At 35.0% G+C, this 72,089-nt stretch overlaps 1 protein-coding gene across 1 annotated transcript; it reads right to left on the reverse strand.

The window, feature by feature from the left end:
- Positions 1–23,920: 23,920 nt before the first annotated feature.
- Positions 23,921–33,338, reverse strand: LOC131876019 (pathogenesis-related protein PR-1-like). Its single transcript, XM_059220775.1, has 2 exons — positions 32,827–33,338; positions 23,921–24,221 (listed from the first exon to the last, which is right to left on the reverse strand). The coding sequence occupies exons 1-2, from the start codon at positions 33,336–33,338 to the stop codon at positions 23,921–23,923; spliced, it is 813 nt and encodes a 270-aa protein (XP_059076758.1).
- Between the last annotated feature and the right edge of the window lie 38,751 nt (positions 33,339–72,089).

The raw sequence follows: 72,089 nt of genomic DNA on the forward strand, positions 1-72,089 counted from the left end.
ATATTTTTTCTTATGTAAAATTATCTCTTATATCTATAGAAAAATATTCTCTATTGGATGTTTCTTCAATTGGGAAATGCTGATATTTTATCTCATTCGTCAGTTCTAGATCTCCATATACTTGGATTTATTTTATGCATCATAAATATGAAGTGATTAAATTTGAAGGAATTTAAAGTTTTGGTTGAAACACAAATAAGAGACCTAAAATAAAAGTAGTGATATCAAGTAATGGAGGAGAGTATTTGTCTAAAGAAATCAAATTATTTTGTAATGATGCAAGAATTATAGAACAAAAATAATGCTCTATAATCCTTCAAAAAATGGACTTTCAAAAAGAGTAAATTTATCACTTATAGAAAGAGTAATGACAATAGTAAGTGAAGATAAATTTGATAAATGTCTTTGAGGTAAAATTTGTAAGCATTACTTGTTAATTAATATATCTCCTAAAAATCTTGATGTAATTTTATTTGAAGTGTTGATATATACAAAACCTTTTCTCATTTTTAATGCTCTTTGGTTGTGAGGATTATGTTCATTTGTGCAAATAGAAGTGGATTAAATTGAACCCTAGATCTTATAACTATGTTTTCCTTGGTTATGGTGAGAAATCAAAAGGTTATAAACATTTGAATTTAACAACCAAAAATATTGTATAATCTAGAGATGCAATTCAACGAAAGGAAGAAAATGATAAGAAAAACTATGTATTTTAAAATTAACTAGGAAATAGACCATCAAAAGGCCATGGAGGTGGACTAATAAAAGTGATGTGGGTGAAAGTTTATGTGGGAGTTATCAATAGAATTACCTAGAAGAAGAAGGTTATTAAGAGTAAGAATCTAAATACACTACTCCTATAAGATCCAAAAGACAACATAATACACTTGAGAGGTATATTAAACTTGAACTACATTGTATTTATGATTTATTGAGTATTGATGGTAAACCAAGTTCTTATAGAAATGCTACTAAATCTAATGGAAATAATAGTTTTAACAAATTCATGGTGGGATGAAATATTTGCTTGAAACTCATGTTATATATTATATTTTGTTGGCTTGCTCAAATGTAGAAAGAACACTACATGAAAATGGATCTTAAATAAAAATTTATGATGATGGTGTTGTTACAAGTGCGGTTGTCCTTGCACCAAAATATCGACCTGCTAATGCCCGATACAACCACTAGACTTATTAAATCCATAGGAGGTGGTTAGGCCATGTCACAAACTTGATTGTTGGACTGTAAAAAACAAGGAGACCAAGGGCGCACAACTTGAAACAATCCTCCTAACACAAGTGAGGGGTTTGAAGCTGTAACCAAGCTCCGATACCACTTGTTACAAGTGTGATTGTCATTGCACCAAAATCTCGACTTGTTAATGCTTGATACAACCACCAGACCTATAGAATCCATAGGAGGTGGTTAAGCCATGTCACCAACCTAAGTGCTATGCTACATAGCACAAGGAGACCAAGGGAACACACCTTACAACAAATGCAAGAAAAAGGCACAAAATAATTTTTCAAGGCAAATATTACTCCTAGAAAGAGGGAGTTCAATTCAATGAGATATCCCCACTAGTTGGCTATTTAATAAAATGAATTTTAACTCTTTTCCTTTTACATGGTGATCTTGAAGTATTTATATAGATGCAATGGTTGAAATACATAAGGTAATAGAAAATAAAATTTAGCTTATAAGTTAAAGAATCCTATTTATGATTTCAAATAGTCTCTAATAATTTGTTCGAAATGGTTTTTTTATTTATTAAGGTAACCAGGAAAAGGGCCCTTACCCAATTACAGAGAGAAGGAGGAAGAAATCAATCCAAATAAAGAAGAACAACTTCTAGACATGGGTTTTCAAATGACCCCAACCCTTCAAGGGTTTTCAAAAGGACCCAAAACTTTCAAATCTAAAAACAAACTTTCTAAAAAGACAAAGAAAGGATGGAAACCAAACCACCCTACATCTAAACCTCAATGAACCAGGTACAACAAGGGGAGGATTTTCCCAAGGTTCCCCTAACCTTCATTATGAGATTTGGATTGGCATTGGGAACCAACCAGCAACTCAAACATATTTGAAAGGTTTTGTTGATATTTCACAACATCTAGTTTTCTTAGAAGCAAGGAATATTATTATATATATATTGAATGCATTAATGATTAAATGTTAATCATTTTATTGAATGAATTTTTTGAGATAAGGTAGGTTTTTTAAGTGACCCAGCTTTTGGAACATAATAATGAGGTTACTATAGAGGTACAAAAGAATAGAGTAGAACAATGGAGGATCAATACAACAATACAACCAAATTTCAAGATAATAATGCTACATAAAGACAAAAAAATAGCACACAGATGATAAAATTAATTAAAATTTTATTAGGGGCACAACTTTACCCTTATAGGAACTATCTAAGAGGGAGATATCAACAAAGAATAACCTTTTTTGTGTTTCAAACTACTATCAATAAATTTATATCATCACGAGAATAAAACTTGGGATTAGAGGAGGAGATATCATTAGAAATAAAATATACTCAATCCTAACAATAATCGGGGCTAGCAAGAGAGGCCTATCATAGAAAAGAATGATAATATGGAACAACTAAAGGAGGAGATTAAGTTTTAGGGACAACAATAGGAAGATAAGATTTATCCAAGCCACAAGGCACCAAGAAGGCCAAAGAGGACATGGCATCAATGGCATCTAGACTAATTAAAATAGTAGGTGAAGGAGGCTCCAAATAAATCAAATCACTTGAATTAGAAAATTTTCTATGTTTTTAATTAAGGGTAAATAGGTTTTGAGGGGACCTGAAACCCCACAGGTTTTGAAGCAACCTGAAACCCTCATATTTTACCAAGATCTAGAACCCATAGTAGAATGCTGCTAGAAGAAAAAAGCATCAGCATACCCACAACCATACCATAAACTGGACATAAATTCATCCCTAACACATAAACAAGGGTTTTACAAGGCTCCCTTAACCTATAGATATTTCCATGGGTGTATCTAGGCACCCATCACCTTCAACAACACTAAATTACAATAGATCAACATATTCTCACAATCTGGACAAATGGGGTTTTGAAGGGCTCCCCTAACCTTCATCATGAGTTTTAAATTGGCTCTCAAAACCAACAAACAAGGGTTTACCCAGGCTCCTATTACCTATAACAAAGTATCTAGCTTGCCAATAGCACAACTAACCCTTAACCAAAAACCACAACTGGCTAGACTGGGCCCTTTAAAATTGTGAGCATCTAGCTTGCTTGTGGGAAGAACAAGACTCCCACAACCAACACACACAAAAAAGAGAAAAAAATTGAAAGCACAACCAACAAACAATCAACCTGTGGGTTTTACCAGGCTCCCACAACCTGAAAATGAAAAACCAACCAACTGATTCCAAATAGAACCAGGAGGGATTTGAAAGGGTCCCTCAACCCACCAAAAAAATTGGGTAGTAGAGGCACAGAGGACCTATACCTTTCCATGAAGAAACACATGACAGGAATAAAAGGCAACATCATCCAACAACACAAGCAATAGCATCATCCAAGAGGCATCCTCACACCATCTCCCCACCTCAATAGGAAATAGGTGAACCTTGATAGGACAAGAGAGAAGGCGGAACATCAACCCTAAGACCCCTCTAGAAGCACACTAAAACCCAACCGCTCCCAACCATTGAATCTCCACCTCAATAGGAGAAAGGGCCATCATAGATAAGAAAGGTGGAGAACAAACCAGAAGCCCAAACATTTCAATCATAGTCCAAAACAAAAAAAGTCCCTCCACCTCAATAGGAGGATAACCAAGATTAGAAAACAAGGCAAAGACATGATATTTCCAAAAAGAAAACCATAGCTTGACCAGATCTAGCCCCAAGGGTACAAGGAATCCCAAAGAAAGAGGGGAAACTAGAAAACTGACAAAAGAAGAACCTTGAAATGCCACCAGGGTCCCAGATAAGAGGAATCACCCCTGCACCCAAGGAGGGAAGAGCCACCAAAATAAGAAAGATCCCCTCCCAAGAAGATCTGAACCAAGCAACCCCTCCACTCCAAGACATGAATAGGGCTGAGGAGAACACACCTCCCTCCACACCTCTCACAACCCCCACACTCTATAGACCACGCAAAGCAGCGTAGAAGTCGTGGCAACAAAGAAGATGATATACTATATTTTAGTAATTCCAAAATCATTACTAAAGAATTTAAAGAAAAACATTAAGGTAATTTTGATATAATGGATATTTCAAGAGCATGATATATTCTTGAAATGAAAATTAAAATAGATTAAAATAATAAAATACTTTGTCTTTCATAGTGTAGGTACGTCAATACATTATTGTAGACATTTAATATGTAGGATGGTAAGCTAGTGACTATTCCTTTACTCATTGTAACTAAGCTATCATTAGAAACATGTTCTAAGAATCTAAATGATATAGAGGATATACATAATATGTCTTATTATAGTGCAATAGACAATTTTACGTATATAAAAATTTTCACTAGATCAAATATTGCCTTAGTAGTAGAACTTTTAAGTAGATTTTTGTCTTAGGTAGAAAATATTAGAATTATTTAAGATAAGTATTTAAGTATATATAATATAACTTAGAGATTTGGTTTATTTATTTTGGTGATAATATATAGATAAGACATTGGATATATAGGAAATTTCAGATGCAAATTGGACAAATAAAATGGAAGGAAAGAGGTATACAAATGGGTATGCATTTAAATTATTTAGAGGTATAATTAGTTGGATGACCAAGTAGAAGCCTATGCTTGCATTATCTACTACTAATGATAAATATATGGATGGTACTAATTTTTCAAATGAGGTTCTATAGTTATAAATTATTTCTATAGGTATATGTTTTGATTATGAGATAACTAAGATTGGTTTTCATAGAGTGATGTATGTTTAGCTTAGAATCCTATGTATCATGCTTGGACTAAGTATGTTGATGTGTAGTATATTTGTTTAAACAATTGTTAATGGGAAGATGAATGTAAGGAATATTAACAATAAGGTAAATATTGCATATTCACTCATTAAACCTATCATCACAAAATAATTTACTTGATCCAAAAATGTTGGTCATAGTCTCATATGTGTAATTATTCTTGGATTCAACTAGTGAATTATAACATAAATGGTAGGTGGTAGATCATGAGCATATATGTATCATTCACCATGTAAATGCTTGGAAATATTTTTTATTAGATAAAAAAATTAATGAAATCATTTATTTTAACTTATTTATTTGTAAATTATTCATAACAGTGAGATAAATATAATGTACACAATAAAGTTTATTCTATTTGTGAAAAATAGTTATATCCACAAGTGTGGTCCATGTCAACTTAAAAAGAAAAAATGAAAAATTAGTATCATAATTTTGGCACCCAAGTCCATGTGAGTGAGATAAAATATTTAAAAAGTGTTTTTTATTGCTTGGAAATAACATATTTTTGATAAAGATAAATGGGTTTTACATGGACTTGAAACCAAAAGTTTAACAAAGGCTGGCCATCAGCCAAACAAACATGAACCAACAACAAAATAGGGGAGTGCCCCAGAAAAATCACGAAAGAAAATGAGACATAGACAACAAGACAAATAAAAAACACTCAATTAAGAGAGAGCACCAAATCCTTCTTCTTCTGGATGGAAATCTTGTTGATTTCCTCTGGTTCCTCCATAATGAATCTGGAGGTAACCTTGTTGTTGCTCTTGCTTCTAGTTCTGGAACTAGGACCAGTGGTTTGGTTGTCTCCAGCAACCATATATTCACCTCTAAGATCTTTCTCTGGTTCACTGTGAAAGGATTTCTATTCCACAACCGTGGCATTGATCTTTTCAAGCCCCTCTATATTGGTTTTCATGGCTTCTTTTCTTATTAATCTCTTTAACCCCCACTTTGAGGGTATCAATTTCTCGCTCTACCCACTTCCATTAGCTCTCTTGGCTTCTAGTAGCTTCCATTACCAGGTTCATCAGATTACCAGTCCTCTGTATCCCACTATTCTCTTCTTTAGCCATGATCCCTTGTTTTTCTTTCAGGATGTGGATTGGAATGTCCAATTTAATTTCCTGATCTGAATTATTTAGGCCATAGTCCTTAGCCATAAGCTTCTTCTTTTTAGGAAGGGGCTCGACCTTAGAAATCATTTTTCTGCTAGATTTATATTTGTTGGCTGCCCATGTGGGAGGATTCTTACTGCTAAACGTCCCATAGGTGACAATCATCTCCCCTTCTTCAGTAGGCTTATAATCAGGGTCGTCAAAATTAATGGCACCCCTACTATCCTCCAAATCCATTTTCGAGTTAGAGACATAATGGATATTAGTCTATTGTCCTTTCTCAGTTAGAGAGGGCACAACTTCAAGGGTCTTAGCGTACTCCATGATGAGCATAATAAGCCCTTCATGGAGAATAGGATTATTTGGATTCTCCATATGTTTTTTAGGGCTATTTTCTAAAGAGGAGGCCAAATAGAAAGGAACGCGGATGATTTTACCATGCCTAAAATGATTCAAAATGGTAAAATGATAGGAAAAGATGTTGACATATCTGGCATTGAGCGTAATATACCTCATGATGAACTCAGCCATGTCTGCTTAGGGAGCCATAAGATCTTTCATGTTGTAGCTGTCATTGACCATCTTGGTAACTCTAGAGCGCTCCTTGTCTTTGTCAAATAAGCTTGTCAAGTCCTCCTCCCCAGTTTTCTTGTCTCTATAAAACCTTCTGCCATTCGTTGCCAGACCAGTCACCATCACCACCAGGGTTTCATCAAGCTGATACTCGGCTCCATAAGCCCTCAGTATCCCTTTCTTCCACCCATTGACAAAGGACTTCATGAGTAGAGGACAATAGCCATGGAAATAACATGTTTAATAACGAGTTCTATGACATATTTTTGGGCCACTTAATTTTTGTTTTTCATACATTTCGTACTCTAATTTTTGCATGTATAGTGTTTGTATGTGGAAGGAGTAATTTTTTGGTAAAATAATCTTAGTTGGAAAATAAATGGAAATTTAACAAGCTCTTGAGGATTTTTTTTTTTAAAGAAAAAGTTGGTCTTTTATAGGTTGCAAGAGCATGCAAGAAGATTGAATAATTGTAACAGTTTATTTTATTGAAAATACAATACAGTCTTCCTTGTTGGTGGATTTTTTTCTTGAAATGGATTCTCCATATAGATTCTATGTTTTGTTATGATATTCATATATTTTATGAATTATTGAATTTTTACAATTTCAAAAATCCTAATTTTGAGTAGACCTTTTTTGAATGCAACTTTCATTTCAAATTTAAATTAAACATTCATTATTTCTAAGTAGTAGAAATAATCAAGACATTTCCAATAATTTTGTGTAGGGCTTCCTATATGAATGCATGATCATGATAGCTATTATGGATGGTTTATTTTAACTTTAGTTTGTTGACTAATATTAGATTGCACATCTCTTCTACATAGCATATGAGAGTAAAGGAAGAAAAAAATAGGATTTGTGCTTAGATGGTTATCACTTTCTTGTACACATGGAGGGATAAAATTACGGTTCATGATGGTTTAGAGGTAATAGGTAGAGATTATTTGGGTGTATATATATTTAATCATTGTGAACCCCTCTAATAACATGCCACACCTACCATTTTCTTTATTACCTCTACTAGACCTTTATTTTTCCTTACCTATCAAAGCCATGTGAAAATCCTAAAACACTTCAATGAGATCAATGATTATTAAAGTTTTTGATAATATAGTATTCACACAATTTTCCTTTTTAAAATAATTAATGAGTTCTAAACTATTTAAATCACCAACAATTGTTTTCTTCATCTTTTCCCTTTTCACACTCATGTCAAATATTTTATCAATCTTTAAGCCTTGTCAATGGTCAAGAGGCTTGTGAACCTTCTCAATTTTTGAGACCCTACTTAGCCAATATTTCTTCATTGTTATTAGTAAATTGAACTTTAAAATATATCACTGATTTCAAAAAAATATAACTGTTTGATACACTTTCATACTTACACAATTATTTCATTTCTATCATAGTTTAGGGCTTGTTTAGATCCTTGTTATACTTTTTTATCAAAAACTAGGTGAGTATCCTCATTTTTCTCTTTGCAAATTTGTGATCTTTCTAACATTTCAAACATCATTGGATTTTCACAAAGTCCACAAAGTCACAAGCCTTGTAAAATTATCAATTGATCCCTTAAAATTTATACATGCTCCTATTCATCAAACCATTTCTATACTCTTATTTAACCCTAACAAGCGTGGGTTCAACCAATAATAATAATGTATTGCCTACCAAGGTTACCATGCTATCTGGGCTTGGTTCTTGGGTTCAGCAGATTAAGTATGAAAATGCGAAAGCTTTCTGTCAAAGTTGTGGCAGATATGGTCATTTGAGATCTGCCTACAAGAAGAGTAACAACCAGATACCTCTTCAACCTATCAACTCTGAGAAGGTTAGGATTGAAATTGCTAACATAGCTGAATCCAAGTTGGTGATTTCTTCCCCTATTAAGAATGCTCCTTCGAATGAGGAGATTACTTTTTATTAGGATAAACAAGTTTTGAGGGGACCAGAAACCCCATACAACAGGTATGAAGGGACCTGAAATCTCTGGATAACACAGTGATCCAGACCCAACAATAAGACACTACAAGAAAATAGATCAAAGACACCCAGCAACCAACACTAAACAGAAGCCAACAAGATTACCAAGTTGATAGATCCAACGGATCTAAAACACCTAGTAGATCATGAAGATAGAGAACAAGGGTTTGTTTGGCACCCTCAGCCAACAAGTAGGGTTTTCCCAGGCACCCTTAACCTGAAGCAAAATCCTTAGCAAATCATCAGAAAAACCATATCCTAACCTAAAATAAAGACTGGCTAGACTGGGCCCTTGAAAATTACTAGCATCCAGCCTAGCCTTGAAGAAAAAAAAATGTTTAGAGTTTTTTCAGGATCCCTAAACCTTAAAAGTGGGTTTTATAGGGATCCCACAATGAGTAAAAACATGGGGATTTTGGAAGGCTTCCCTAACCTCATCCCTAGGTTTTGAAAAGGCTCCCAAAACCACAAAAAAGGGTTTGAAGTGGCTCCCCTAACCACATTGAGCTAAAACGGAGGCCAAAGCATAACAACATCCAAGCCAAAAAGCATCCCCAAAATCCCCACCTCAATAGGGAAAGACAAAAAATAGCTTGAAAGTAAGGATTCAACAATCAAAAAATAAACCTCCAAGACCACCAACAACAGACCTCGAAGACATCCAACGGTCAAACCTAGAAATAGACCACCAACAACCAAGGTAATCCACAGTCTTCCCCTTACTCCTGCCAATAGACATCACAACCACCAAATCTACCTCAATAGGATAATGATTGTTACCAAACCCCACCATCTCAACCTCAATAAAAGATGTGGCCACCTCAATAGGAATAGAAGGAAATAACCCAATAGGGTCAGATATGAGAGATAGAATACAGACCAAGGGGATAGATATAGAAACACCCACAACAAGGCATAAAACCCCCTTCAGAATAGCCAGATCCAAAACCAAAGGTACAAGACATCCCAAAGGGAAGACCTGAGATATACCTCCAGGGTCCCAGATAAGAGGAACCACCACCGTAGGCCAAGGGAAAGAAACAGAGGCATCAACAAAAGCCTCTACCCCAATGATCAGAGCATAGAAATACACAACACCCATCATAGAAAGCATGGAGACCTTCTTGCATTGCCAAAGGATGCCAAACACCACCTCGCACTCCCACCAACACCAACACAAAGAGGAAAGAAGGCAAGCGTCGGCAAAAAAAAGACTCTGTCGATAGCAAAACAGAGGACCAAGAGCCTGCAAAACAACAAATAAGCCACAGGGGCCAGACTCCCTCCAAAGACCTTCCACGCAAGAAGAAGTCTTCGCAAGCTAGCCATAGGAAGCTCCATCTATAGGAAAAAGGGATGCAACACTCCAAATTCCAGGATGAAAAAGGAGAAAATGAACCCCAAATAGAGGATCCGTCACATCTCCTTCGCTGCAGGCAAGGTCATCTAGGACCGCAACAAGGCAGGACTCCAAAGGGCGATGAAGCAGGAAACCAACCCACAAGGGGAAGAGATCTTCCTCCCCATCACCATCATTATCCATAGAATATTGCACCTCCTCATCCGAAACCCTCACTCCACTCCCACTCCCGCTCTCGTACATATTCATTCCAAGAATTATGTGTTGCCCAGGTTAATGTTGAAGTATTGGAATGAGGATATTATTACCAATTTGCAAAAAGATAAAAAGAAGTGTATTTATGACCTTACGAATTCCACATCTATTATTGCGATGCCTATGGAGGATTCTACTCCTACGCCCACTGTTGTGGAACCTGTCATGAGGGTTTCCCCTAGTGTGAGTGAGATTGCTGTTGATCTTTTTCAATTGAATGGGAAGGGACTACACACTAAGGAGTTGAAGGAAGGTGAGATTATCTCTAAGGAATTTCTTCTACCCAAATCTTCAAGTGAGATGGATCTTGCCTAGAAAATCTTATTGGTAACTCTAAAAAATAAGACCCTCGATGGCTTTGGTAACCTCAAGGAAAATATGCAAATGTTGAGATTCTCTGCTCCCCCCCCCCTTCCAGCTAAATCAAAGCTCTGGTTTTCTGAGGAATAAAAAGACAACAAGGGGTGGGAATATGTCCCAATTACAAACAAGAAGAAGAAAAAAGAAGATGTAGGCGGAAACAACAAGATGGGTAGACCAACTAACAAATATTCTAGACAGGAGGATGTAGATCAGGAGGTGGCAATAGGGAAACAATCTACCCTTGATGGTATCCCTGAAAACAAGAAAAAGAAGACCTAATCCCTTATAGATTGCTCTCCTCTCTATTCAAGTGATTAGGGAGTTTTTTTTCTATTTGTGTTAATGATTATTATCTCTTGGAATGTTAGGGGCTTGAATAGACCGATAAAACAACATATGATTAAGTTCAAACTTATGTAACAAAATGTGGATATTCTCATGATACAAGAGACCAAAATGAACAAGAATAACTTCCACAAGGCCATTAACTATTTTTGGACCTTTGTTGACTTCCTGAATAGTGACTCTATTGGCACTTTGGGGGGAATAACTACCCTCTATAATCCCACCCTTTTTGAAAGAAATCTAGTTTTCTCATTAAAAAATTGCCTAATTGTCAAAATGAAGGATATCAAGTCCAATCTGCAGTGGTATCTAGTCAATGTTTATACCCCGAATGCTCATGCTACTTGTGCTAGATTATGGAAATTCATTACCAATCATATTGGTAACAAAATTGATGAGTTATGGATGGTTGCTGGAGATTTTAACTCCCTCATTTTTCCCTCGGAGAAAGCTGGTGGGATTGAGGATTTATCATATACTATGTCTGATTTGGCTAAGTTTATATCCTCTTATGGGTTATTCGATATCCATCTCATTGGGTCTAAGTTCACTTGGACCAACAGAAGGTTTGGGGATCGATTGATTCAGGTCAAGTTATATAGAGTGTTGATATCTTCCAACTGGAACTTACTCGATTCCTTCTCTCTCTGATCCTCTCCTCGATCAAGGTCTAATCATAATGCTATCCTTTTAAGGTTGGATGATCCTGGGAACCATAAATTTTATCCTTTTAGGTATGAGAATCTGATGTGGGCCCAGCAAAAGGACTTTAGTATGCTAGTTGAGAAATGGTGGAATACCCCTGTTCTGGGCACCCCCTTTTTTAAAATTGCTCAAAAGCTCAAATTTCTAAAACAAAAAGTTAAAGGTTGGAACTGATACTCATTTGGTAACATATTTGAACAAAAAAGAACATCATAAATGGTATGAGTGTGATTCAAACTAGAATGGAAGAGAGAACTAATAAGGGGAAGAGTTTAAAGAAGAAATGGACTTGAGAAACCAATGGCTCATACTTAATAGAAAAGAAGAAGTGTTTTGGAAACAAAAGTCAAGGTTACAATGGCTCAAGGAGGGGGATAAGAACACTAAGTTCTTCCACCAATCCACTTTGAAGTATAGAATCCAGAATAGAATAAGGAAACTCCTAAGAGAAGACGGATCTAGAATGGAGAATGAAGATGATATGGCTATGTTGTTCATTGAATATCTAAGTCTAAACAATCCCATGAACCACGGTGGTGGTCAGGACCAAAACAATATTCTGGATGTCATCTCGATGATTATTGGGGATGTTGATCTTCTTCATATCAATAAAAGAGTGACTTTGTAGGAGGTGAAGACTGCTCTATTTTCCTTTGCCCCTTGTAAGTCCCCTGGACTAGATGGGTTTCCCCTAACCTTCTTTCAAGATCATTGGGATATTGTGGGAAGTGATATTTTCAATGCTACATTAGAGACTTCTTCAAAATAGGTAAACTTCTTAAACTAATAAATGCAACTTTGATAGCTCTAATTCCGAAAAATGATAATGCTATTTCCAGTAAATATTTTAGACCCATTAGTTTATACAATTCTATTTACAAAATTATCTCTAAAGTGATGGTCAATAAAATGAAACCCCTGTTAGATAAAATGATCTCTAGTAATAAAAAAGGTTTTGTGGAAGGAAAAAAAATTCAAGATGTAGTCATTATGGCACATGAACTAGTTCATTCTATGGAAAACAACAAAAACCCTTCTATGGTCTTAAAATTGGATATCTCCAAGGCTTATGATAGAATTTCTTGGGACTTCCTTTTTGAACTCCTTAGGAGATTTGTGTTTAAAGGTAGATTCTTAGGAATGATAGAACAATGTGTCTATACTAAAAAATTCTCTATTCTCCTAAATGGATGTCCTAATGGTTACTTATCTTGTGAAAAAGGTCTGAGACAAGGTGACTCCCTCTCCCCCTATCTATTTATTATTATTGTTGAAGTGTTGGGAAGAAATATATAAAAAAACATAAGAGAGGGCTCCCTCAAAGGCTTCAAGGTAGCCTCCACCCTGAACCCCATCACTCACTAATAGTTTGTGGATGACACTATAATTTTTGGAGAAGATTTTATCTCAGAGGCAAAGCAGTGGAGAAAAAACTTATACAACTATGCTTCAATTTCAGGACAATATATAAACTTTGTCAAAAGGGTATATGCATGAAGTTGCGGTACCAAAAAGGTGCCACACTTCAGAAAAATAAAAAATGCTCATAATGCACACACCTTATAAGGCGCGCACCCTATAGTGCGTGCACCTTATAAGGCATGCACCTTATGAGAAAATGTGGGCTTGGATCACGGGTCAAGGGTCCCATATAACCATTTTTTTAGTGCAGCTCATTTGGCTAGCGCCAAATATGGCGCTAACCAAATGACTTCCATTGAAACTTTTTAACCTTTGATAAATTTATACTCTATACCCTATAATCTATACTCTATACCCTATCATTTGATAGCCACAACCATAAAAATTAAACCATTTCAAAGCTATATCAAACACCCTAGATCGTATGACCAAATATGCTAAATACTCAGCCCTATACAATAACGATAGACCTTATAACCCAATATGCTAAACCATATGTGGTCGTTATGGGTCATATGGTGTCCTATTACCCCTTAGGACACCATGTGACCCCTTAGGAGACAATGTGAACCCTAATGAAACGTAAGGGGTTATATGGTATCCAAAGGGGTCATAGGACACTATATGACCCATTAGAAGACCATGTGACCCCTTAAAACACCATATAGTGTCATTATGGGTCATATTGTGGTCTAACGAGTCACATGTTGTCCTAAGGGGTCATATGGTGTCCTATAACCCCTTAGGACACCATATGACCCATAACGACACTATATGGTGTTCTAAGGGGTCACATGGTGTCATAAGGGGTCATATGGTATCCTAAGGGGTCATAGGACACTATATGACCCATTAGGACACCATATGACCCCTTAGGACACAATATGGTGTCGTTACCATATGACCCCTTAGGAAACCATACGACCCATAACGACACCATATTGTGTCCTAAGGGGTCATATGGTGTCCTAACAGGTCATATAGTGTCCTATGAACCCTTAGGATACCATATAACCCCTTACATGTCATTAGGGTTCACATTGTATCCTAAGGGGTCATATGGTGTCCTATGACCCCTTAGGAAACTATATGACCCCTTAGGACACCATATTGTGTTATGGTTCGTATGGTGTCTTAAACTGTCATATGGTATCCTATGACCCCTTAAGACACCATATGACCCCTTAGGACACAATATGGTGTCCTTATGGGTCGTATGGTGTCCTAAGGGGTCGTATGGTGTCCTATGACCCCTTAGGACACCATATGGCCCCTTAGGACATAATATGGTGTCGTTATGGGTCGTATGGTTTCCTAAGGGGTCATATGGTGTCCTATGGGGCCATAAGACACAATATGAGCCCTTAGGTGTCTATAGGGATCATATTGTGTCTTAACAGGTCATATGGTGTGTTATGACCCCTTAAGACACCATATGACCCCTTAGGACACTATACGACCCATAATGACACCATATGGTGTCCTAAGGGGTAATAGGACACCATATCATCCCTTAGGACATAATGTGAACCCTAACGACACGTATGGGGTTCTATGGTATCCTAAGGGGTCATAGGACACTATATGACCCGTTAGGACACTGTATGACCCCTTAGGAAACCGTATGACCCCTTAGGAAACCATATGACCCCTTAGGACACAATATGGTGTCGTATGGTGTCGTAAGGAGTATATATGGTTTCCTATGACACCTTAGCACACCATATGATCCCTTACGACACAATATGGTGTCGGTATGGGTTGTATGGTGTTCTAAGGGGTCATATGGTGTCCTATGACCCCTTAGGACACCATCTGACCCTTCAGGAAACAATATATTGTTGTTATGGGTCGTATGGTGTCCTAAGGATTCATATCATGTCCTATGGGGCCATAGGACACCATATGACCCCTTAGGTGTCGTTAGGGATCATATTGTGACTTAACGGGTCATATGGTTTGTTATGACTCCTTAAGACACCATATGACCCCTTAGGACACCATATGACCCATAATGACACCATATGGTGTCCTAAGGGGTTATAGGACACCATATGACCCCTTAGGACACAATGTGAACCCTAACGACACGTAAGGGATTATATGGTATTCCGAGGGATCATAGGACACTATATGGCCTGTTAGGACAACATATGACCCCTTAGAACACAATACGGTGTCATTATGGGTCGTATGGTATCTTAAGGGGTCATATTGTATCCTATTACCCATTAGGAAACCATATGACCCCTTAGGACACAATATGGTGTCATTATGGGTCGTATGGTGTCCTAAGGGGTCATATGGTGTCCTATGACCCCATAGAACACCATATAACCCCTTAGGGCACAATAAGGTGTCGTTATGGGTCGTATGGTGTCCTAAGGGGTCATATGGTGTCCTATGGGGCCATAGGACACCATATGACCCCTTAGGTGTTGTTAGGGATCATATTGTGTCTTAACGGGTCATATGGTGTGTTATGATCCCTTAAGACACCATACGACCCATAACGACACCATATGGTGTTCTAAAGGGTCATATAGTGTCCTAAGGGGTCATAGAACACCATATGACCCCTTAGGACACCATATGACCCCTTAGGACACAATATTGTGTCGTTATGGGTCGTATGATGTCCTAAGGGGTCATATGGTGTCCTTTGACCCTTTAGGACACCGTATGACCCCTTAGGATGCAATATGATGGTGGTATGGGTCATATGGTGTCCTAAGGGGTCATATGGTGTCCTATGGGGCCACAAGACACCATATGACCCCTTAGGTGTCGTTAGGGATCATATTGTGTCTTAACAAATCATATGGTGTGTTATGACCCATAATGACATCATATGGTGTCCTAAGGGGTCATAGGACACCATATGACTCCTTAGGACATAATGTGAACCCTAACAAAATGTAAGGGGTTATATGGTGTCCTAAGGGGTCATAGGACACTATATAACCCGTTAAGACACCATATAACCCCTTAGGATACCATATGACACATAACAACAGTATATGGTGTTCTAAGGGGTCACACGGTGTCGTAAGGGGTCATATGGTATCCTATTACCCCTTAGGACACCATATGACCCGTTATAACACAATATGTTGTTGTTATGGGTCGTATGGTGTCCTATGACCCCTCAGGTCACCAGATGACCCCTTAGGACACAATAAGGTGTTGTTATGGGTTGTATGGTGTCCTAAGGGGTCATATGGTGTCCTATGGGACCATAGGACACCATATGATCCCTTAGCTATCATTAGGGATCATATTGTGTCGTAACAGATCATATGGTGTGTTATGACCCCTTAAGACATGATACGACCCATAATGACACCATATGGTGTCCTAAGGGGTCATATAGTGTCCTAAGGGGTCATAGGACACCATATGACCCCTTAGGACACATTGTGAAGCCTAACGACATGTAAGGGGTTATATGGTGTCGTAAGGGGTCATAGGACACTATATAACCTGTTAGGACACTATATGACCCCTTAGGACACCATATGACCCATAACGATACTATATGGTGTTCTAAGGGATCACATGGTGTCGTAAGGGGTCGTATGGTATCCTATGATCCCTTAGGACACCTTATGACACCTTAGGACATAATATGGTGTCGTTATGGGTCGTATGGTGTCCTAAGGGGTCATATGGTGTCCTATGACCGTTTAGGACACCATATGACACCTTAGGACACAATATGGTGTCGTTATGGGTCATATGGTGTCATAAGGGTTTATATGGTGTGCTATGGGGCCATGGGACACCATATGACCCCTTAGTTGTCGTTAGGGATCATATTATGTCTTAACGGGTCATATGGTGTGTTATAACCCCTTAAGACACCATATGACCCCTTAGAATACCATACAACTCAAAATGACACCATATGGTGTCCTAAGAGGTCATATATTTCTCTAAGTGGTCATAGGACACTATATGACCCATTAGGAGACCATATGACCCCTTAAAAAACCATATAGTGTCATTATGGGTCATATTGTGTTCTAAGGTGTCATATGGTGTCCTAAGGGGTCATATGGTTTCCTATGACCCCTTAGGACACCATATGACCCATAACAACACTATATGGTGTTCTAAGGGGTCACATGGTGTCATAAGGGGTCATATGGTATCCTAAGGGATCATAGGACACTATATGACCCATTAGGATACCATATGACCCCTTAGGACACAATATGGTGTCATTATGGGTCTAATTGTGTCCTTAGGGGTCATATGGTGGACACTATATGACCTGTTAGGACACCATATGACCCCTTAGGACACCATACGACCCATAACGACACCATATTTTGTCCTAAGGGGTCATATGGTGTCCTAAGGGGTCATATGTGTTGTAATGGGTCATATAGTGTCCTATGAGCCCTTAGGATACCATATAACCTCTTACATGTCGTTAGGGTTCACATTGTGTCCTAAGGGGTCATATGGTGTCCTATGACCCCTTAGGACACTATATGACCCCTTAGGACACCATATGGTGTCGTTATGGGTCGTATGGTGTCCTAAATGGTCATATGGTATCGTATGACCCCTTAGGACACCATATGACCCCTTAGGACACAATATGGTGTCCTTATGGGTCGTATGGTGTCCTAAGGGGTCATAAGTATTGTGTCCTAAGGGGTCATATGGTGTCCTAAGGGGTCATAGGATACCATATGACCATTTAGGACCCCTTAGGACACCATATGACCCCTTAGGACACAATAAGGTGTCATTATGGGTCGTATGGTTTCCTAAGGGGTCATATGGTGTCCTATGGGACCATAGGACACCATATGACCCCTTAGCTGTTGTTAGGTATCATATTGTGTCTTAACGGATCATATGGTGTGTTATGACCCCTTAAGACATGATACAACCCATAATGACACCATATGGTGTTCTAAGGGGTCATATAGTGTCCTAAGGGGTCATAATATATCATATGACCCCTTAGGACACAATCTGAACCCTAACGACACGTAAGGGGCTATATGGTATTCTACGGGGTCATAGGACACTATATGACTCGTTAGGACACCATACAACCCCTTAGGACACCATATGACCCATAATGACACTATATGGTGTTGTAAGGGGTCACATGGTGTTGTAAGGGGTCATATGGTATCCTATGACCCCTTAGTACACCATATGACCCCTTAGGACACAATATGGTATTGTTATTGGTCCTATGGTGTCCTAAGGGGTCATATGGTGTCCTATGGGGTCATAGGGAACCATATGACCCCTTAGGTGTCATTAGGGATCATATTGTGTCTTAACGGGTCATATGGTGTGCTATGACCCCTTAAGACACCATATGACCCCTTAGGACACCATATGAGCCATAATGACACCATATGTTGTCCTAAGGTGTCATATAGTGTCCTAAGGGGTCATAGGACACCATATGACCCGTTAGGACAAAATGTGAACCCTAACAACATGTAAGGGGTTATATGGTATCCTAAGGGGTCATAGGACACTATATGACCCATTAGGACACCATATGACCCCTTAGGACACCATATGACCCATAATGATACTATATGGTGTTCTAAGGGGTCACATGGTGTCGCAAGGGGTCACATGGTGTCCTATGGCCTCTTAGGACACCATATGACCCATTAGGACACAATGTGAACCCTAACGACACGTAAGGGGTTATGTGGTATCCTAATGGGTCATAGGACACTATATGACCTGTTAGGATACCGTATGACCCCTTAGGACACCATATGACCCATAATGACACTATATGGTGTTCTAAGGGGTCACATGGTGTCCTAAGGGGTCATCTAGTGTCCTATGACCCCTTAAGAAACCATATGACCCCTTAGGACATAATATGGTGTCGTTATGGGTCATATGGTGTCCTAAGGGGTCATATGGTGTCCTATGACTGCTTAGGACACCATATGACCCCTTAGGACACAATATGGTGTCCTAAGGGGTCATATGGTGTCCTATGGGGTCATAGGACACCATATGACCCCTTAGGTGTCGTTAGGGATCATATTGTGTCTTAACAGGTCATATGGTGTGTTATGACCCCTTAAGACACCATATGACCCCTTAGGACACCTTATGTTGTCATTATGGGTCATATGGTGTCCTAAGAGGTCATATGGTGTCCTAAGGGATCATCACACACCATAAGACCATACTGACCCCATATGGTGTACTAGGGGCTCATATGGTGTACTAAGGGGTCGTAGCACACCATACGAACCATACCGACACTATATGGTGTACTAAGGGGTCATATGGTGTCCTATGACCTATTAAGACACCATATTGTGTCATTATGGGTTGTATGGTGTCCTAAGGGGTCATATGGTGTCCCATGACCACTTAGGAAAAAATATGGTGTCGTTATGGGTCCTATGGAAACCTAAGAGGTCATATGGTGTCCTATGACCCCTTAGGTGTCATTAGGGGTCACATTGTGTCCTATGGGGTCATATAGTGTCCTATGACCCCTTAGGACCTAGATAGAGGAGGGAGCGAGGAAGAAACTAAGGGAAAGAGGTGAGAGAGGAAATTAGATGGTTGTAAGGATGAAGAGGCAAATATCTCAAGGGATAGGAGAATAAGGGAATTGTGAGAGCTAGAGAGGGGAGGGAAAAAGAAGAGTATGTATCTATAAGAATGAAGAGCCCGAGAAGAGGTAAGGGGAGAGAGAGAATATGAGATCTAGTTCATAGAGAGAGATGGAATTACGAGGGAAGGGAGATACAGAAGGGAGAGGTGAGATGGGGGTTTATATGTACACATTTGGTGCTCTCCCTATTTGGCACACGCCAAATGGAAAATCCATTCATCACATTTGGTGCAGGCCAAATAGGGCAAGTGCCATATTTGGTGCGTGCCAAATGGCCCGCTTTGGGAAACACCAAACCTATGGGTTGGATTTTCCTTGGGCATCCAACCCAAAGGTTTGGATGACCATTTCAGGCTAGAGACGTGTTTTTATCAGAACATTGAAAATTTTGACTTATTTTTTGTCGTGCTCTCCGTCAGGTTTGTGCGTGTTTCAATGAAGTTAAAAAAAATATTGTGGTAAACTTGATCTCCCTCTTAGCTATCCAACAATGTAATTTATTTCAAATTTTAATTTCATTAAGTCTTTCATCTATAATTTCTTTTGTCAGTGTGTCCGTTTTTTGTCAAAAATCAACATGCACTATTTTGGGTATAGATTTTTACACGTTCATCAAATTTTGAAAAAACTTATATTTTTAGAAACTAGACTCCATTCTACACAATTTAAGGGGGTAGCATGCTCAAATTTTTGTTTTTCAGGATGTGTCCACTTCGAAAATTAGTAAAAAATCATATACTCATTAAAAAATTAGCTGAAAAATATGGCATAAACGACAAGGTGTTAGCTAATTTCTCACTGGAGTGATTTTAAAAATTCAAAGAAAAAGTTAACATTTTAGGGGGGCCACAACAAACGCTATGTTATGTTTTTTGCATAAAAATAGGACCACTTTTTGTGGCCCCCCTATTTGAAGCCCTTAATCTCCACCATTTTCAAAAAAAAAATTTAGTTTAGAAAGTAGACTCAAAGCACTCTGACTCTTGTTATTGTTGCATCTTCAAATTCAGAGTGTAACTATCTTCAATTTGTCGTTGAAGTTCAGACTTTGCTGATTTCAGAAAAAAAAAAAAAAAAAGTGGCATCTTAAGACTCCCTTTTGGTACCACAACTTGGTGCACATACCCAAAAGCAAACTATACTTTATGAATACCAACTCTAGCCTTCAAGCTAAAATATCCTCTATCCTTGGTTGTCAAGGTACTACCCTCCTAGATTCCTATCTTGATATCCTGCTCATCTCCAAACACCCTTCTTTGAACTTTTGGAATGACTTGCTTGAAAGGTTTCAAAAGAAATTGGCTAGCTGGAAAGGAAAGCTTCTTAGTATGGGAAAATTCTAACTTGTGAAGACCTGTTTGCAGAATATGTCGATCTACTACCTCTCTCTTTTTAAAATGTCGGGCTCTGTTGCTGATAAAATAGATAGGATTCCAAAAAGTTTTCTATAGACTGGCAAAAAAGAAAGAAGTAAACCTTTCTTGGTTTCTTGGGAAAAAGTTTGTAAACCCTTGAAGTATGGAGGGTTTGGTATAAGGAAGATCAAGTCCTTTAACAAAGCCCTCATTACCAAAATTGGCTAGCAATTAGCTGAAGCACAAAAGGATTGGACTGACATCTTTAAAGCTAAGTACTTCCCTATCTAAAGTGAGGATAAGTTATTCAATCAGTTGGATCTCCTTGTTGGTTCTACTATATGGAATTATGTGGCTAAAACTAGAAATGACATCAAAAGAAATGGATATATATTAATAGGAAATTGTATAAAGACAGATTTCTGGAAGGACACTTGGTTGCACAATTTGCCCCTAGATCATATTCCAGAATTCAAGAATATCAAACAATTTTTAAGTAGTCAATGTGGAAAGAATGTCCATGATTGCATAATTTGGAATATGGATTGTGCTTCTTGGAAAGACTTGAATAGAATGGTTTCCTGCTAGTTGAATGTTCATCCCACCAGTAAAAACCAACTCTTGCTCAAGGCTTCTAAAATCAATTCTCTTGTACCCGACTACTCCCTTTACTCTCCCTTGGTGGATGATGAATGGATTTGGAAACCTAATGCCTCGGGGAATTTCATGGTAAGATCTAATTACCAAAATTTGGAAGAAGACACTACTGAAGACTTCAATTGGAAAGCTATTTGGATCAAGGGTCTTATCCCAAAAATTAATTGTTTATGGTGGGCTTCAACCCATGGAAGGATCCTCATGATTGATAATTTGAATGAGGATTATTTCTTTCTAACAGATGTGAGCTTTGCCAAAAGAAAATGGAAAGTATTAAACACATATTCCTTTATTGTATTTATGCCCAAGAAATTTGGGAAGACGTTCTAATCAAGCTGAAAACTAGCTGGACTCAACCTAGAAATATGAAAGACTTTATAGAAGCTTGGCATTTATCTCCTTACTAACACCCAGTGGAAAAAAGTATTTGGTATCAAACTCTTTCATTCCTACCATGGAGTATCTGGAAGGAATGAAATAATATGGTCTTTAGAGAAGAAAGGAGAAGCAGGAGGATCCTTGCAACCATCATAATCCACTAAATTAAAGAAAATGTTAATGCTCAACCCTCAGCTTCTTCCAAAATTTACCCCTCCCTCTTGGACCTCTGACTAAGACAAGTCTGGGGGATTCGTCACAATATTTTGCAACTTGACTGGCATAAAATGTTACTAAGAAAGACCTACTCTTGGCAACCTCCTGAACTAGGTAGGATTAAATGTAACTTCAACGAATGTTCTAAAAGTAACCATACCATTTCAAGGGAAGGAGGCTTAATAAAAGACCATAATGGTCAAATACTTGAGGGATATGGTTCCAACCTTGGGATTGCCACTAACAATAAGGCTGAAGCCTTGACGTCTTGGATGGGTGTCCTAAGATTACAAATTATCTCAAGGAAGAATGTTATCCTCAAAGGTGACTCTAAATTAATCATCGACTAACTTAACGATGCTATCTCTCTACGATGGGAAGTCAGGGGTATGGTTAATAAGTGCAAAAGCATCCTATCATCTTTTGATGATATTAAGATACAACATGTCTATAGGGAGGGAAATAGGAAGGCGAACCTTATTTCTAATCAAATTCTTGGAAATTTAGACTGGTAGGTTTTTAATATTAAAAATAGCTTGAGAGAGATTAAAGAAATTCTTGCGTAGGAAAGACATAATGCAATAAAATAATTTGATGTCTCTACTTTTTGGGTTCTTTTTGGTGGAAGTTTTGAATTATTCCAAGATGATCGCTCTTTTAAAAAAAAATTAAAATAAGAAAGATGGGCTCCTACATGATTTTGTGTAGGTTGAAGATGAATAGGGATCTTGGCTCTATGATTTCCCTCTCCAGCCAGATGGTTGAGGTGGATTGTGACTTGGATCCGAACTTTCTTGATGTGGATGCAAAAACGATGAATGGAGTTGGCCAATGGATATAGGGAGATATTGTCTTTATTAGAAGATAGGGAAAGTCTTAGATTTTTGCACTACCTTTATAGGAAATGATTTCATTTGGTGCCAAACATATAAGAAATTTAATTTGAGTACATTTACAAAAGACAAGATTAAAAGAAATTATTCAAGAAGAAGCTTGAAAGTGCAGAAACATAGTTGTTTGTCTAGCCGCTTTCACAAAGTTTTTTTGTGCTATGTTCATCGTATTCTCAACATGGTAGGCCCTCTCAAACACACTCAACCTCACAATTGCTTAGGGATACTCAAAAATAAGGAAATCTGTGAGATTTTCCAAGTGGAAGGCTTCACTCCCTTTTGCTTAGCGTTAAAAGGTCATAACAAGGAGCTTTCTACTAGATTCTGCAACTCGTGGTAGAATAGCGTGGTCACGGTCGGCAAAATTTTGGATTACATTGCGGAGGTGACTGGCTTACAAATGAAGTTGAAAGAGTTGAAAGGAAAAGCTCAGGAGATTATAAAGGGTTCATGAAGCAGCTCTTCAAAAAGGGTGAGAAATTGGTGCCATTCCAGAATGGATATGACCGCTCTACTTTACCCAAACCCTTTCCTATTGTTAGTTACTATCTCATGAAATATTTTACCTTAGTGGGTAGATACCCTACTGTGCACGGGTATCATTTCCCTATCTTGAATCACATTAGGCACCACGAGATAATTAATGTCTTTTTTCCTATTCTCCACGTTGCAAATATGCATTCAAAATGGGACTAACTGCCCACTCCACCAAAGTCTGATATATCTGTTGTATAAGTTTGTTGTGGAACACTCTCCTTCTATTTGTTGTCTTGTCTCTGTGTCTGGCAGCATTGGTGGCTCTGTTAAGGCTCATTTTATTTCCCCCAAGTTGTTTCTCTTTAACCCTACAACTCAGAATTTTTCCAGCCCGTCTTGCTCTGTTACGACCATTCCCAAGAATTCTACCACTATTCTGGAAAAAGTCTCCCTTGAATTGACCCTGCTTGATGTCATTCCTGACAAAAGAAAGGTTGATACCCCTAAATGAACGTCAAAAAAAGCCAAGAAAACCTATATAGAGTCAGAGGGGAAAAGCCTCACCATAGAACTAGAGGTGCATAATTCTGATGATGAAGGGGAAAATACGATGGAGCAGGGAAAGAATGAGAGCAGTTCAGGTGAAAGAAGGTCGGTCCGTCTACATGCGAAAAGAAGAAGAGATTTAAATAAGGAAGGGGAAAACCTGACCAAGGCTAATTTGCAAGAAATCTATGACTTAGAGGAGGCAAATGACTTGAAGGATAACTCATAAGATGAGGACTTCTAGGTGGAAGAAGATGAACCTGAAGTAAACCCTAATGATGAAATGGAGGAAACAAACGAAGAAGAGGAGGGGAAGGAAGAAGAGTAAGGGGAGGATGAGAGTAGCAACATTGAAAGTGAACCGGAGTCCCCGATCAAAAGCCCTATCTGCCCCACCATCTTTAAAGATGAAGATATGGTGTTGTGTTCTCCTATGTCGCCTGTGCGTGACGATAGCAGTATGATGGAAGGACAATTAAATGACATGAGATAGAAACTGTCAACCCTAGAACAAAAAAATGATGAGCAGGATAGAAAAATCCAACAGTTGTGTGATGCATTTAATTCTCTTTGCTGCATTACAGATGGGATCATGAAGAGTGTTGTTCTGGGAACTGTTTCTGAATATGGCAGAATTAAGAAAATTTAAAAGAAAATGGCCAAGGAGGAAGTGAAGGAGCTAGACAAGGAAGGGGAAATGTACCAGAATGACACATGGGATCTAAACCTGGGAAGACTCAAAAGGGATTGGAACCTGATCAAGGAGTAGATATTTTCTATTCGGCTCCTTCCTTTTTCTTTTTGTTTATGCTCTTCTCATGGTGAATTATTGGGGTCTGCACACCCATTTTGATAAACATTATGTTTTATGGTTATGCTAAAACTTTTATTTCTAGGTTTATGGATTATATGAACATAAAAATTGTTAGTTTTAGGACTACTGATAATAGGTATACTGGGACTATTTTGTTTAAAAGCTAGAAGCTCGTCAGCATATGTAGTAACAACTACAGGGTTATGAGGGTTTTTTATTACTTTTGATGGGGGACTAGGTTTTTTTTTGGCTTCTAGGGGCTGTTTGGTGATGTATTGATGTAATCCTTATCTTCGGTTCAGGACTGTCTCCATGCTAGAAGCTCGTCAGCATATGTAGAAACAACTACAGGGTTATGAGGGTTTTTTATTACTTTTGATGGGGGACTAGGTTTTTTTTTGGCTTCTAGGGGCTGTTTGGTGATGTATTGATGTAATCCTTGTCTTCGGTTCAGGACTGTCTCCATGCTAATCTAATAAAAAAGATTAGAAATTTATCAAACTAAAAAACTTAATTTTTATGATCAAATTGATTAAATGGCATTGACATTTATTCTTCACCATAATCTTCGAACTTAAATACCTTTACTATTTATTAAATTTTCTCAATACTTACATATTATTAAAATAAAATCTCAACTCTTTTGAATTAAATATAAAAAACTTTATACCTTAATTATATCCATTTATTTAATTAACTTAAATTTATACGAAACTTTTGAATTAAATATAAAAAACTTTATACCTTAATTATATCCATTTATTTAATTAACTTAAATTTATACGAAAGAAGAACTTTTTTCCAGACGATATTAATCTTCCGCTCAAGACTTCCCTCATATTCATATGTACAAACTTCATTATGAATTTCACATACTTCAATATTACTTCCCCTTGAAATATTTTGCTTCTCTGAAAATATCTAAAAGACTAAGAAAGCAATGTCTCAAAAACACTGGCATTCCAAAATCTCATTCACTAAATATTTTTCTTTAATAACAAACTCATAAGCCTCAATAACAAACTTATCTTAGTCAAGCAAGATAAAAAGAACACATATAGAATAAAAGGTAAAATAAGTACAGTGTATTGTGCCAAGGCACAGGAAAAAGGATGTTCTAAAGGAAAATTAAATAACTTATTCGGAAAGGATGTTCATCCCAGCAGTAAAACATTCTCCTGTATTGAAATTTGTCCAATTAATTTTTCTTTCATTGTACAGTGTGAAAACGACGACAAGATGACACAATAAAAATAGTGCAGTTCAGAACGAGGGCTTTGAATTCCATATGTTCGTATTATTCAATTAACTTAGAGCAGTTAACCTGAATCTTCGTAAGAGACGCTCAAATTGCACGTTTGACAATCCATTTGATTATTTTGACACACAAATATATCATACCTCGAATGGCAACAGTATGATAACTTCGCACACACGTGAAAAAACTAAATGGACTGCGCAGATTGAGGTAACAACACCATAAATTAGACTAAAAATCAGAGATGCAGATAATCGAAAAGCTTTCAATGTAAGCGATCACGCAAACATTTTGTTTATCATAAATTTCCGTAATGTTGGCCGCCGAGATTTCGGAAAAGCCAAGTTCTTAGCAAAAACAAAAATAAGAAAAGCCAACTTCACACGGCACGCAACCCTAAATTGTTTTTAAGCATAAGGCGCATAAAATTGATATATATTAATAATTATAAAATTATTATAAATTGATCAAAGTTAAGACATATAGTAAATGCTCAACCTCCAAACATGAAATCAACCATAGAAATAGATAAAATAGTAAATATCAAGGGGAGCCTTGCTCAACCCCCAAAGATGAAATCAACCATAGAAATAGATAAAATAAATAGAGAGAGCTGAATTTGAGACAAAGTTAATATACTTCAACAATAAAAACACTACCAAGGTGGCCATGGGAATATCTCTTACCTTGACTAAAGATGCAAATAATTCAACAAATCCTGACCTCTATCAAGAGCATGAAATTCAACCTTTGATCAGTTATCAAATATGTTATGTGATGGTATCATTACTTCAAATTGGTGCCAATTCAGGGTCTGGAACTATGTTATCCTAACCAAAAAATGATTCACCTTCTACAAGAAGACAAGCTCTATTTGCCAAATCATCTGCTAATTTATTGGCTTCTTTACAACAATGACATATCTGATATTCTATGAAAAACTTTGAGTCCCATGCTTCCTAAAGAATGTAATTTATTTTCTAGTTGGGAGCTTCTACCTTTTTCAAACTAGAAATGATGTAATTTATTTTCCTATAGTGCTTAGCTCTCCTATAGGACTTAAGTTGATCCTAATTGGTCATTCCATAATCAAAGAGTTTCAAAATGGTTCCCAGTATTTATTTCTAGGGTAAAGACTCCATTTACAACATCTCAAAACTTTATTCACTTATTTACATAGGTAAAAACTACTTGTAGACACATAAAAATTCATCCTCATAACCACATTTTTAATGAATAATCTATGATTGTTTAAATCATTAGACTTCATTAATTTATTAAACCATAATTTTCTTATTCATTAATCTCTATAATCTCATGAAGCCATTTTGATCCCTAATCTTCTTCATTTCACAAAACCATCTTCTATTTATTCCCTTCATCTTCTCCTAATTGCATTCATTTACTGAATATGGGATAACCCTCATCTCTACCTACCTCCTTTATCCCACATTCATCCCTTGACTTATCTTTCCTCTGAGGATATCTATAAAATCCATTTGCCCCTCACATAATCTCTCTCTCGCTTCTTGGAATTTAGGCATTATAATATCTTTTTTATTTCAGCATGTTGATCTTTGTTTTTTAATAATTTTTCATCCAATTTTTCCATTCTTCCTTAGCTTCTTGTGTGCTATGTTCAAAATCTTAGAGCCAAGTTATTAGTGTGCAAGATCATGGAAGATAGGAAAGAAATGGAGTCAAGTGTCCATTGAATGCATATTTTAATTAATTTATTTGTTTTCATTTGATAAGGAAGAGCTCCATTGTCGGATGTTGGTTTTTTAATTCTTGATTCTTTGGCTCCTTGTTGGGCTCTTGAGACCAAGAATAAATTTGTATCCCTCATCTACACTACTTAATTTTTTACTTATATATATATATATATATATATATATATATAAAGTTACATTTTAAAGGAGGTTAAAAAATGTATATTTACATACAAAAATAAAAGAGAAAAGTACAAACATATAACATCTACAACATAAAACCTCATGCTTGTAATAGTGGGCTCACAATTTTAATTGGACAAATTTTAGCCTATAAACTTCAAATGAACCATTACAAAAAACTTGTGTCATCGATTGAAATGAATTGGCCCACATAGGATTATTAATGACCCAATATAATGTATAGAAATAGAACATTCAACAAATATGATGACATAGATGATTGCAAAGAGAATAAATATATTTAGGGTGACACAAGGTGCATATGATGTCGAAACAAATTCGATGCCAAACTGAAAAACCTCTAATACAAAGGACATACCATGACACAAAGTGACCATTTAAATTGAAATGATCACCCTAAATAACTATCATGACTATGATGAAAAGACATCTAGCTTACACAACTAGAACCTACAAGATTTGGCCTAAGAAAATAGATTTTCAAAATTTTCTCTCCAATAATAGAATCAAAGGTTTGATTCCTTCTTTAACTTGCAATGATGAATGCCTTCCTTTGTTGAATGTATCTCACTCTTGCACCTTGATATAATGGAAAAGTACACCTTAAGTGGCCTTTAAATGCCTAGTGTTATTCATAAAATAGTAGATTAACATGTCCCTTTCTAGGTTTAAAATGACATATGAAGAGGTAAGAAAATTCTTTAACCTTTCTATAATGAGACTTCAAGATATGGTGTAGGTTATTAAAAACATTTTTACCTTATTAAACAAATTTTATTTATATTTGAAACCTATCTACATCCTTTCAATGCAAAACCAAGTTGCTTATCAAAGTTAATGGAGATTATCCCACATGCACATTTAAATAGATAGAGTAATGCAAATACTCTATATTTCAAAATAAAATCAAGAAAATTACAATAAAGTAAGATTTGATAACATTTGAGATTGCCCAAGATTATTGACTAAATGTGCATAACTAATTGAGCCCCTCATGACAAGAAAAATCACACTCAATTCACAAGAAAATAAGTACTACAAAATGATGAACACTTAGAATGAAAATAATGGAATTCATTTAAATCACAATATTATGTATGTATGTATGTATAGCAAATAACAACAAGTACTATCTAGATTAGTGACATTTGATCTCTACACAAGAAAGAAAACCTAAGAAAGCTTATTATTTGTAAGATATTATCCACCAACAAGCTTATCTAGAAGGATTAATCTAAATTAATAGTAATTAGATAGAAAGGGGGGACATATAAATGGGAAGTCCATTTTTTTTTAATAAAATTTGTTCTTTCTTTGAAAATATAACACATATATGTTTTAATGCATGGACACTCATAATATTTTAAATGTATTTTCTAAATGATATTTCTCATTTAGGCCTGTATTTCCCTACCTAAGGGTTTGACATCTCTTGTGACTTCTAAATTTATGTGTTGAAAATAAAGTATCTTGAATTTAAACTTCAACCTCATGATCTTTTCATGTTTTATAATGAAGTGGTACTTATATCTCATATGTTATAACTTTCCCTTTACTAATTCCTTTGTGAATATAGACACTAACTCATCTTTGTTGTTAAAAGAATATAATTGTATTATTCCTTTTTTTACTATTTATCTGATGAAATAGTACCTAATATTTATATTTTTTCTTCTCTTATAATATATAAAAAGAAAATGAATTTCTTTTAGTCATAACAAAAGATCATCACTTACCCAACTCAAACATTCAAATATTTCTCTACATTATTTATTTTGGCATGTGACTATTCATGCTAGTATCATATTTGACCATATTTTTGACATTTTAACAATTATACACTAATGCATATATATCTCATCTATCTAGAATTACTCATAGGTTGTTTCTTTAACATTTTATTGGAACCATCATAACTTTTCACAATGATTAGTCAATATAAACATAGTATAAGAATGGAGATTTCATACCAACACATTCTTTTTTTTGTTTCTTTCTTTATTACAATGAAAATATTAAGAAAACTAAAATTTTTTAACTAAATTATTTGTAACTATATTACCTATAAAATAATTTGTATTTTTGGTACTTCTAACATATCTGAGGGTTTCATTTTTTAGCTACACACTTCATCCAATGGTCTATCTAATTCCCTTCACATACTCTCAAATGTTTTCAATCATAACCTATAATTTTAATAGACTTAATATTATATTTAATAAAATATTTTATTATTATTATTATTATTATCACAACTAGCAAGATTTGTAGATTAAAAATATTGTTGCCTTGAAAATTACACTCTTTATATCAAGAAGATTTAGCTCTATCATGTATAGAAAATAATCCATTGAATTAGCAAAAATCTTTTCTATTACCTTAGACATAACATACTATAAACTTATACCTTAAACACATATTTTCTTTTCGATATGTTATAATTAATCGATCTAACTGATTATTTCGGTAGCTTCTTATGCATCTGTTTCATTTGTAATGGATTATATCTTGTACCTTACCAATTATAGCTTGGAACATTTCTGCTTTCATTTATTATAAAATCTCATACACATCATTAGGAATGGTAGTCGATTTCCCCCCACAAAAAAAAAAAAAATTTCCTCTTAGAATAGCAAGGGATTAACTTGGTGATCTCTTTTGTTTACTTTGATAGTAGATAACACTTTAAGAAAACCACAAGTGACTTCTATGATTACCATGTTCTTGCTTCCCTATTTTCTATTAGTATAGAATATTTTATTTGACAAAGACTAGTCTTTGCAGTATTTTGATGGGTTAGAGCCATACTTTCTTGATCTATCAACTTCTTTATGGTTTGTTTGTTCATTCTCATATTCTTTTAGCTGACTTTTATCAATCACAAAAGTAGCACACATTAATGTGACTCAAAATCAATGATAAAAATATTACTCCATAACACTAATATGTTGAAGGAAAGCTATGGAAATCAAAATACCGGTTGTCTAATGAATCTAGTCATGGAAGCCACCAAAAGCCAAGAAATCTGGTGGAAGTGGGTCGAGCATGAGATTGACACCCTCAAATTGGGGGTCAAAGAAATTATTGACATTTTCACCACCTCCCCTGAGCCTAGCAAGTCGGAGAAACTTTTGATCTTGACTCAAAAACTTTCCCAAAATGTTGAGGTGATGAAGTGCACTGATGAGCAAAGGATCGATAAGGTTGAACAATCCATGACTGAGATCAATAAAAATCTCAAAAATCTAGTCGATATTAGTAAAGAAGCCATGAACAACAACATCAAGGGTCTCGAGAAGATCAATGTCATGGTAGCTAACTATAGAACCTACCACAGTGATTAGGTTAAAGATCTTGGTGGAGATGATATGGTCGCTGGTGACTGCAAAACTAGTGGACCCAGTTCTAGAACTAGGAGCAGAAGCTGTAACAAAGGCACCTCCAGATTCATCATGGAGGAGCTTGAGGAAATCAATAGGATTTCCATTCGAAAGAATACAGATTTGGTGCTCTCTCTAAACTAAGAGATTTTTATTTTGTTATGACTTTCTTTCCTGCATTTCCTCTATTTTTGTCTCTACTCGGGGTTGTTCCCCTGTTTTGTTGTTTTTTTTTGTCGGGTTTGTTGTTGGCTGGCTATTGTAAAACTTTAGGTTTTGGTTCCTTGTAAAACCCGTTTATCTTTATCAAAAACATGAATATGTTGAAACCTTGACAAAATATTTTACATTTTGATCACCTACGCGTTATAAAATCAACCAGAAGAAAAGTATATTTGTGCTATCCAAATCCATTGCTTGTAAATTTGTAATAATGTAAACTAGCACATTAAAAAATATCGATCACCATTACTATGTGTCTTCACCCTTAATTGAGACCACTTTCCTTCCCCACTATTCACATTTCATTTCCTATATTATTTTAAGGATATCGTTTGTGTAGGTTAATAATTTTAATTTTTTTAATTTTTTTTTGGGGGAGATATTCAGGTTTTATTTGATGAATTTTATATGTTTATAATCAGCATTTTTAAAGGAAGTGACATGTTTCTTTTTGTACTTTTTGATAAAAAAAAATTTACAAAACATGAGTTTTAGAGGATTGATTAGTTTTTTCACTACTAAATCTTGAGTTATGATTGCTATCGATTAAGTTATTTGAAAGGAAAAATTTATATATTAAAATAAATTTATTTTATGTGAAATAAATAAAATAGATTCACACTGAATATCTGTATATTCTAAACAATTTTTGGAATTCTTTTAACTTCTTTAAAACGATTTTGTTGGATCTATGTGTTCATTTCTTTTCATGTTAAAGCCTATTAATTTAATGATTGATTCTGATTTAAATGATAAACTTTTAGAAAATCTTAGAACTTTAATAATGTTTAAATTTTCCTTTATGATTTTTCTTTCTCTCATTCTTCAGTAAACAAACTTATTCCATATCAGAGAAAAATAATAAAATTTTTACTTTTTATAACAATGATAAAAAATACATTCATGTCAACGAATATCTTACAGCCCAACTTATTTAGTGACAATTACAATAGATAGACATTACTGATACCAGCATTAATACCATATTCTACGCTAAGAATACGAATGAATAAAATGGCAGTGCTATTTCGTGAATATGGCCTGGAATTAATATAATTACCAGGTGGGTCATAATTGCAGGTCATGAACGTATCACCACTGTTACATTTGATTACAGCACAACCGACGCTAGTGGTGGTACGCCAAACAATCTGAGTGTAGTGAGAGCAGTCAGGGCCTGTGCAAGTGTTATTGGAATAAATATACCACTTCTTTTCATCCACCCACGCTTTTACTGCTTGCTGAGGTGTCCAATGTCTGCCACTACCCCAGAATATGTTTTCACCGTAGGGCGATCCTTCTGAATGTTGAAGAAGGCAATCGCCCCTTCTCTCTCTCGCATAATTACGAGCATAAGTGGTAAGCTTGGGGCTCCATGAAAGCGGGGGAACCCCAACTTCCTTTCTGGCCTCATTATGTGGAACCAAGAACGCCTCTACAACCTTTGAACTTCTGCTCATACCCTCCACACACCTTAACACTACCAAGAGGATGAGTACCTGCCAAAATCTAGACATGTTGTAATGAGGCGCTCAAAATACTTGTATTCAATCCACCAGCTAGGGATGTGATGAAAGTTGTGGTTTCTGTGTGCCTATGAGTGGAACAAATCTCTCTTAAATACTATTGTGATCACGGCTAGGGGATATATAAAAAAGAATGTACTAGTAATACTCAATCTTTAAAACGTGTTGCCAATCTAACTCTATCTTAAATACAATGATCATGGCGGCTACCGTCTTCCTACTATATGATAGGATATGCTTGTAGTACTCAACACTTCAATGCTTATGCGAAGCCAAGAGCTGTTAAAATTACTGGAACAACTCTTCTTAAGTAGAACTATGTCGTCTCGCTATACGATGACCGATGAATTACAAGGAAAAAAAGTACTGCTAATACTTACCTTTCAAAACGTGCGACAACGCCAATAATTCCCATGATCCTTATCACTTTTGACCTTTGATGGCTTCGTCCATACGAATGATCCAGTCATTGAACTAGTTTCTTCTTCTCCCTCCACGTCGGTAGCTTTACTAACATTTTTGTTTTTTTCTAAAAAGGACGTACGGTCTTAATTGTCTGCTAAACACTGCAAATATAAGCTGCTTTAAACATGAGAAAAATTAAGGATGACTCTTCGTACACACACTAGACTGCCGTTATTAAGGATAAGTATGAAAACTTATAAGGATGGTCAATAATATTTATTTTATGCTTCTTTCATTCGACGAGTGCTTGTTTATCTAGCATGTCCAGCAAATACATTCATTTGCCTGCTTTAAGCATATTTGTGGCCATCCGTTTTCTATTCTTAAAGTACGGGAACAGCGAAGTTTTGAAATTTAGAAACATCGAACGTAGGATGTTCACTTATTATGTAGAAGACGTATTACATAATGGATGTTCAAATATGTATTAATAATAAAAATTAAAAGCAGTATTTTAATTTTTTTTTCTTTTCAACTACCTTTCATTTTGAGTTTAAGTATTAATCAATTTTATTTATCTCTTAACATCATAATTATGTCAAGCTAATATTATAATAATAATATAAGATATGATAATAAAATAATAATTTGTCTTAATAAATTTTTCTTTTGGTGAAACGTTTAATCGAAATATAAAAATATAGTAATATCTTAATAATAATTTAATAATTATTATAATATCATAATAAAATAATATTTTTTTATTTTTTTTATATTAAATATTGAGAGACCAAAATAAGGAGAGCTTATACAAAAATGAGCATGGGAGGCAGAGCCTCTGCCATCAACCGGAGAGATTATCCGACTGAACATAGACATCCTCCTACCAAAAAAAGTTACGAGAGAGAGTATATATAGTGATCCATAAACATCAACTAAAGAGCTACTAAACACTTATTGTAGAATCTCATCCTGGTTTTCCAACCATGTTGTCCATCCTTGTGGGCCTTCCATCCACACCACCTTCTTCCGCTCCAAAACCTAGGTAAACATCTCGAGCTTATCAAAGTAGGGACCTTTGTTGTCCCGGAGTTCCTTGATCAGTTTCTTTAGAGCCTCATCGAATGTCATTTGGTTCTCCGCAATTCTAGCCCATTCAAAGCCATCTTTCATCTCATATATGAACATGGTTACCCGACCATCCCTGAGGAAACGCATCAGCTTCTCCCTCTCAACATTCATCAAAAAACATACCTGCATAGCAATTTTATAACATGTGAGTTTCTTAAAAAACCAAGTAAGAGTCCTATCAGTACTTTGGAATTTTTCCTCAAAGTTTCCAAATAAACCAAAGTATGAAAGAAGAAAGAATTTGCCAGAACAGGTTAGCATCCTTCTTGAGACCATGAATGAATCAAGTAATAATATCAAGAATACAAACATGTTTAGTAATGGAGATTCCAAACATCAGCCAAATCTCTCTGGCAAAAATGCAATAAAAAAAGATGTGTCGCATAGTCTCAGGCTTCCTACATATAGAGCATAGGTCGAAGGCAGCAAAGTTATTCCTAATAGACGGTCTATCCAACATTAGTTGCCACCTAAAGCATTTGATTTTAGGGGGGGTGGGGGACTTCCATAGTTTCTCAAATATTTTCTGCCAGGCAGAGGTATTAAGGTCAACATACCAAAGGGAGTTAACATGATCTATCACTATGGTATCATGAGTGAGCAGTTTGTAAATAGACTTGGCTTTGACCTTGGAGAGGAGGGAGCTATCCTTCCATCAGAATGAGAGGTATCTCTGAGCGTCTACATTAGTGTTCCTAGGAAGATCTAGACAAGCACGAGCATTTTTAATCATATTGTAGGTTCTCTTATGCGAGGCAGGGAGGCCAAACTTATTGCTAAGATCCTCCCAACTGATGAGATTATCATGTTCCAAGATGTCCATGAGATATTAAATGCCCTTATTATACCAACACCTAGCAGAGTATCCTTGGGTTAAAGCAAGGGGTTTAAAGTTATGGTAGAGATTCCACCATATTGACCTTTCCCCATGCAAAATGTTATTATAGTCAATATTAGAGTTGGCAATAAGTTTACGCACATGCTCCCAAGTTTTCCAAATAGACTTAAACACCCAAGTGCCTTCAAAAGACACAAAGAATCCACCTGCTACTAGATCACTAAAGGGGAGGGCTTTCCAAAATCTGGCAAACTTGGGGATGCCATTTTGTATGTTATTTCTGACAAGAATCTTCCAGGGTTCTTGTCCTTCCAAGGCATGAAATATCCACTTGGTAGCCAGAGAAATTCCTTGTGTTCTGAAATCCTTATGTCCCAGTCCACCAAGTTTCTTATCTATGTGGCACTAGATCCATTTGACTGTGTGGGCCTTTCTTTTACCCTTACCATCAGACCAAAGGAAGTGCCTGATAGATTTTTGGATCTCATAAATTTGGTAGTTACTGAACATCCAGACAAAGGAGTAGTATAAACTATAGGAGGAGAGGATTTTCTGGAAGACTTGGATCCTACTTGCTAAGGATAGAACCCTATTGTCCCATTTGTTAAGTTTTTTGTCAATCTTTTCTTTGACCCAAATCCACATGTCTTTGAGAGAGGGATAGACAAAAAAAGGGATACCAAGGTATCTGACTATTTTATTGGGTCCTCCCCATGAGTATCCAAATTGCTAAAGCCAGTCCGGGGGTTCCTCTTTCTACCCAAGCAGAATAGATTTGGAATTGGAGATATGAGTACCAGAGGCTCTGCCAAAGGTTGCAAGTTTTTGATTAAGAAAGTCAATGTTATGCCTAGAGAGCTCCAGGAAGAGCACAGAGTCATCAATTCAAAGTCATCTGACATCTTAATGCCATGAACTTTAGGGGATAGGGTATCATCTCTTAGGAGGTAAAAGAGGACATCTGAGGCAATGACAAACAGAGCAGGGGCAAGGGGGCAGCCCTGTCTAGTGGATCTAGAAAGAGGAAAAGGCTGGGAGAGTGACCCATTAACTTCAACCAGGGTGGAGGCATCTTTGAGGAGAATTTGAACATATTTAGAGAACTCTCTAGGGAAACCAAAGACTCTAAGAATCATGAGGATGAAGTCCCATTCCACCCTGTCATAGGCTTTCTCAAAGTCCACAAGGAACATGGTAGTATCTTGATTTGAGGTCTTGGCCCATTCTATAGATTCCCGGCTAGTGAAAAGGTTCTCCAGGATATACCTACCTTTAATGAATCCTGTTTGGGTAGAGCAGATGAACTTGGGTAGGATTTTCTCAAGGTGAGAGGCTAGGGCTTTGGCCAGGATTTTATAGGAAACGTTAAGGAGGGTAATTAGCCTCCATTTTTTTATGAGGGCTTTGTGCCCATCTTTTGGGATAAGTTTAACAATGCCCCTATTGATGGACTCCCCAAGGGTGCCATTATCAAATGCTTCGGTGTATATGTCATATAGGTCTTTGGTGACCCACTCAATATTGGTTTTGTAAAACTCAATAGGAAATCCATCAGGGCCTGGGTCCTTATCATCCTTGAGGGCTTTAATGGCATCAACAATTTCTATCATAGAGATTTTGGTCTTGAGAGGGAGAGGTTCATTCTCAGAGATTCTTTTTGTGATAATGTTACTGCACCTATTTCTAGCATCTTTTGAGGCTTCAATATCCTCCGAGGTAAAGAGGGTCTTATAAAACATTTCAAAAGCATCTTTGATCTCATTGATGTTCAAGAGTTTTTAATCCTCAACTATGATTCTGTCATTTTTTTCTCTATTTTGTTTTTGTTTAAGGAGATTGAAGAAGACTTTAGAGCCTTTGTCTCTGAATTTGAGCCAATGATTATGGGCTCTGATGAAGGCACCCCTGATTTTGACCTATTGATGTTTCCTAAGAATGTCTCTAGCTTGAGACACCTGTTCCGCTAGGATAGAGGAGGAAGGATTTAATTGTATTCCATGCTCCAAAGAGTGGAGCCGTTCAATGAGAGTTTTTTCCACAAACCTAATATCCTTGGCTTTCTTCTGGCCAATAGTTTGGAATATTTTGTGCCAAGAGGAGATGTTTCTATTCCATCTGAGGGTGTGGGATTGGGGATGTTGAGAGTGCATGTTCAAGAGTCTAACCATTTTAATGGCAGTTAGGGCATCCTTATCATTTAGCAGGGAGGTATTTAGGATAAACTTCTTATTGAAAGTATTATTGTTAGATATGGAGTCCCTAGTATTGATGACAACAATGATAGGGAAATGGTTGGATAAGGTCACTAGAAAAACAACCACCAAGTTCCCCAAGTGGTTAGGGGAGAAGGAGAAGAAATCTTTATTAACATAGAACCTATCTAATCTGGAGTAGATTCGGTTGGGACCTTGCTGAAAGTTGCACCAAGTCTACCATAGGGCAGAGGATTCAGATTTGCTACCCTCAAGTGGGTCAAATAACTACATGTGTTGTTTAAACCTATCCCAGTGAGGTTTCTCTTGTTACTTCCATTCGAAAGGGATACCCTCAGCCTTATCATCTTGGTTTTCAATCATCTTAAAGTCTCCAGCCATGACCCAGGGGATACTCGGAAGGACTGGCAGCCAATTGTAGAGGGACACTCTTTCCCTATGACCATTAGGTGCATATATAGAACATACCCCAAAACAGGAGCCTCTAATATCTAGGGAGGCCCAGGCCACTCTGTTACATGGGGAGATGTCCCTATCCCTAATGTGATTTGCCCACTTAGGGTAAATGAGGAGACCAACTCCACCCTTTCCCTTAGGATGATTGGTGCATATTTTGATCACATCTCTCCAAATAAAATCAAGCACAGTGTCAAGGGAGAAATCAACGGATTTAAGCTCTTGAAGCATCAAAAAGTCTAGATGTTTATGATAATTCAGAAACCTTTTAATAACAAACTTCCTATCAGGTGACTCCAAGCCTCTAATTTTCCATGAGATGTATTTCATGAGAAAAGGGGATTAGGAGGGATTTTTTGGGAGACCATTTTAATCTCCAAACTTTTTCTTATTCTTGGAACCAATAGGTTTGCCTTTCTGTTTGGCCATGGAGAATCCTTTCATGAGGTCATCATCTTCCTTACTAAGCTCAGTTAGCTCATTTTTACCATCTGCAGTTTCTAAAATGTTCGACCCAGGCACTTGGGAGCCTGGAAAGCCAAGGAGCATTGAGCTAGACTTAATGTCTTCTAGACCCTTATTAGCATAGATAACTTCAATAATATGGTTGTCCTCTATTTTATTTAGCATAGATGTTGTCACAGGGTTGGAGGTGTTAACATCAAGGGTAACCTCTGCAAATAATGTGAATTCAGATCATTTAGGGGTCCTAGACCTAAGCATCATTTTCACAAGATTATCACTCATGCTAGCATTACCAGCACCGCAATCATACTTCTCTAAATTTTTAACCAAGGAGGTGGTCGGAGTTTGTGAAGCATTTATTATGTTATCATTCATCGCGATGGGATATTTGCTAGTGGTTGTCAACTGATTGGCAATTTGATCACCAGATCGGATTTGATTCAAGGCAAGTTGTTGGGCATTCTTTCATCTTTGCTTTCTTGATGTGACTGTTTGAAAACAGTTAGAAGGCGAACCCTCAAAAATTTTGGTGGGAACAGAAGCAGGGTTGAGGGGTTCGGTACTAGAGTCAACATTCATTGGATTTAGTTCAACAGGGATGACGCTAGGAGAAAAGCTTAAGGTGGGATCATCTTTAGGGTTAGTATTGTTTCTAGCAGAATGAGGGTTGCTTGGGTTTGGGATCGATTCCTTATCGGTGCTAGGGTTTTCAGATGCTCCTTCTAGGTTAGTGTTATTCTTTTGCTTCTTGTGGTTAATGATTGGGCAGTTCTACTGAAGATGCCCTTCTTTTTTGCACAAAAAATAGGCATTTAGTCCTCCAAGTATTTCAACAGGGCAAACAAATGTTTCCTCACCGATGTTAAGGTTTAGAAGTGGAGGGATGTCGACCCCAGGTTTGATGGAGATAAGTATTCTTGCATCAAGGTTAGGGACTAAACGTGTTGTTTCATCAACCTGAATTATTCTCCTAAATGTTTCCAATACCTAGGGAAGAAAATACCAGAGGAAGGGAGGGACATCCTTAAGAATGACCAATCTAGGGCTTGATAGTGCAAGAAATTCCTCATTGATGGCCTCTGAAGACCAGGCTGGGGCATGAAAGGAGGTGTTCCCGACAGTCCAGTATTGTCATTTAAGGATTTCAACCTGGGATTCATGATTATTAAAAAAGATAATATAAAGACCTTTCTGGACTTGCCTATAGAATGAAATCTTAAGCCCTAATTTCAAATTTCAGAGATTATGAAACCAATCATCTAGGAATTTCCTAGGCGAGCATTTCTGAATATTAAAACAAGCAAAGAAAATGGCAGTATCGCTTAACCTAGATTTTTCAGAAACAATTTGTTTCAACATCTCATCATTTGGAAAAATGTAGAAAGAATTTGAGGGCATGGTAGGGCTCTTACCTTCCTCACCGGGTCGTTCCCCTCCAGGAGTCTTAAAAAATCTCACACTAGGGTGGACTCCATGAGCAGACGAAGCAATGGTCTCGGCAAAAGTTTTTTTTCGGTTGGAATGGACCTGATTGGTAGGGCTAGGGGAATTAAGGGTGCTTCCATCCTACTCTGGTTCCATTGGAGGCCACAGATGGGTCGCACGAGTGACCAAGGAGGTGCGATTAAGGGTTAGGTTGAGATGCAGATTGAGTACATTCGAATGCCAGACAAAATTAAATCAAAGTAAATGCATATTAATATGAATAAAGGAGAACATTAAATGAAGAGTATAAGGAAGAATTGTCTACAAACCACATGGAGGAGGGATTCCTCCTCCAAAACCACCGAGTGTTCACGTGCCTCAATCTAGATTTGATGATCTGCTTTCACCAATTTGCATTTTTTGCCCCTTTTGCTGGAAGGCTAAGAGAGGCGGCTCCTGGGAAACTGGTGGTGGAATGTACAGGCGAAGGAGTTCTATTTTTCGAAGCAAATGCAGATGTTACTCTTGCTGAATTTGGAGATATTCAGCTGTCGATTCCCGGATTTGATGAACTATTGCACAACATTCTTAGCACTCAGACTGTCATTAACTCTCCCCTTCTTCTGATTCAAGTCTGTAAATCTAGGGTTTTTAATCAAATTTCTGTTTCTATGCCATGGCGAGTAGATCTTCTCACAAATTTTTGATTAAATAAGGAGTGAATTCGATCTAAACTGATGATCTATGAAATTCGCTGTCTTATTCTTCTGGTGTTCGTTGATCACAAAAAATTCTATCTTCTACCAATTCTATGGATTTATGCTGGTAAAATTTGCCGATTGAAATCCAAGTTCGCTAGTTGAAATCGCTCCATAGTTCATCGGTAGACATAAATTTTCATTTTTCTATCTTTCTGTTAGAAATGATGGCAAGACATCTTCATCAATGCAACGATTCCAAAATTTAGGCTAAAAACAATTCTCTGTACTGAGCCCTTCACAACAAAACAAATTAAAGAAGTAATCAAACAACTCACAATTCGCTACAGTAAAATATGGCTAGCCTTAAAGAGCACACACTAAGCTCTAACTTTCAAGCCAGTCAAAATATTTTGTTTTCCGTTGTTGTTTTCCATTTTGCCATTTCCATTTTGCTAGCTTCATACTCTTCACTACTCACTTGCCTGCATCTATCTTTGCATTAACCGTACTCCTTAGAGTGGCTTGTGTGAGGCCCTCTTAACCCATCATTTTTTCACCGTTTCCTTCACCATTACTTCCAACAATTTTAATTTTTCCCGCCTATTTCCAGCTTGTCTCTCAACAAGAGCTTTGGAACATCTATCGAAGCATAAGGGGCGATTATTATCATACATGACGGTTAGAAATACTGTAGTAAACATGCCTGCAAAAATATGAAGGCAATGCAAATTTATGTTGTCAAAAACCTCACGGGATTGCAGATTAAGGTAATCTGTGCTGGATTTATAAGTGCAAATTTTCAATTGGATATAAAAAGATAATACATGTTATTTTTTACTTATACTGGAACAGGATAACTGTTAACATTTAGATTGAAATTGTGTAATTATACAAAATAAATATTATATATTTTCTACCATCCATTTTGTGTAGTCTTTTTTTTCAAATTTTATTTCTTTAACTTTCTTTTTATTACTACAAAATATACATATCAATCATCCATTTAAAAATTATTTAAAATAAATTAAATTAAAAATTTTAAAATAATTAATTTAAAAAAATAAGTCATTATTAAATAAATTAAATAAAATAATTTTATCAATTTTTGAATTTTTTTTTAATTAATTCAATTATATATATGTGTGTGTGTGTGTGTGTGTGTGGGTGGGGGGGGGGGGGGGGGGGGGGGGTGTGAACAAATTGGTTAGGTGATTTAAAGATAAGAATGACAAAAATGAAAGAAAATTTCAGTTAAATTAAAGATATAAAGTGGGAGGTGTGCCCAACTCTTTAAAAAAATTAAATCATAAAAAAACATAAGATACGAGATGTGTAAATAAAATTTTATTTCTAGGTGTTTGAATGCACAACTCCTACTAGGTCTAAGTTTATTTTATTTTGACTTTGAATAGTGAAAACAATTATGAAAGTATCTTTTAAGTATGTTTATGGTCCTTTCGGAATTTAAATTTATTTTTGAAATATTGACATTTGAAATATACAATACAAGTGGAAATCTCATCAAGAGTTTTTATGTGAATTTGATTATGCCTTGGTATATATTTAATATGGACAATTGATTGTAGATGATATTTTGTGGCTTTATATTTTGATTGGTTAGTTCCTTCATTTCCTAATTCGTTAGATTGATTCTTGTCACTGTTTGAATTCTTCATGATCATTGTCTTAGTAAATCTCTTTAATTCCTTCTTCATAAACCTGTCAATATGTGAAACCTAAAGAAAGTTAAATAATTATTTGTGTTAGCTTAGTGTAAGACAAGTATCTATACTATTTTATTATATCTATTCATCATTGTTTTTTTTATCAATAGTTACCTTCAATTATATTATTTGCCTATTGATTGGGTAATAGTCCCATGTATCTTAATAGATATCTTGGGGAGTTCAATGCACCCATTGCTAAAAAAAAATTAGGATCTTATTTGATTTCATAAGCCTAATATTATTTTTTCTCATAAAATGTTTTTTTTTGGAAGAGATGCAAGTTCTTTTTTCTAACATTTGAAAATATATTCAATGTCAATGTGTTTAAGCTCGAGGTTGTATATATATTACTGAACATGTTCTATTTCATCATCTAATATCTATACTTGTATTGGTTTTCAAGAAAAGGCCTACTTATGTTATTGTATTCAAGTTGTTTATTCTTTTTTCTTTTTTCCTTTGACTTTATTGACAAAATTGATAGTAAAATATTAAATAGAGAAGTACTTAATAAATACAAAACACAAATATTTGCATATTAAACCTAGTAATATATCTATAAAAAATTGTGAGAAATGATCTCTCAATTTTATTATCTCAATAAAAACTTCTTGTTACAAAACTCTATAAATCATAACAAAAAATATGACTTGCATAGTTATACAACATCTTTATTATTGAATCCTCTTCAAACAAGACTTTCTCAAAATAGAAAGTGTGATTTGTACAACTACATGTTGAACATGTCATATGGTTGTCTAATTAATAAATATTGTGAAAAGAACTGACTTCACATATCAAAAAGAATTGGTTGGTGATTTTAATGTCATTCTTTATCTTGAGGAGAAACCTAGAGCTATATGTATGCTTTATTAATATTCAATTATGTTTTGTTATAATACCTCTTTTTTTAAATATTGTGGATGTATCATCAATCACATAGGTTGAATTACACAAAACCCAATTGTAGGCTTTACACTTGGCAAATAGGCAATGTGGTCTTGAATCTACTTCAAAATGACTGGATATATTTTCCATATCTAATTATTTGATTGGTGACAATTGGATTATACCTTTATATATCTGATATTAGCATAGTTTAGATAATTTGCCCATTAATATTTCTTTTTTATTTAATAGAATAAGGCCATATTCAAGTTCCAATTAATGTGGCTTTATGACCAATATTTACATGATAAAATGGTAAGGTGGTAGAATATTGAAATCCTTCCTTTTAAATTGCTATTCTCTCTAAAAGGTTCCAATATATAAATTTTAAACATAAAATATGAAACAAATATGGTTTTTGTAACATTTTTTTGGCAAAAGAGACAAGTGCAAGAAAAATTGAATGATATTAGTTGTAAGAAGATATGCTAATGTGATTAGGGATTGAGGGCTAGAGGCCCTTCAAAGTGTTATGACTTTTCCATAAATGTATGTTCTTGTGCCAGTTGGTGAATTCCCATAAAAATAAAGTATGACTATTTGTGGACGTTGTCCTTAGCCTACTCACCCACAAGTGGAACCACGCTTGTTGGTTCATAGCACAAAATCACTCCTTGTGACTAGTATCCTAGGCTTGAAGATGTACCCTTAAGTGCCATGGTAATTGGTTATCAAGACTTGGTACCTCAAATTATGAGTATAAGAGGCCTTCCAAAATGGTAGGCATTTGAAATCAACATGGATTACAGGTATATAAATATAGGTAAGCAATTATGCAATAGAGAAAAGTTAGATATGGAGTTCAATTATATTCTCCCTTGGGATAAGTGTAAACAATTACCTAATGAAATTGATTTTTAATATTACATAGGATTATCTATCAAAGTATTAAAGAAATAGGATTCAAGATCATGATAGTATGATAGGATTATAGTACATGCAACCAAGGTGCATATCAAGGAACACAAATTTCGGTAGTGATATTGACACCTTATAAGAATAGAAAGTTCAGGTTTACAAGTGATGATTGGAGTAATACATGAAATTAATTTATGTTTGCATAGAAAAATTAAAGAAAATAACATACAAAATGCTTTAGACATATGAAATTATGCATTATTTTCTTAGCATGGATTGAGGTGTGTGGGACCATGCCTATCCTTATTTGAGATAAATTCTTTTGGTTTTATCCATGTTTCATCAAACAACCATTGAACTCATATGAGAGTGTGGAGGATTGTTTTATGTGAAACCTATGTTTTGTAAGTATTTTTTGGAGTCCTAGGGGATTCTTTTGGATTGCAAGTAATGGCAAGTGTCCAAATAACTTGATGACCCATTAATGATTAAGTGGAAAAAATTATTTTTCTATTTTGACTATTGAAATTACAAGATAAATATTTGTAGCAAAAAGATTTTATTTACTAACATTGCTATGATTTAGTGGCTTATCAGGAACCATGTTTTGAAAAAATCTTTATCTGTTCTCTTGAGAGATTGTAGGGCATTTTGAAGAAAAAATGTAATTTTTTTGTGTTTATTGGAAAGTAGGGGAATGTAACACACTAATGTAGTAATAATGGAAATAAATTCTATAGTTTTAATTTAATAAGTTACATAAATACATGAATAAATTTCATGTATGCAGAATAAAAAATATAATTTTATTCAAGGCTTGAATTGACTGATGCAAAAGAAAAATGTGCTATTTCTATAAGCAACTAGATTCTAGAAGTCAAGAAATAGAATTAAAAAATAAATTTAGCTTCAAATCTAGGCCTGAAATTTGACGACAACCCTTGCCTGTCATATGAATTTTTTATTATGGTTTCATCATTACAATGCCTTTCATTTTACGTTAAAGAAAAAAATATTAATTATTGTAGTTTCAGACTCAATTGTGGAAACTTGATCTCATTAAAATATTCATTGTCAAAAAAAATATTTAATTTAGACAAAATATAAAAAAATTTACTCTCACAAACAACTTAATAGTAATTTTAAAGTTTTTAATTGTGGGTTGTCTACAATTTAGTTTGAACAAGATGATAATGGAGATGTTGTTTATTGAAAAAAAAAGCCTTGTAATATATGCAAAATTTTTTTTAACTTACTATGCAAATCTCTATTTAATTCATACTCAAAAAGCTTATTTATAATTAAAATAGAAACTATTCTACAAATGAATATTAAAATATAATTTCAATTATGACAAGTTTCTAAATTCATATAAAAAATATTTAAAATAAAGAAATTGACTAAATTTCTAAATTTATGTAAGAAAATAGATACTAAAAATTCATATTAAAATATTATAAAATTAGAAACAACTCTATCTTATCATTTTAAAATATTCTAAATAAATTTGTATTTTTATAATAAATATTTAAAAAAATATATATAGATATTAAAAATTATAATACTATACAATATATAATTTTAGAAAAAAATAGCCCTCAATGAATACAATCCAATAATTTTTTAGCATGTCATATACCATCTAAAAATTAAAAATCTGCTATGTAGATTGGCAAATTCCAAGCCTGCTTCAATCTATCTGTAAAACCCTACACAACCCAACATCATATTCATGTTGCACTTGCACCTAATTTCTTCATGGCAATAGATATAGTAATTTAATCCTTCCTTCACCTAAGAATGTCTGGGTAAGAAAATAGTAAAGAAACAAATTAGATTAGGTACATATGATACAAGTAAAAATATAAAGAAACAAACTACAGGCAGCCCTTTGTGAGTGTAATCCTTGTTCTTACCTTGACTTTGAGGACAAAGACCCCTGCTCACACATCCTTCAGTGAATAATAAAGAAATGCATAGCATAAAAGAAAAGTTCCAAAATTTGTTTACCCAAATTTAGATTTCTCTATGTCCTTTATTGAAAACTACATTAGATCGATTACCTACAAATAGATACCCAACAAATGACATTGAAAACATTACCCTTTGCAGAGGTTGGATGGAAAGTGGAGAGGCCATCTTGGAGCGCCTTGCAAGCATGCGAGTGAATATGGGTGCAACCATGCATTCAAAGTTGTTGTTGTGCTTCCTATTGGACATTGCCACAAGGGGCTTTGTGCAAATTTTAGGCCCATGCTTCCATACTTTTGCATACATGTTTGCCAGAGCATTTCTAAGTGAGATATATGATTATAACAGTCCTTCCATACCTGCTCCAAAGCTTCCAAAGCTTCCATTTTGGCACAAGCTGGGAGTGGGGGGAAATGAAAATTGTTGGATTTGAAACCTGCATACGTAGATTTGACTGAGCGGTAAAAACAGTTTTCAAAATTTAAAATTTACATGGCAAAAACAGCACATAGGACTAACGGCAAAGGAAACGGTGAACATGACAGTTTGAGAGGGGCTCCACACAAACCACACAAGGAGTACGGTTAATGCATAGAGATGCAAGCAAGTGACCAATGAAAAGTACCAAGCGTAACCCTGATAGAAATGACAAAACGGAAAACGGAAACGGGCTTAAAAGTCAGAGCTTAGTGTGTGCTCTTTAAGCCATCCCGTAAAATACACGTCTCAAAATCGCTCCTACCATTAGGAAACGTATGGAAAAGCAAAGACTATATAAAAAAAGCAGATTAATTCAATCTATTGGATTCAATTTGCAGCCATTTCGAAAACATTTGAACTAAATAAATAATATTTTTATATTAGCTATCATATATTATTATTATTATTATTGCATTTAATGAAACCTAATTAATCAATTATTTTGCACCAATCAAAATAAATATTACTTTTGTTTTTAAAATATATCCAAACTTTTAGGAATGATAGATTTTTTAGCATTTTTAAAAAAATTTCTTTATATACAGGAAAGAAATATCTATTTTAAATAATTTTTTCTCATTTTTTAATTATTTAAAAAACAAAGCGATTTTTTATATAGATATATAAATTTAATTAATTTTTTATTTCTCAAATTACATATAATAAATCAATTATATGGTTTTGATTCACACTATCTAAATAAAATTAAATACAATAATTTAATAATTTTTAATCATATATATATGCATATCCATATACATATACATATACATATACATATACATACACATATAAATATACATATACATACATACATACATACATACATACATACATACATACACATATATAATTATGTCAAAGGTGGAATATTCTCTATATGAAACTAACCACATGCATCTTGAAATGAATGGTTTAGAATTGAGGGGAAGGATGCAAGACCATAGAATCAATCTCAAACATATGCTTACATTTATAATAGTTTTCATAAAAAGATTTTATTATCAAAAAATTAAATATATATTTTAATATTATTATTTAAAAAAGAATGTTCATAAAAGAAAAATATCCATTTTATTATATTATTTTGTTATCATAAGAATATATTTATTAATATTTATTTTATTAAGATATTTTATCTTGGTTTTTTTAAGTTACAAAAAAGAAATAAATAAAATTATTAAAAAAGAAAGAATTAGCATTATTATAATTCTTCCCCATTCTTCTTTGAAATATCAATATTTCATTAAGTTTGAATTTTACTTTAATTATTTGTCATTTTTTATAATTTAGAAATGATAATTAAAAAATATTAGAATTAATTTAATTTATAATTATTTGTCCTATTAAAATTTAAATTATTATAGAATAATGTACTTTGAATTAAAAATATTTTATTACTATTTTTTTATAAGAATATCTTTTAATGTTATCTTGTTACATTAGAATATTCTATTTTGTTTTTAAATTTATTCTAATTTTTTTTCTTCTTGTTTTAAGGATCAATTTTAATTAAGTTAAAATTTATTTTTAATGATCCATGTCTTCTTATTAAATTATAAATAATAATTAAAATATATTAAATTAATTTAATTTATAATACTTAAAACAAAAATAAAAAATTTTGTGTGTGTGTGTGTGTGTGAGAGAGAGAGTGAGAGAGAGAGAGAGAGAGAGAGAGAGAGAGAGGAGAGAGAGAGAGAGAGAGAGAGAGAGAGAGAGAGAGAGAGAGAGAGAGAGAGAGAGAGAGAAACTTTTGATTACTTGTTTCATGTCAAAAATTTAATAATAGCATGTGTCCTCAAGGAGTTATGCTAGGTATGCACATCATTTGATTGTTATCCGCATGTCTATATCTCTCCGTTATATATATCTCCTTAACTCTCCCTGTATATCTCTCTCCCCCCTCTATCTTTCCACTATATATATTTATCTATCTCTTCCTCTTTCTATCCTTGTCTCTCCATGTCTCTCCCTCTCTATCTATTTATATATTTATCCCTCTTTGTATCTATCTCTATATCTCTCCCACTCACATACACATTCCATGTTTCTCCTTCCCTATCTCTATCTCTATACCTGTGTCACTCACACATACACACTCATTATTTTTCCCTTTATATCTCCATCACTATCTCTATCTCTATCTCTATCTCTATTTATCTCTCTCTCTTATACACTCCTCTCTCTCTCTCTCTCTCACACACACACACACACACACACACACACACACACATCATATCCCTCTTTCTATCTTTATTTCTCCCTCTCCCCTCTTCCTCTTTATCTCTCCTCTCACAATTTCTCATCCCCTTTATATTTTTAAAGTCACATCTACCCTCTCTAATGCATACACACAAACTCCTTGTTTCTCCCTCTCTATCTCTGTCTCTCTATATTTCCCCTTCTCTATATCTTTCTCTCTCTAAACTATTTTCTTTGTTACCTATCTCTATCACCTTATTTCTCTCTCACTCTTTCCCCCTCTATCTCTATCGCCATATATCTCTCTTTATTTATATATCATTATCTCTACCTCTTTCCTAGTTTCTTACTCTATCTACGTTTTATGATATCTCTATCTCTCTCCATGCTTCTCTCTATCTCTTGCTATACACATCTTTCTATCTCTCTCCCTATACCTCTCTCGCTATCTATATTTTCCTCTATCTATATCACTCCCACTTTTCTCTATCTATTGATCTCTCTTCTCTCGCTATCTCTTTCTATCCATATCTTTCTTTACCTCTATTTCCTTCTCTCTATCACTATCCCTATCTATCTATCTACATTTCCTATCCCTCACCAGCTCTCTATCTATCTACATTTCCTATCCCTCACCAGCTCTCTATCTATATCTCCCCCTCTCCCTCTCTATATGTTGAAAACTCTCTCTCTCTCTCTCTCTCTCTCTCTCTCTCTCTCTCTCTCTCTCTCTCTCTCTCTCTCTCTCTCTCTCTCTCTCTCTCCCACACACACACACACACACACACACACACACACACCTTCCTATACCTAGATCTCTTCCTTTCTCCCTCTCCTCTCTTTCTCTCTCTCTCTCTCTCTCTCTCTCTCTCTCTCTCTCTCTCTCTCTCTCTCTCTCTCTCTCTCTCTCTCTCTCTCTCTCTCTCTCTCTCTCTCTCTCTCATCCTCTATCTCCCCCTATTTATCTCACCCTCTCTTAATTTTTTATTTGTTTATCTCTAGTTCTCTTTGTTTGTGTATTTATTTACCTCTTTCCCTCTCCCATCTCTCTATATCTCATTATCTCTCTATCACTATATCTCACCATCTATATCTCATTATATATCTATCACTATATCACCATCTATATCTCTCTCTAACTCTTTCCTTTTATCTCTTGATCTCTATCTCCCTATATTTATCTTTATCTCTCCCTCTACCTCTCTTCATCTCTCTATCTATTTTTCCTCTCTTCCTCTCTCACTCTATCTTCATCTCTACCTCTATCATCTTCTTTCCCCCTCTATCTATAGACATGTCTCTATATATTCTTCCATTTCTCTCCCTCTCTCACCCTCACCCTCTCCTTCTCCCTCTTTTTAGACCTTTATATCTGTATTTATTTTCTTCTCCATATATATCTCTCTATATTTCTTATTTCATCCTTATTCCTCTATTCTATCTTTCCATATCTCCACATCTTTCTCATTTGCATCTATATCTCCATCTCAGTCATTTTACCCTTCTCTCTCTTTGGCTCTTGCCCCTCTATCTCACCCTCTTTCTATCCTTATTTCTACACCTCTCTCCTTCTCACCCTATTGCAAACATAACATAAGATTCTTGGTAATGGAGCTTGATTATTTTATTAATTCAAGGGTTTTATTTATATTAGGATTGGATCCTTGTAACTAGATTAATAGTTGATTTGAAGCTTTTACTTATCCATTGAGACCTTTTTTGCACAAACAACATCATTTTCTAAATGGCCGAGCAATTGATCTTATTTACTACACAAATTTATACCAAAAATAGAACACTTTTCCCTAATTGACCTTCCACACCTCTTTGACATACCCATTGCACACCATGGTGAAATTGCTAGCAATTATTTATATTATTTTATTAAAGTAAGAGTTTTAGTAAATATTACACAAATTTAATTAAAATAATATAACTTCAAAATAATAATAGTTCAAAATTATAATAATTAAGAATTATAACAAACATTTTTATTATAATACTATATGGAAAGTACTTTCCACTACATGGCACTTGTTTTTTAAGTGGAATAATGAACAAATATTATTTTTTTTACTCTACTTTATTGGTATTTCTCTAAAGATACACATAATAGTAAATAGTATTATCATTGTGCTTTATTTTAGGGTTAAAATATAAATATATTAATTGCAAAAAAAATTGTAGTAAAAGGATTTACAAATAATAATAGTCATCAATAAAGTCTTAAGAGGAAAATTTAACAAATATTTTAATATTTTACAATCTCAATAAAACACATAATTCTAGCGATGAATAAGAAAGAAGGATCAAATCTAATCATTGTGAAATTTTTGAAGAAACATAAAGATTAATTAAAATAAAATTATTCTTATTCTATGGCATTCTAGTTACAATTAAGCTCAAAGGTCCATTTGGCCAAGCAATCTAGGTCTCTCCATTCCCAATGAATATAAACAATAAAAATATAAAAAAAAAATTAGTAATTTTGATAATCTTCTTTACTATGCGAACCGTGAAGAAGTCGTATGAAGCTTTCCTTTATTCATAAAACAAATGAAGATAATAGAATTTATCTTATAGATGATATAGATTTCTAACCCATATAAATGTTATCTCGAGTACTACAAGGATAGGTCATGCCTACATCTAATTATTAATGTCAAACTTAATGGTACTAGATAAAAGTAAATGAAAAGAAAACAATATTATCATGTCCAACCACATGAATATTGACAACACCTATATTTCCCCAAGGAGACATATCAATATCAATTTTTAAAAAGCCTAATCGAGGAGGGAATCATATACTTGGTCTATTCAACTTACTAAAAATTTTAATTCAACAATCAAAATAAATTGAGGCTTTAATAAATTACATAATTCTAATAACTGCATTAAATGAATATCTAAAGGAAATAAAGAAATCTTCTATCAAACATATTCCCTAAGAATTTTGTACCTTTGGAAGACTCAAGATAGTTTTATTAAAACCAAATTAGATAAAGAGTAAATATGGGACCAATATCATTGGTCACTAAGAGGGAAGAGGAATCATCAAGTGGACATCCCAGAGTAACATAAAAATTAGCTAAATAAGTAGAATGAATAGGAGGCTAGTTCTAAATTGTCCACCAATATTTCCAAATACCCATAGAAAAGGAGCATTGAAAGAAGATCTTAGCCAAATGTTCCTCATGGGAAGCATAGTGAACATACTTTTAAGAACCTTGAAATTATAACTTTCTTTCATAATCCTACAAGGTCATTAAATTTTAACAACTAAATTAATTAAAGAAAATAAACTTAAGATAAATCAATGTCATTTAAATTAAATCCATAAGAAAAATCCTTATACCCACTATTTTTCTTTCTACGATATGTTAGCTAGGAGAACCTTTAAAAGTATTTTTAGGAACATAGACTCAAGAAAGAATGTCTACATATTGCAAGGAGTGATAAGGTTGATTATTAAGAATAAAGAAGGGGTGACACAATCCTTCAACCCCACTAAAGGATAACTAATCTTTCAATTAATATATGCAAGATTCATATAGAGACTACCCCAATAATCAAGAGCTCTAAAAATGACCAAATTTAAGACAAATTATAGAGAGAGTTGAAAGAGGTGATAGTAAAATATGATAATAAATCGATAAAATTTCTTAAATTCAATAAAAAAAGGAGCTATATGACAAAAGTTCATGATCTAAAAGGAACCTCTTTAAACAAGTGAAGCATCCTTGACAATTGTATTATAAATATAATAGCATTTTGGAATAAAATTTTGTGTGCAGTAGTCTACAACATGGAACTAAATGAACCATAATCATTATTTTAGGAAAAATAAAGAAAAAAAACAAAATTTTAGGTGATTAAGAAAATAATTTTGAAGATATTTTTCATATTTTAAAACTTAGTTACACTAATCCATCTACAATGTCTCAAAGGTTGTCTCTTCAACTTTTTATTCCAACATAATATTTTAAAATGATTAGTCAATCTAAAAATAGTATAACGATGAAGATCCCAACATGTTGTTTTTTGTTTCTTTTCTTATTACAGTGAAAATATTAAGAAAATTATATTTTTTTGACTAACCTATTTGTAACTATATTACCTATAAAATCATTTGGATTTTTTGTACTTCTAACATATCCAAGGTGTTCATTTTGTATCCATACACGTGGTCTGATGGTCTCTCTAGTTCCCTTCTCATACTCTCAAATGGTTTCAATCGTAACCTATAGTTTTCATAGACAACACTAAATCTTTTATAGAATATGGTTTTATTATTTTCATCACAACTAGTAAGCTTTTTAGATTCAAAATATTGTTATCACAAAAATTACACTCTTTATATCAAGATTTAGCTATGCCACATAACTCATTTGTATAGAACTAGATATTACATACTATATACTTATACCTTAAACATATATTTTTCCTTAGATATGTTATAACTAATTTATTTTTGTGATTGCATACATCCAAATTATTTGTTGTTCATTTGATCTATTTGACAAAAATAGTTTGAGCTTCATAATTTCTTTTACCTAGGCATTCAAAAAGAGATTAAAATGGCATGAAGATTGGAGCATGGAAAGATAACATAAAAAAAAAGGACGTGGGAGAAGCAGAATGTTTGAATATGCAGAAAGTGGAAAACAAAAACGCTGGAGGTGGTGGTTCTATTAACGTGGGAGGATTCCTAGAAGAATCAAGAGAGGAAAAATCTATGGATGGAAGTGATCATGGGATCTAAGATGGTGGGATTCAACATATCCTGAAAAATGGAAAAGATTCCTCTATTTCTTGGATGCATGTTATGGGGGGAGCCAAGTCCTCCTCAACAGGTGGTTCCTCCTCCTTGGAGTGGAATTGAACGTGGTCTACTTTGTTTACCTCTAGGCTCAAAGGTAAAGCTATCTCCCCTGTTCCTCATAAAGTTGACCCTATTTTGGGTTCTTGCTCAATTTCTATACCGGACTGCATTGTGAAGAAAAATATGACAAATCTGGAGTCGTTCTTGGATGGGAAGTTTGTTGGTCCTCGCCCTAATATTGTATCGGTTAGGGAATGGGAGCTCAGAAATGGAAAGAGAAAGGTCAAATTGATGTGGCGGTAATGACAAATGGCTTTTATCCTTCTCCTTTGTCCGTGAAGAGGATCTTAGATCTATCCTTGTGGGGGGTCATTGGATGTTTGGTAAGACCTCCCTTACCTTAAATAAATGGGAACCTAGCTTTAACCCTAAGGTTTGGGAATGCAATGAGGCGCCCATTTGGGTCCGTCTTCCTGGACTCCCTTTGGAGTACTGGGATGAGTCGATTTTTGCAGGTCTTATGGTTTTCTTCAGTGAGCTTCTTTCTATGAATCTAATGACTACTGCGAAGAAGAGGTTGGTGTATGCTCGATTGTGTGTCAACATAAAACAAGCTACTGAGATTACTCTGAGTTCAAAACTTGGGTTATGGGTGCAGAAGGTGGAGTATGAATCTATTCCTTTTTCTTTTTTTCACTATAAAAAAGTGGGTCACTGGGCAAAGGAATGTCTAACTAAGACAAAACTGAAAAAGGTCTGGAAGAAGAAATCCAAAGGACATGCTATTGGCTAGAATCAATAGACTTCTCTTAAGGGGGAAGTGAGTTGTGTGCAATAGAATCAGGGATCAGAGTCCTCCATGGAGTTACCTTCATCTGAGCTAGATAAATCCATCCCTAATGGGAACATGAATGAAAGTCCTATGGAAAATAATGTTTCTATCCCCCCATAAGTTGTCCCTCAAGTGAGCAAAGAGGATTCTGATCAAAAGGATAATGGGGTGATATTGGATCTGCCTATTCAGTTGGTCATTGATATGAGTAGCAATATGGAGCAAGATAAGAATGAGAAAATGGATGGGTAGAAGGGGAATGATTTCCCCATGGTTGTTTCAGAGATATCCAACTCTTTTATTCAAGTTAAATCCAAAAAATGAAGGAGTTTGTCATCTTCTATTACCAATATCTTAACTTTGGTGGCTATGGGTGTTTCGACCAAGAACTGACAGAGTATGGACTATGGGTTTGAACCAAGAGGGGTGGGAAGACCACTAAATAGTTTAAGTATGGAAAGGCAAAGTAGAGATGCTATTACAGATGGGGTCTAGAAAACACTTTAGAAAATGGGGATAGAATCCCCCTCCCCTGTCAAATGAAGATTATATCATGGAATATTAGGAGGATTAATCACCCCCACAAGCATGATCTCTTATCCAATATGGTAAGAGATCATAAGTCAGATTATCTATCTCACTTACAAGATGAAAATGCCTTCTAGCAGAGTGGAGAAAATTGAGTTAGCCATTTTTAATGATTGTGGTGTTCATTTCTCTGATGCGTATAGAGACTCGGGTTGTTTACCCACTCTCTAGAATCCAAGGATCATTCAAGATATGGTGGTTATATCTTGTGCTAACCATATTATGAATAGATTCACTATTCTTAAAAATGGGTCTTCCTGGATTTTATCCAATATATATGCCCCAAATGGGAGAGTGCCAAGAGAAATTTATGGAATTTTTTGATTCAAGCTAGACTCTCTTTTCTGGGTGACAAATGGATTTTAATGGGGGATTTTAATACTCATCTTTCTAACTCAGAGAAAATGGGCAATGCTCTGATTTCTGAGGAGAGTTAACATGATCTTTTTGACATGATCAATGCTCTTGGTCGATTGGATTTGGATCTTAATGGTGCTAAGTTTAATTGGTCTAATAGAAGTGGTATGGACCTTATTTAGGTCAAACTTTATCGAGGTCTAATCTCACTAGATTGGCTAAAGAATTTCTCTTGCACCTTGTCCTCCTCTCTCTCTAGAATTAGATCGGACCACTTCCTGATTATCTTAAATATGGTGCCCCTTATTGGTAAGAGATCTTTTCCCTTTAGATTTGAGAAAATATGGACCCTCAACCCTGAGCTTCATGACAAGGTTTCAGAATGGTGAGGCATTAACATTCAAGGATCTACTGTGTATAGAATTTCTAAGAAACTCTCCAATGTTAAATCCAATATTCAAAGGTGGAATAAATCTCCGTTTGGGAACTTTTTTTAGCAGAAGGAGATCCTAAAGAAGGAGTTGGATGATATTCAGTTTCTTATTTAGGGGTCAGGCTACAACCCTCATATCATGGATACAAAAATTTAGTTATTGACTAAGCACCATGACATTATATCCAAGGAAGAGGAATATTGGAAAAAAAGGTCTAGAGCCATATGGCTTAAAAGTGGGGATAAGAATACTAAGTTTTTTCATATGACTACTATAAAACATAGAGCCACCAATAAAATCAAGAAATTACAGGTTAACAATAGGTGGGTGGATAAGCAAGAGGATTTGAGTTAGGAGGCCATTGGTTTTTTCTCTTCCCTCCTCTCTAAGGATGGTCCACTTGATCTTGATGATCAGGATGATATTCTTCAAGAGATTCTGCCTCACGTCACCTCAGAGATTAAGAAAGAGCTTACCAGAATTTTGAGTTTTGAATAGGTTAAAAATGCCACTTTTTCCTTTGAAGAGAACAAAGTTCCAGCCCAGATGGTTTTCCGATGTTCTTTTTCCAAATATACTATCAAATTGTTGGTAATGAGTTTTTTGAGGCTGCTATAGATTTCTTTGGCTCCTGCTTTCTTTTAAAAGAGTTGAATACCACTTCTTTTTGTTTTGATCCCCAAAAAACTAGGTGCTAGCAATTTTTTAGGATTTTAGACCCACTAGTTTATGTAACTCGATCTATAAAATCTTCTCTAAGATTTTAGTTTTCTGACTGAAAGTTGTCCCACCTATTTTTGATCTCCAAGTACCAAAATGGTTTTATCCTTGGGCAACAAATTTTGGACTCTATTATTGTGGTTCATGAAAATGTCCATTCCCTTTATTGTAATAAGAAGCTTGGTTTCTTTCTTAAGCTTGATATTTTGAAGGCCTATGATCAGATCAATTGGTAGTTTTTGATTAGAGTTTTGTAGTCTTTTGGCATTGGAAGTCAGTTCCTTCAATAGGTCGAGCAATGCATCTCTACGCCAAAGTTATTTGTCCTCATTGATGGTGCTCCCTCTGGTTTTTTCTCATCTTTAAGAGGTATTCGGTAGGGTGACTCTTTGTCCCCTTTTCTCTTCACCTTAATGAGTGAAGCTTTAAGTAAGGTGATTCAGTAAGAAGTCATACTAGGTAATTTTAAAATCCCCAAGCCTTCTTCTAAAGCTCATGTGTGCTCTCATCAACAATTTGTTGATGATACCATGCTTATGGGAGAAAGTTCTGTCAGGAAAGATAAAGTCTTGAAGTGAGATAAAGTCTTGAAGTGCATCTTATCCCTGTATGAATGTGGAACTGGGCAAAGGATAAGCTTACCTAAAAGATCTATTTTCTTTCTCAATACCCCTGCTCATAGGAAGATAAAAAATGCTGGCATTTTGGGGTGTAAACTTGGAACTTTATCGGATGCTTACCTCAGTCTTCACCTTTGTACTAACCCTCCTCCGAAGTCCTTTTGGTCAAGTCTTATTGATAAGTTTCATAAGAAGCTGGCAGGGTGGAAATGTACCCTCCTTAGCCAAGCTCATAAAGTCCTTCTCATCAAAGCCTCATTGCATAATCTTCCAGTTTATGCAAAGAGTTTATTTAAAGTCCCGACTAAATTTTCATATCATATGGAGAAGATTCAAAAGACCTTCTTGTGGACTAGTTCTAAAACTAAAAATAGATTGTATCTTATATCATGGGAATAGGTGTGCTCCCCTAAAAATCTTGGTGGCCTAGCCCTGAGACATATTCGGGATTTTAATAAGGCTTTTTTATCCAAGCAATTATGGAGGTTCCTTAAAGAAGATAATGAGTGGACTTCGATATTCTACCATAAATATCATATTCAGGGAATTCATAATACCTTGGAGAATTATTTTTTGCCCATTGCGGCCTCTGATATGTGGAAGAAGTTTTTTAACTCTAAGGACATTATTACTCAAGGAATGAGATAGTCTCTTGGAGATGGTAGAAATATCCATTTCTAGGATGATTGGTGGGCGAGGGGAGTCTCTTTATCTACCTTTACATGGGTGGACAACCTCAAGGACAAATGTGTTAGACTTGTTGGCATATGGGTTGTTGATTATATTTTGGATGGGGAGTGGATTGATATTGTCAGCATTGGTCGAACCCTTCATCTTATTCAAGAGTGGCTCTCACAGATTCATATTCCCTCTTTCCCTCTTGATGATGAAGTTTTTTGGAGTGGATTTCCCTCTGGGGTTTTCTCTATCACTCATTCTTTTCAGCTCATCACTAAGACCCTCTCTTCAACCCCCTTTTCGTTTGATATCTAGAATAATGTCATGATCCATTAAATTAATATTTTTTTCTGGCTCTTTATGGAGGAGAAAGTTTTGACCATTGATAATCTTTGTAAAATGGGTATGGCTATTCCCAAAAAATGTTTCCTATATTGGAAACCAAGAACACTAAGAGGGGGGGTGAATCAGTGTTCTATCAGAATTGATAAATTTAGCCTTATTAATACAACAACTTATCAACTGGTAAACATAAAAGCATATAACAATAAGCAATAATGTAATCACAAAGATGAATACCATGACACCATAGATTTATATGTGGAAAACCTCAAAGAGGAAAAACCACAATGAGATTGGAGACCCACAATATCTATCCACTCAACAAATGAATAAATATTACAATAAGGGGCTTGCACATGCAGGATGGCCAACAACCTAGAGCACACTTCTCATCACAGAAGGAGTCTCACTAAGTACATAAAACATCGAATAACAATTTGGAATGAAGATTGAGGTGCAAGTATAGCATCTCCCATGCCTGGGTACAGTTCCGGTCAAGCTCAATACCAGAGGCCTAAAACCTCTTCCACAAACCCAACTCGATCACCCATGATCGACCAAGTCTTCTACATGAATGATTGTTACATTATTCACTCGCATATAATATCCTTTTCATCCTCACACATGATCTACAGTGAAATCTTACATCATATATATACAAACCCTCAACCACAAACAATAAGGTTAGCCACCAGACAATAAAGCAATTACATAATTACAAAACATGTCGGCCTAAGACCAAACAAATAATATCCAACCCATAAGACATCCCATAAACACATCGAGAAGTCCAATCAACATGTTACATTAAGCCGATCCATAACCTAGATATTACTAGACCCAATTTAGGTCCACAAAGGCTAAAGCAATGATCCCAATCAGCCAAGTCACGAACATGATCAGCATCAGCATCCTGAATCTCTACTAGAATCCACACCAACACCACTTATGTATAACATCAAAGATCTTCAACAAAGCTCTACCGGTGAAACCCTCACACGATCAACAAACTAAGCTTACTAGCATAAAGGATAGCATTCGATCACCAAATCAAAACTAATTGAATCTGATACACATCATGAACACATGAATGACCAATCAAAACAAATTCCTCAGATCAAGGAATACTGGAACATACCGAATCATCATGATCTAACCCAACTAGAAACCAAACAACTTACCAGGACCAACCAAATACTAGTAAACAACCAAAGCAGTTAGTGTAGTTGGTGTTTCCATCAATGACAAACATCAATACAACACAATCAATTCCTCCAAATTGCCAACAATCTCCCCCTTTGGCATTGATGGCAACTCTAGATGTGAAAAACATCCAAGTGCCAAGAAATGCCAAACAAGTCTCCCCCAATGGAAGACAACCAACAATCTCCCACAAAATGATATGATAATGAGATACTATACCAATTAATCATCCATAGACCTGAACCAAACTCCCCCAATGAGATTCAACCAATCTGAAAATTTGTTTCTCCTCCTTGTTCCAATAATCTCCCCCTTAGACTGATCTCTGATAAGCTCTATACATAAGTATCTCTCCCCTTAATGTATATAATGCCTTATGTTTTTCACATGAATATCTCTCCCTATTTAATATTAATGCCAGTAATCTGACATTAATATCAAAGGAAAAGCATAAACCATTGAATCAAAGTAGTAGCATGCCTACATCAATCCAGAATGAATAATATCTTTGTTAATGTATACCATATTGATACCAAAAAATATCACCCAGGTCTCTACTAGAGGGGCATAAAAACCTCAACCTATCTTTCAAATGCTCAAATGATTCCTCAGACCAATCTAACTTCATTTGCTTCCACCAACTCCTTCAGAAAGTTATACTTGATAGAAATATCGGATGACAATAGCAGTAGAGTTATTACAATAAATAACTATCAGTACATTACAATCTAGCCTAATATCCTCCAATATATGCTTCATCCATAGAACTTGTGTACAGTTAGTAGCAGCAACAACATACTCAGCTTTAGCAGTGGATAAAGAAGTATATGAGTGTTTCTTGTTGATCCATGAAACAAGTTTCTTTCCAAGAAAGAAAGCTTCACCGAATGAGCCTATCTGGTTACCTATATCTCTAGCCCAATCCACATCTAAACACGCTCAACGTGTAAAGTCATCATAAAATAAAAACCATACCAAATAATCCTTAAAAATATTTGAAAAATCCTAGCTACCAGAGCAAGGATTCAGCATAATCAATTTCTTCCTTCTGAGAATATCCATTGCAAACCAATCGGGCCTAGTTCCAATAACATCCAAGACCATATGTTGTCCCTTTCTAACTGATCCAATTCCTCTTCCATAGCTTTGATCCAACATTCATCTTTACATGCTTCAATAACTAATACTGGTACAACTTGAGAAATTAAACATACCTCATTAGCTGTCAATCTCCTTCTTGTCCAAATATTTGATCTTCTGAATGATTCAAGTTTTCATACCTAGAAATCTTCTGAATCTTTGTTCCTCTTCACTGATCTTCAGTTACTGTTGAATTTTTCGATACTATTGGAGTAACTGGTTCAGCATTCTATTTTGGTAAAGGTGTTACCGGTTCAGTTAAGACCATTTCTACTGTCGGTTCTTGCACATAAATTCTAATTTGACTTTTATTCTGCTCATCCATCTTGACATTATCTCTCTCCACAATTCTCGACAATCTCTTGTTATAACATCTATATGCTTTTCTTTCATTATAATAACCAAGAAATATTCCTCCAACACATTTAGGATCAAACTTGCCAAATCATATCTCCTGATATAATATTTATTACCAAATATTCTGAAATACTCAATTGTAGATGTATGACCAAATGATAAATTATAAAGTGACTTACCGGTAAACCAAACAAGATCGAAGATCCAACAAATCTTTGCTGGTTAACCTCCAAACTGACTTCCAAATATCTAAAATAGGCTTTCAGACCCCTACTAGGGGAAATGAAACATTTGTCATCAATTTGCCTCCCCTAAGGCGAATGCCTTAGTTATAGGATGAGTTTCCTGCTGGTGCAGGAATATTTTGCTCTATCGGTTGAGTAAATAGGTTATATCTTTCAACCAAATGAACCTCTGGGGCATTTGATTCTAACGGTTGAGCCTCAGACTTCATAACCCACTTCTTCTAATGCTCCTTTCAAGTGTCGTCAACCTTCTGCTTTCCCTTCTCATTAGATTTATCACTTCCTGCCAGTGGATCCTTGCTTCTGCAAAATGTAGCAATATGTCCTACTTTGTTTTATGCATAGCAAGTGACATTGATCTTTTCAATTGCTTTACTATAACCTTGACCATTCCTTGACCTATATTGATTAGCCATATGTCCAAACCTTTGACATGTATGATATTTTACATTCATTCTGCAATCTTCTATCTTATGACCATACTTCTTACAATTTGAGCACTGACCGAGATCTACATTATAATTTTGATTTGCTCTATTCCTACAATTCCTAGCCATATGACCAAATATATTATAAACAAATCATCTACCATTAAATTTATATGTATTGAGCTACCTTGCCAGTGACCTCTATTTCTTGTTAACCTTCTGATCTTCATTTGCAGTACCAGAGCTCTCTCCATGCTCAAATCCAAGACCTCTAGTGTCTTCAATGTCCCTATGATCCTTCAATAATTCATCAAGCTTAGCAAAACTAACCATGAACTTATCTTTGTACCCATTTGCAATATTCAAATCATCTCTTAGGATTGTTACCATTCTTTCCAGTTCCTGCTCATCGTTCTTTGACTGCACCAATTCTATTCTCAAGATATCATTCAAATGAACCAACCTAATACATTCCTCAGATCTGTCTTTCAGACATATAGCAATATTTTCTTCCTTCTTCTTCTGCTCTTAAATCTTCTTTGACATCCTCATTGTTAGGGCTTGAATTTCATTCCTCATGACCATATTCTCCTGACTCAGCTTCTGACATTGTTCCTTAAGGGAATCCTTCTCTTCATCATCCTGATTTTGTAAAAGTTCCTTCCTTTTAGCTTGGGTAGTTGACAACCTCTCCTGTAGGGTATAAATGATTTCCTTCGTAGATCTCAACTTATCTTGCATCTTTATGTTCCTTAACCTTTCAACATCATAGTCTTCAAGTGCTACTTGAAGTTCCTTGCTTAAACTTATCTCCATAGATTCTGGTTACAAGATCTTCCTCAAGATGTTAGACTTCCTTCAAGGCACCAGGCTTTGATACCAATTGTTGGAAACTAAGAACACTGAGAGGGAGGGTGAATCAATGTCCTATTGGAATGGAGAAATTTAACCTTAGTAATACAACAACTTATCAATCGGTAAACATAAAAGCTTATAACAATAGGAAATAATGTAATCACAAAGGTGAACACCATAACACCATAGATTTATATGTGAAAAACCTCAAAGAGGAAAAACCATGGCGGGATTGGAGACCCACAATATCTATCCACTGATCAGATGAATAAATATTACAATAAGGGGCCTGCACATGCAGAAAGGCCAACAACCTAGAGCACACTGCTCATCACAAAAGGAGTCTCACTGACTACATAAACATCAGACAACAATTTGGAATGAAAATTGAGCTTCAAGTATAGAATCTCCCATGCCTGAGTACAATTTCGGTAAAGCTCAATACCGGAGGCCTAAAACCTCTTCCACAAACCCAACTCAATCACCTATGCTCGACCAAGTCTTCTGCATGAATGATTATTATATTATTCACTCGCATACAATATCCCTTTCATCCTTACACATGATCTACAATGAGATCTTACATAATATATATACAAATCCTGGAGCACAAAAAATAAATTCGGCCACCAGACAATAAAGCAATTAGATAATTACAAAAAATGTCGGCATGAGACCAAAAAAATAATATCCAACCCATAAGACATCCTAGAAACACATCGAGAAGTCCAATCAACACGTTGCATTAAGTCGGTCCATAACCTAGATAGTACCGGACCTAATTTAGGTTGACACATGCTAAAGCAATGATCCCAATTAGCCAAGTCTCAAACATGATCACTATCAGCATCCTAAATCTCTACTAGAAGCCGCACCAACACCAGTTATGCATAACATCAAAGATCTTCAACAAAGCTCTAGCAGTGAAACCCTCATTGGATCAACAAAACAGGCTTACCAGCATACATGATAGCATCTGATCACTAAATCAAAACCAACTAAATGTGATACACATCAGGAACACATGAATGACCAATCCAAACAAATTTCTCAGACCAAGGCATACTAGAGCATACCAGATCATCGTGATCTAACCCAACCAGAAACCAAACAACTTACTGGGATAAACCAGACACCGATATCCAACCAAAGCAACTAGTGTAGCTGGTGTTTCCATTATTGACAAACATCAATGCAACAAATAAACAATTCCTCCAAATTGCCAACATCCTATGTAAAGAGAATGCAGAGAATACTAATCACCTCCTCCTACATTGTTCCTTTGCTGCTGAAGTCTAGGCTTTTCTCTTCGAGTTATGGGATTTATGGTGGATTTGGTTGAGTAACATAAGGGATTTCTGGTTCTACTGGGTCTACCCATTGGTGAATCCCTCTCTTAGGGTGCTCTAGAGCTACCTGATGCCTCACATTGCTTGGGGTCTATGGAAGGAAAGAAATAATAGGATCTTCAGGGAGAGGGAATCCTCACCTATTCTTGTGGCTCATAGAACTTAGAACAGTATTAAAGAAAACGTTTTATCCTCCTACCCCTATCACAAAGGAGACCCTCAGATTGATATTTTTCAGCGAGATTTAGATATCATCAATATATGGAACTTAAACTGGGATATCTTTATTCTGACTGTCAAGATAGTACAACCCATATGTAATGTTGTTTGGATCCCTCGTCCTAGTGGATGGATTAAAAAAAATGTTGATGGGGCGGCTAAGGGTAACCCTAGGTCGGCTGGTTGTGGAGGAGTTGCTAGGGATCATAATGGTAATCTTATCTTAGTGATGGTGCTCCCCTTAGGCACCCAGACAAACCACTACTCTAAGGCTTACGCGGCTTACATTGGTTTGTAGATGGCGGTTAGAGAAGGGATTGACCATTTTTTGTTGGAGAGTGATTCGATGAACATAATCAAATGCATTAATAGACACCAGGGTCCAAGTTGGAAAATAAAGCATTTGATCAAATATTGTCATCTCATGATTGCCAATGTGGATGACTTTAAAGTTTCTCACAGGCATCAGGAAGGAAATGCTCCCATTGATTATATGGCAAATCGTGAGGTGGATTCTATGGAGGTTAAATGGTGGACAAAAATAGAAAGTTTTCCAAGAAACCAATGCAAGCTGACTAGAAAGGACGCTGAGTTAATCAGCCACTCATTACCAGTTCATAATGACATAATTCTGTTGGGATAATCTTTCTTGGTGGAAGTTTTTTACACCTCCCAATTCTTGCTATTCTAGAGGCTTTGGTTGTTTCTGGTTAGGCTGCTTGTTGTGTTTTTTGGGTGTGTTTTCTTGCTCTTTCAGAATTAGGCATTTCATGGGGGAAAGAAGAATAGGATGGAACCCACCTCTTTTGAAAATTGGAAAAGGAATACTGAGGTTTGGATTGAGATTTCAGATGGAGGCCTCGTGCCTTATATCTAAAGGTTGAAGGGGAATTCGCCAAGTTCCACTGAAGATTTTGTGAGTATTTGGGATAATGGTATCCTTAAGGTCTATGGCACTGAATTTACGATTGATGAAGTGTTTATCACTAAAATTACTAGTATGTAGATGGAAGGAAGGAAGTTTTATAGATAATGGAAATATGTTGAGGAAGCTATCTCCACTTTCTTCGATAAGAAAAAGGAGGAAAATAGAGTTTAGAAGATGGTTGATGGTGGCTACAACTAGAAGGATCTTCAAACACCTTGGGCAGGTGTAGTGGAAGTTATCATGAGATACGTCACTCTTGATGGTCGGTATGTGAGCAATTTTTCCTACCACGTTGTCATTTTGAATCACTTTAGGCACAACAGGAAAAATTTTGTTTTTTTCTATCTTCTATCTTCTTTAAGGCATAGTCTTGAGAAACATGCTAAGAATGTGGATAATTTGATCCTCCATGAGGGCCTTATTCGACTTCTTATGGATTATGCCAAGGCCCATTAAGTCAAGTCATCCCTTATTATGAAAACCCATATTTATTCTTCCGAACCAGAGGTTTTGGTGATTTTTGACACAGATTTGGAAGGGGAAGATAGTGGGCTTGCCAAGGACAAGTAGGATCAAGACTTGTCTCATGATCCTAAGTATTGTCCATTTACTGGTGAGGGCCTCATTTAGAATATTACCCCTAGTATAGGTAGTAGTAGGTGCAACAAACACCCTAGGTGGACTACTAGAAAATATAAAAATCTAGGGACCAAGTCTGCTGACTTTCTCTCTCCCAAATCAAAGAATCCCAAATATGGAAATGGGGGGCCAATATAGATAGTGAATAGGAGATTAAGATTGAAATCCCCATAGACATTGGGAAATAGGGGAGGGTTGTCATTGACCCAGATTTGGATAATTGTTTCCTTTGCGACTAACAGTCAACTGGATTGTCTCTAGAAGATGGGCATGTAGATTGAAGTGTTAAAAGAGGTTATAAAGGGTATTGTGGATACTTTTACGGACAATCCTAGACCTAATAAAACAAATAAAATCCTCCAGTTGACCGATAAAGTTAGTGAGGATGTGGACAAGATGAAATCAAATCATGAAAAAATAATATGGAATTTGGAGGTAAGTGTGGAAGGAATCAAAGGAAGCTTGAAAAATCTGGTTGAGATCAGCAAGGCCACCATGAATAATAGTTCAAAAGGCTTGATGAGGATCAATAATATGATTGTGAATTACTGGGTTGATCCCATTGCCAATGTAATGCCTTCGAACTTCAAGCAGAAAAAGAAAGTCAAGGGTGTAGGTGGTCAAATTTCTTGTCCCCATACTACGACAGGTCCGTGTACCTATACTAGGAGCAAGAATCGAGAGCAAGGAAGCTCCATATTTATCATGGATGAGTTGGAGGCTATCAATAGGAAAGTTATTCAAAATAATGTAGATCTATTGCATTCTTATTAGTAGGTCTCTGTTTCTTCTTGTCTTTATCTTTTTAGTGTATTAGGTTGTTTTGTGGGCTTGGCCCAAGTTGGTTTATCTTTTGCTGTTGGTTCTCATCTTTGATGCTTATTCTATGGATATTGTAAAACTTTTGGGTTTTAGGTCCTTGTAAAACCCATTTACCTTAATCAAAAACTAATTTATTTTTTTGGCTTCTCATTCCTCTCCTTTATTTGTAGTAGGTAATATCTTTTTTGTTAGCTATTATCGCTTGAAACATCTCTACTTTCATTTATCATACAATATCTTACTCATCAAATTAGGATATATTTTGAATATGGATGGTAGTTTTTTCCTATAAAGTATTAGTTTCCTCTTAAAATAGAAATGGTTTAACTTGATGATCTCTTTTGTTTACTTTGATAGTAAATAACACTTTAATAAAATTGGGAGTGGCTTCCATGACTACCATATTCCTTAATATCTAATGTCTGATTCAATATAATAAATTAACTTATTTCTTTATTTTTTGTTTTGTATTAGTTTTGATATTATTTTGATGCATTAGAGCCATGCTTTCTTGATTTATCAGCCTCTTTATGGTTTGTTTGTTCTTTCTCATATTCTTTTTGCTCACAATTGTCACTTACACAAGTAGTACACATTTTTTATTGGATAAAACATGATTTTAAGTGACCTCAAAACCCTTAACCACTAGTAGAACATAGTAATGTCACTTAAATTTGATGATAAATAGATCATAGATACCAAACCTTTTAATATTTAATTTCATCAAATTTTTTAAATTTTTTAACTAAATTTGAAAAACACAATATGAATCTAGCTAAAAAGAAAAGAACAAAACTTGTAGCTAAAAGAGGAAAAATTTAGAGAACAAATCAAACAAAATAAACTATTTCATTAATTGATATGAATTACAATATAAGGAGCCTCTATGAAGGCATAAAACGAAGGGAAAAACAAAAGCATATGTGAAAGCTTAGAAAAAAGGAAAAAATGTAAAAAAATTGTTGACCTTTTTTAGCTTACATAAAATAAGCAACAACTACTTTCCAATTAACGGAATAAAGTAGTGATGATAATCCATAAATAATGGATAAAATAGCTCCGTAAAACAAGGAAAGAAAGAGGAAAATTTGTGCTAACACCCCCTTAAGAGAAAAATCCTATGGAAAGGAAAGAGGAAAGAGAGAAAACCTAGTGGGCACAAACCCCCCCTCAAAATATATATGCTAAGCCTGCATGGCAGCTACTATGCTATAATGTTCTTCACCCAGAGAAGGTCTTTTAGAAAGTGAAAATGAAAATAGGTAAAATGTAAAGACCATGTATCTGGTAGATGCTTGAACTCAATGTAGAAGCCACTCTATGATTGTCGAACAATATTTATTCCCTTAGGAAGAAACTCAATGAAATACACATGTAGGAAAGCTTCCCATTCTAGACAGGAATTGGTTGGAAGTGGAATCCAAATGTATGATGATAACTCAAAAAACTACTTAGTAGTCCCTATGTTGATGTTGGATGTTGTTATAATCAAATCAGGCATTGCAAGCCAAATTGTTGAAGATGACAATATTAAATCTAATGAAGATAATTGTAGATCATAGTCCAAAAATAAAGATGAACCATTCAAATGTTTCTCAAATGTCTCTAAGCTAATGCCAAAGTGTGACAAATTTTGATAAGATAAATCAAGTACCACAAAAGATTCAACTATAGTGCACATGGATACATGGTGATAATTGGACCAATGAGAATATGAATTGACTCCATAAGAACATCAGAAAATAGGATGTGAAGGTCATCAATGGTGTCCTCCAAGTCGACAATGTGGGAGTCTATGAAATGGATCAATCCCAAACAAGAAGGAAAAGGGATGGATTATCCAATTTAACATGAATAAGAGTCTCAATTAATGAAGGTACAACAACTATCTCTATAGGTGGAGAAGGAGAAACATGAGATTTTAATGCACTTTCAAGTAAGAATTGAAAAGCATTATGTGATAAATTAGGATATAATTCATGCCCATGTTGATTGCTCCCATAATATTTACATATACAACCCTTATACATTATTAACCACTCCAAATAATCTTCAAAATGGTACAAAAATAGAAACTCTCAATACAATGAATATTCAATTCTAAAACAACTCTTATCTTCAGTTTCCTAAAAATAGAAAAATGTTATGCTCCTTTTTGCTATCCCCTTATGCTTTGATGCCTCTATTAATTGATATGAATCAAAATATAAAGATCCTTTTTTACGACATACAACAAAAGAAAAAAAAAAAGCCTCTATGAAAGAATAAAACAAAGGAAAAAATATTAATAAAATTTCTGACCTTTGTTGGCTTACATAAACTAGTCAACAACAATTTGCTAATTCATAAAATAAAGCAGCAATGATAACTCATAAAGGATGGATAAAAATTTCTTTGTAGAACAAGGAAAAAAAGTTGAAAGCATGCACCAACAAAATCTGTATAAACAACATCTCAATACCTGGTATTGTATATTTTATTTTTGAATTGGTCTTAAATATCTTTAAAAATAATCTTTATAATTTTTTATTCACAAATACTATTGGATGTTCTTATATCAATGGTTAAAATTAGGAAGAATTGAATACATTTTATCTACTATTTTATATATCTAGAGATCCTTAAATAAACACAATATGTGAACACGTGTTTCCTACATAAAGCATGACTCCACATCACAAATGTGTTGAAATCTTGATAAAATATAATTTACATTTTTATCATCTACGTAAAATAAAATCAACAAGAAGAAAAGCATATTTGTGCTAGCAAAATCCATTGCTTGTAAATTTGTAATAATGAAAACTAGCACATAAAAATATATATGTATATTGAATATGCAGCATATCAATCACCATTAGTTTGTGTCGTCACCCTTAATTGAGACCAGTTTCCTTCCATACTATTCACATTTCATTATTGATACTTTGAGGATGTCATTTGTGTAGGTTAATGTTAGCTATTTTTGGAACATGTATTCATTTTTTATTTGAAGAATTTAATATGTTTATATCCAGTGCTTTTAAAAGAAAGCAACATGTTTATTTTTCTACATTTTGATAAAAAAAAAAAAATTTTAAAAAATATGGTTTTTAGAGGATTGATTATTTATTTCACTATAATTTTTTCAGTTATGATAGCTATTAATTAACTGATTTGAAGGGACAAATTTATATGTTAATATAAATGAAAATAAGTTTCTTTTATGTGAAATAAATAAAATAGATTACACATTAGATAACTGTGTTTTTTATTCAATTTTTTAAATTCTTGAGCTTCTTTAAATTGATTTAGTTAGATCTCCATGTTCATTTATTTTCCTGTTATATTTTATTAATTTAATACTTTATTCTGATTTAAAAATGATTAGTTTTTAGAATAAAAATACAATTTTTATTCTTGAATGTTTAATAACATTTATTGCTATTTAAATTTTCCTCTATAATTTTGCCAAATTCTTTGATTAATATACTTATTATATGTTAGACAAAAAGATTAAATTTTTTACATTTTATAAGACTAAAAAGTACCATTTTTATGACAATGATAAAAACACATTCATGTCAAGGAATATCTTAAAGCCTAGATTATTTAGTAACTATTAAAATTGACATTACTGATACCATAATTAATACCATATTCTACATTGAGAATATGAATGAATAAAATGGCAGAGGTATTCCATCAAAAGGGCTTGGAATTAATATAGTTATGAAAGAAATATAAAATTGGAACACAAATAAACTATTCTATTGATTCAAGAGATTACATGAGCTTCTTGATCAACCGATCAAGGATCAGACTTCTTGATCAACTGATCAAGGATCAGACTAACTGATAGAGAATGAATTACAAATGCCTCATTATATACAGGTTTTAGATACATTTAGATTTTGGAAAACTTGTATTATTAGAAATAAATAAAAAATGTAAAACTAAAAAACTGAAACAACTTTTATAGATAATAATCCCAAATAAAGGTGAAAAACTAAAAGCATAAAACTATGTAAGTGGGAGGAATTACTAAACAATATTCCAACAATCTCCCCCTTAATTTCAACCACTAATGGATTTAATAGAAAGAACAATTGTAGCTTCATCCAGCTTCAACGGGCTCAATTCCTACCATGATCGGCAATCTCTATTTGGACTGCAAATTCTTGACTTTTAACTCCTTCAAGCCTTTTCTAGGACCTGGATTTGACTTTCTCCCACATGGTTGCTTATCGGTCACTGAAAATAATATCTCTAGTTTTCACAAAACTTGTGATCTTCTCTTCTCTTGTAGAAGGCTTCTCTCCTTTTCTGATAAAAAACACCATGGCCTCTTCAAAGACCATGATTGTGCTTCCTCACAAATTGAGAGCTTCACCATGCATAGGTGGTTTTAAACTTATAGTTTATTTTAGATTATAATCTCCTCTTTCGAGGGTTGACTTCACCTTATTGAGGAGGTGGCTTCTACATTGAAAGTAAGCTTGACATTGTTGGCTTCAAAAATACTTCACGCTTTGAACACGGGTGGCTTGCTAATGGAAAAATATCACATAAATGGTTTGTGATCTTCATCGATCTTCTCTGGTGGCTTCCTATGGATTGCTTATTTTGTCTTCAGCTATGACTAGATTTAGTAATTTCTTTAGTGCTTAGACTGGTTCTTCATAATCTTCAACTTCCCACGATCTTTCTTGAATTGGAATACATTCTGAAACCTGCTCTGATACCAAATGAAAGAAATATTAAATTGGAACACAAATAAACTATTCTATTGATTCAAGAGATTACATGAGCTTCTTGATCAACTGATCAACGATCAGACTTCTTGATCAACTGATCAAGGATCAGACTAACTGATAGAGAATGAATTATAACTGCCTCATTATATATAGGTTTTAGATACATCTAGATTTTGGAAAACATGTATTATTAGAAATAAAGGAAAAAAGTAAAACTAAAAAACTGAAACAACTTTTATAGATAATCATCCCAAATAAAATTGAAAAACTAAAAGCATAAAACTATATAAGTGGGAGGAATTACTAAAAAAATATTCCAACAAGTTACCAGGTGGATCATAGTTGCAAGTCATGAACATATCACCACTGCTACATTTGGTTACAGCACAACCGACCATATAAGTGGTTGTATGCCAAACGATCTGAGTGTAGTGAGAGCAGTCAAGGCCTGTGCAAGTGTTATTGGAACAATTGTACCACTTCTTTTCATCCACCCACGCTTTTACTGCTTTCTCAGGTCTCCAATGTCTGCCTATTACCCCAGA

Source organism: Cryptomeria japonica, chromosome 5, assembly GCF_030272615.1.
Source record: "Cryptomeria japonica chromosome 5, Sugi_1.0, whole genome shotgun sequence".
Classification (NCBI taxonomy): domain Eukaryota; kingdom Viridiplantae; phylum Streptophyta; class Pinopsida; order Cupressales; family Cupressaceae; genus Cryptomeria; species Cryptomeria japonica.

What these genes read in the sequence shown, in the direction of transcription:
- LOC131876019 (XM_059220775.1), bottom strand. Translation starts at nt 33,338, where the DNA reads ATGAGCAGAAGTTCAAAGGTTGTAGAGGCGTTCTTGGTTCCACATAAT. An exon ending in ATCAGTAATGTCTATCTATT is followed by an intron (nt 24,222 to 32,826) that starts GTAATTGTCACT and finishes TTCTTTTGTCAG; the next exon opens with GAATGACATCAAGCAGGGTC.